The sequence below is a fragment of the Engraulis encrasicolus genome, chromosome 7, assembly GCF_034702125.1.
Source record: "Engraulis encrasicolus isolate BLACKSEA-1 chromosome 7, IST_EnEncr_1.0, whole genome shotgun sequence".
NCBI lineage: Eukaryota > Metazoa > Chordata > Actinopteri > Clupeiformes > Engraulidae > Engraulis > Engraulis encrasicolus.
Genome location: NC_085863.1, coordinates 24,587,274 through 24,659,362, shown reverse-complemented (window position 1 = coordinate 24,659,362; position 72,089 = coordinate 24,587,274). Strand labels below are relative to the sequence as shown.

The 72,089-nt window shown below is 41.7% G+C and overlaps 7 protein-coding genes and 2 long non-coding RNA genes across 9 annotated transcripts in view; 7 read left to right on the top strand and 2 right to left on the bottom strand.

The window, feature by feature from the left end:
- Positions 1-1,729: 1,729 nt before the first annotated feature.
- LOC134451781 (uncharacterized) lies at positions 1,730-9,914 on the top strand. The gene is made up of 4 exons (XM_063202182.1): positions 1,730-1,994; positions 2,149-2,412; positions 7,599-9,092; positions 9,892-9,914. The coding sequence occupies exons 1-4, from the start codon at positions 1,748-1,750 to the stop codon at positions 9,912-9,914; spliced, it is 2,028 nt and encodes a 675-aa protein (XP_063058252.1). The 5' UTR covers positions 1,730-1,747.
- A 14,409-nt stretch (positions 9,915-24,323) lies between these two features.
- Positions 24,324-25,283, top strand: LOC134451780 (odorant receptor 131-2-like). Its single transcript, XM_063202181.1, has one exon. It carries the CDS (start codon positions 24,324-24,326, stop codon positions 25,281-25,283), a length of 960 nt encoding a protein of 319 aa, XP_063058251.1.
- A 2,052-nt stretch (positions 25,284-27,335) lies between these two features.
- Positions 27,336-28,304, top strand: LOC134451779 (odorant receptor 131-2-like). The gene has a single exon (XM_063202180.1). The coding sequence runs from the start codon at positions 27,336-27,338 to the stop codon at positions 28,302-28,304; it is 969 nt and encodes a 322-aa protein (XP_063058250.1).
- Positions 28,305-32,447: 4,143 nt separating this feature from the next.
- On the top strand, positions 32,448-33,410 carry LOC134451777 (odorant receptor 131-2-like). The gene has a single exon (XM_063202178.1). The coding sequence runs from the start codon at positions 32,448-32,450 to the stop codon at positions 33,408-33,410; it is 963 nt and encodes a 320-aa protein (XP_063058248.1).
- A 2,215-nt stretch (positions 33,411-35,625) lies between these two features.
- Positions 35,626-36,794, top strand: LOC134452651 (uncharacterized). The gene is made up of 3 exons (XR_010035494.1): positions 35,626-35,695; positions 36,508-36,548; positions 36,724-36,794. It is a non-coding gene; the product is annotated as an uncharacterized LOC134452651 (long non-coding RNA).
- A 1,445-nt stretch (positions 36,795-38,239) lies between these two features.
- LOC134452650 (uncharacterized) lies at positions 38,240-41,086 on the top strand. Its single transcript, XR_010035493.1, has 3 exons — positions 38,240-38,310; positions 38,455-38,521; positions 39,870-41,086. It is a non-coding gene; the product is annotated as an uncharacterized LOC134452650 (long non-coding RNA).
- A 2,960-nt stretch (positions 41,087-44,046) lies between these two features.
- On the top strand, positions 44,047-45,009 carry LOC134451776 (odorant receptor 131-2-like). Its single transcript, XM_063202177.1, has one exon. It carries the CDS (start codon positions 44,047-44,049, stop codon positions 45,007-45,009), a length of 963 nt encoding a protein of 320 aa, XP_063058247.1.
- Positions 45,010-49,479: 4,470 nt separating this feature from the next.
- LOC134451775 (odorant receptor 131-2-like) lies at positions 49,480-50,313 on the bottom strand. Its single transcript, XM_063202176.1, has one exon. The coding sequence runs from the start codon at positions 50,311-50,313 to the stop codon at positions 49,480-49,482; it is 834 nt and encodes a 277-aa protein (XP_063058246.1).
- A 21,461-nt stretch (positions 50,314-71,774) lies between these two features.
- LOC134451774 (odorant receptor 131-2-like) overlaps positions 71,775-72,089 on the bottom strand; it is a 966-nt gene continuing 651 nt past the window's right edge. The window contains exon 1 of the mRNA XM_063202175.1: positions 71,775-72,089. This exon is cut by the window's right edge and continues 651 nt beyond it. Within this exon, the coding sequence (XP_063058245.1) occupies positions 71,775-72,089 (315 nt within the window).

Genomic DNA, 72,089 nt, shown 5'->3' with positions numbered 1-72,089 from the left:
CTCTTTTTCACTTTTAAAGACATATCTCATTTACCCTTTGTAAACCTTATTGGACTTTGAATTAATGTAATAGTAAGCAGTTCCCTATTACAGTATAGTATACCTATGATAAGATGTGTGTGATGGTGGAATACACCAGTAAATGATACTGGCAACATTGACAGTGTTAAATGATACTGGCCAGAACAAAGAGAGAGAGAGACAGAGGGAGAGAGGGAGATAGAGAGAGAACTCTAGAGTACTGTGTAGAGTAGAGTAACCTATTGAGTTTTCACGTTCAGCCATTTAAGTGCACTCAGACCTGTGACTCAGCATTTTCTGTGCGTGAACGCTCCAAAGTGTACCCAGACCTAGCCAGGCCGTGCCCTCCTAGTGACGCAACAGCTTCAGCGTTGCTACCAGTCAGGTCAAGAGCAATGCAAGTAGGCTTTCTGAGTTCCTGCAAACCGCAAACTCCTCCCACTGTGTTGGGAAGCAAACAATCAATAGCAAACCAAGGGAGGCCGTTTGGGAAATGCCTTTTGGGAAATTTTAATTGTTATGCTCTTGGTCAGAGCAAGTCTCGAAGAGATTTGAAAGTCGATGATAATCAGGCTAACCCAGACCCCTCGGAAGTGTACAGTACTGAGGTATTGACGTGGTCTCAGTACAGTTGGCTCATGAGTCCAGACAAGTTACACTTGTGACTTGGTGTACTCACTACTCACTCAAAAAGAGGGCTAACACACCATGAAAGTCTAACCAGACCAGAAAGGTCAGCTGACAAGATCAGTCACAGGTGTAACTTTGTGATAAGCAAAATGAGAGAGAGAGAGAGAGAGAGAGAGAGAGAGAGAGAGAGAGAGAGAGAGAGAGAGAGAGAGAGAGAGAGAGAGAGAGAGAAGTAGGCCTTCAGAAGTAGGTGTGCAGAGTTCAGTCTTCTAATGTGAAACTTTTCTGTGATTTCAGTATCAGTCCACCATTCTCTTGTGTGAAATAAGATGGAATCAAACCAGCACAGTGTACTGTACCTAACTGGGATCCAACACAGTCTATCTTTGGGATCTTTTTTAGTTTTTCAATAATTTCATTCATGCAGTAAACAGTCGTTCCAATGCAAAAGTTTTTTCTTTCGATTTGTGTACATAATTCAATAATATGCAGAATCCGTAGTAAACCATCTAATAGGGTTTTCACACCTGGTCCCCTTTAAGTGAACCAAACTCAGTCCTCTTTAAGTGGACCAAAAAGTGAACTGACAGCAAAAGGACTCAGTTTTGTTTATTTCATATTGTGAGTGTATTACAAAAAGAACTGGCTGATCTTTCTGGTCCTGTTAGGCTTTTATGGTGTGTCAGTCCTCTTTTTGATCACACCCGGTCCTCTAGAGCCCTCCTTAAGACATTACACCTAGTAGTCACAAGTGTAACTTTTCAGAAATCATAAGTGAACCGTACTGAGACCATGTCAATAAGGGTCTCAGTACGGTTCACTTCCAAGGGGTCTGGGTACACTTTGGAGAGTTCACATGCGGGAAAAAATGCTGAGTGACTACTCTGAGTTCTCTTAGGTGGTTGAAAGGGACCAGGTGTGAAAACGCTGTCACTCTAACAATGCTCATCTAATCAGTACATGAAAGGCCAACTAATTGTGAGGATTAAACTTTGTATATCTACCTAGCTATCTGGAATATTTTAGTAAAGTGTAAACAATATTTTAAAAATATTTTAAAATAATAGCTTGTCCAGATGTCCCTGTTCCAAAAAAAATGGCCTTCACCTCAGTGAAGACAAATTCTGTGTGTCTGACCTGGGAACCTCCTGAGGGGCTGAGTGAACCCCTCTCATACCTTGTGACATGGAGAAGTGAAGGAGACAATAACAGTAACAGTCTCACAATGTCTGGGCATCAGATTGTTATTCAGAATCTCACCCCAGCACAGACGTACACATTCACAGTGGCCACCCTCTATGGTGGCAAACAGAGTTCTCCTGTCTCTGCAACTGCTGTAACAGGTGTGGTTTTAGTACAACAGATGTGGAATATGTATTAAAGTATTTTCAACATTTTACATTGATTATATAATGTTTTATAATATTTTATAGTATTTAATTTTATAGTAGTATAATATCCTACAATGTATAATATGTGCTCACATTATTTTTTCAGAAGTCCCTACCCCTGACAATGTACATGTGAAAGTAGATCAAACTTCAGCATCAGTCACATGGAGCAAGCCAAAGATAGCAGAAGATGACGAGGTTTCATATGAAGTAATCCTCAACTCTGAAGACGAATGTCCAAAAGTCACTCAAACTACATCCCTCCAGTGTTCATTTGAAGAGCTAACGATGGGCAGAGAATATTCCATCAGTGTTGCTGTACAGAAAAATGGGATTGAGAGTAAATCAATCACCAAGACCATCACAATAGGTAAGAAATTACTTATACAAGTATGCAGTATGTATAAGGCAAGCAGGCTATGAACACATTTCTTCATCTTGATTCTCAAAGTGTGAATCGTACTACAAGTGCAAGAGCAGGTTGGGTTGACAAGAGGCCTCAAGTCATTCGCCAGTGGATTTCTACACTAGTCTACATTTCCAAGACAAGCAAGCAGCACAAACTATATTTGTAAATATTATTGTATTTGTAATTATTATATTTTATATTCCTTCTGTTATTATGACATCTGACATGATGGTTTCCCAACATTTTTTGAATCACTATTCTGACAAATCTTTTTGTTTGTTTATTTTTGAGGAGTTGGGGTGGGCATAAACCAAACAAATATTGGATTAATGGGACACTTAGGCCTATGTTAACTCTGCCACTCCAACAATTACACATCAAGTACTCATTACAATATGTCGGAAAACATGTCACTGGGTCAACAGTTTTCTGTCAGGTGTTGAGCCCCAGTTTGTGTATGAGTGACCAGGGCAATGTTGTGTTAAATGTTTAACTAAAATCTGCAAGGAACATTTTAACATTTGAGGGGATGACAGAGATCATTGCTTGAGCAGTGTCACAGCTTTTGTCTTCCTTTCATTTATGACACAGTACTATCACTCTAATTTCAGGGAGAGAAGCTATAGAGACACCAGACAGCCATAGATCCCCTTTTCAGATGTAAGTATAATTAAACGAATGCAATCGTTTTTTCATTTTTATTATCAGTTTAATTGAAACATTTTACAATCTTACCTTTTTGAATTATAAGATGACTTTGTACAATAATTCTACAGTAAATACAACCAATGTATGGTAAAGTAATCATTGTTTCTTTATTATGTAATGTAAATTCAAATGTTGATAATATTTTAATAAATTGTTATCCTGAATCTCGACAGACCTGTAGTTCCTCACAGCTTTTGCGAGCTCCACTAGGTCTGGGAGATCACGCATTGGATTCGTTTTCACAAGGAATGGCTTTGTCGTTATCTGTCCATCAACAAATTCCTTCAAAACTGTTTTCAGTAGGCCCATGTGGTAGAGTTAACAATATACTGTATATGTTATCAAGTGAAGGGAAAATCCGAAGTGCTCAGGGAATTTTTCCGAAAAAATCTTGCAGGTGCTCTTTGGTGTTGGGGAAAAAACAATATCTTGTCAATAAAGGGAGTCCATATACTTCGTCCATATACTATAGTCCAAAATATTAAAAAGCCTTTATTGAAACATGGCTAATAAGTTTAAAAGCATGGGAGCAGAGGACCCACGCGTTTCGGCGCAAGCCTTCTTCAGGGTACTGCTCAAACAGGAATTCCTAATGATATACACCTGCCCAGCACAGGTAGAAAGTCACATGAACCATTTCCCAGATAAACATTACATGCAAGGGCCAAAACTAAATAAAATAATTACATGCAAGAGCCACTAGATGGCCACACAGGTGTCACAAGCCAGTGAAGGGCCAGGTAGAAGGGGGGTGGGGTGGGGGGGGGGTATATATACAAACAAAAGAAGATACATAAAGAGCCACTAGGTGGCAACAGGCTTAGATAAGGACAGCCATATGTACCACTAAGGTAATGTCATCAGCATACATTAAAAGTCATACTTTCTTTGTGACACTAGGCTCTGACTGTCCCACTAATGATCCTTGCCCTCTGGTGAAGTGGTTAGTGATTGCTTTATTGTTTTACACATTTATATGCACATACCTATAGGCCTACAGTCACCCTCCTCTACTCTAACCAAAATTGTTTACTTGGTATAGGCTACTAAGTTAACTTGTTCCCAATCACCCCTCCTGGAATTGCTGAATTGCAGCAACTGCTTGACTCCAAGTACTCCATGCCACTTCTTGCAGATGCAGAGTTGGATGAGGCAAGCACAAATTGTGATGTCTTTGCATGCTTTGAGAATAGGTGGCAGATACAGGAGCAGTTGGACTAAAGCCGTGTCCAATAGACTGGTAGGAGGACAGGAAGGGGTATGTGGGTCTGACTCCATACAGAGACTTCATAATGTGGAGCATTTTATGTAACTATGTGACATCTGAATTAGATGGCATAGACTATTAGGACTGATCACAGCAAAATGTCATGTTTTACTTTGCTTTTGTTGCATTTGATGTTATTTGTCCTGCCAAATCACTGGAGAGGATGAGGTTGGTAATGGTTGGGAATGAGTTAACATAGTATATCAAGTAAATTCCTCACAATAACATAAACGTTTTACCTTTCCTCCATTCAAAGATATAATGTTAGCACCGCAATAAAATCGGCAAACAATGAATTCCTAATGCACAAAAATGTAGATGTGCATATTATATTTAAGCACATTCAGGCTTATGTGTGTACATTTTTCTCATAATGGAAGGGGTGGATTGAGGTGGACATATTGCATCATGTTATAATAAGCATTTAAATAAAAGTGGAAGTAGAGAAAACATTTCCATTCAAATGATAAGCTCATTGACATGAAAGTCAACTGTCACTTGTAAACATGAATTCAGACTGCACTGAAATAATTTCCTCTTATTCCAATCTTAAATCTGAGCAGAGGCGATTCCTTTAAGAGTACAAGGGAGCCTCCTGTCCGAAATCACGGTGAACAGTGTTATTTTTGAGTAATACTTTCTCCAACTTTATAACATTGCTATTTCATATCCGGCTCCAAAGATATGCATGTGCTCAACTTGATAATATCAGGCAGTAATACGATTATGCGGTTCATCTAATAACGTCTGCTTGTCTGCTTTTTCCCCTCATGACAACGGTAGTGAGTGGAGTCTCACTGGACTTCAATGGCATGTGTGAATATGTTCTTAGTCAATGGCAAAATGCTAAACGCTCATTGGTTATTGCCCAGATATTTTTTTGATTTTGAGGACCGAGCCTCAGTGGGAGTGAAGGGAGATGGGCGGGAGAGCGATCGGGACTGGAGACTGAAGCTCTGACTTGTGATTGGGTGAACCCCGTGTCAGTAGGTTACAGTAGTTTAAATGTGGATATTTTATTAATTTGACTGAGAAGTCTCGTCGTGATAACCAGTGAGGAAGCTATTCATTGCGGTATTCCAGTTTTGTGTACATATTCTTGTAAACCTAGTGTTGCGAATAAAGTCTTAATAGTGGCACGCGCACGTCCTCCTTATCCTTTTTAATCTCCCAATTCCAAAAGTTGAGGTTGCCTACTTTTTGAGAGGGCTAGCTTGCAAGAAAGCTAGAGAGCTATGCAAAATGCCAAGCACTGTGGATTAAATTCTGGCGAATTCCAGTAGTCCTTATGAGGAGAAAATGAATCTCAAGGAGCAGAGCAGAGCACTGCCTAATGTTGACTTGGTGAAAAGGGTAGGGAAGAACAACCGTTTCTTTTGAGCTTTCGTGGTGTCTGATTAAATGGTTAACTGCAAAGTCTCGTGAGTGACGAGTCCTTGTTGCCTAGTGCGTTGGCAATGCCAAATAAATAATTAAACATTTGGCGCCCTCTAGTGGTAAGCTGTGCACCCAGTAATGAACAAAGACAACGGAGACAAACTCAATCACACCATTATGTGGCGGAGGTAGGCCTAATGATGATAATAATAATAATAATAATAATAATAATGATAATAATAATAATAAAACATTTCCCTATGAATACAAGGGGATAATGATTAATTTAATTAGAAAATGTGATAGTAGCACCGGCTCTCTCTGTTAGAATCCCCACCACAGGTCAGTTCCTGTGTTTATTCCAGAACAGACTGCTGCACGAATTCTCATAAAGAGCTACACTCAATATGTAGTAAAAAACACCAGCTTTCCAACAAATTTGTTTCAACAAGAGTCCTTTAGTGTGTAAGGCCATTTGTTGCTCAGGACATGTAAGATGTGTGACAATCCCCCCCCCCCCCTCCATTTTTTTTTTAGCGTTCTGGACATAGCATATTGTAATTGAACAGCCTCCCCTGTTTGACAGACTACCAGCCGCCACTGAATCTGAGTAAATCTGAAAACCTATAGCTACATAATGTAATACCTAATGTTTACCTTGTCTGGTGATGGCGGCCATATTGGATTAATTCATTTTGAGGTATTATGGAGGTTTTTGAGCCTAATATACATCATATTTGAATTAAGCACCCTTCAAAATCCCTGAAAATGTTGCATATCAAACATTAACAATATCAAAGACACTTTGTCGTTAAAGCAAAAATATGGGTTTAGACAAGTGTAGTATTTTGGGGGTCAAAAATCAGTGTTTTTTGGTGGTCTCATCCTACGTTCTAGTGCCCATAGCTAAAGAATGGAAAAAGGTAGACACAAACAGTTCAGTGCAGTTTCCTGTAGTATTTGTGTTCACAGAGACAAAGAGCATTTTTCTGTGGATCTTGAAAGATTAGTAAAAATGTAAAAGAAAACGCTGACAATATGAGGCTCTCTGCTTTTAAAATGGCTGCCAGCCAATGACATAAGCATTTTCTTCCAATCTGCTCTTAAATCTGATGCCATGATGGGATTCCCCATATCTGAAAACATAAAAATGAGTGCTCTTTTCTAATTTATACCTTGTTTAGTCCGAAGTGATTGCAGGATTTTAACATGGTGGCGGCGGCCACATTCAATTTTGCCCGTTTCAGGCATTTCTGTACATTTTTGAGTCCGGCATACAGCAGATTTGGATTCAGCATCCTCAAATACCCCTAAATCACTTGCCGAAAATTGACATGATTTGCCTTCAGGTGTCAACTTTTTTGGAAAAATGACCCTGACTAATTGGGATTCGTTTTTAGAAGGCATGGCTTCTCCTAACATTTGTCTGTCCTTGCCACCAACAAATTCCTTCAAAAACTGTTCTCAGTACTGTAGGCCTACGGTAGAGTCTAGATACAGTTGTTGCATGATACAATATTGAGTCTGCAATTTTCTAGCCAGGGATCTTCCAAAATTGAATAGGAACGTTCCCCCCAGCCTTTGTCTTATACAACAAAGTTTGATAATCTTTTCATGTGAAATGGCAAAATGATAATGGGTGAGCTTAGCCTATACATGTCAATACATGTCAATATGTTATTGGGCATTTTGGAAAATACATGTGTTTGAAGTTTTTTGGCTTTGTAACGACTTTCAGTGCATGTCTAACCACTGTCTTCTTTCAGAAAACCTTCCTCAATAAAAACACTGATAGCAAAATGTCAACCGACAAAGGAATGTCACCCAGAATGCTACCTGCTTCCAACAAAGAAGACCAATATTGGAGAATTTGAAAATGTTAGAAGATGGACTTTTGGAAAAAGTGACTCCAGTAAAACAGTGAAAAACATTCTCGTGGTCGGAGAAACAGGAACAGGGAAAACAACTCTCATCAATACCATAGCCAACTATCTGTTAGGGGTACAATGGGATGACAAAGTCTGGTTTCAGATAACAGAGGAAAACAAAAACAAGTCCCAGGAAGAATCTCAAACAACTGCTATCACAGTTTATGAGTTGTTTGTGGAAACAAGTTCTTTGTCTCTGAGAATTATCGACACACCAGGTTATGGATGCACTGAGGACATGGAGCTTGACCAGATGGTGGGAGAACATTTGCAAGTATTGTTTCAATCTGAAGATGGCATTCATGAAATAAGTGCTGTCGGTCTTGTGGTGAGAGCAGGTCAGAATCGTCTCACAGAATTTCAGCGCTACATCTTTGATGCTATTCTCTCCCTGTTTGGAAAAGACATGGAGAAGAACATAGTGGTGATGATCACACATTCTGATGGAATACTTGACAGGAATGTCATAAATGTTATCAGAAAAGCAGACATTCCATGTGCCAAAGAGGCCAATGGGGATCCAGTCAATTTTCTGTTCAACAATCGACAATCTGAGGACCACAGTGGGAGAGAGGACGTGTATCAGAAAGCATGGGGTCTGAGCTACATCAGTATGGTGAACTTTGAACGCTTTCTGGTCAATGCTGATATAAAAGAGCTGAAGATGACAGAGGGGGTTCTGAGAGAACGTAAACGACTGGAAGCCTGTGTGAACAACATACAGGATGCCATCGAGATGGAAGAACTGAAACAGAAGGAGCTAAAGCAGATTCAGAGTGCCTTGAAAGATAAAAAAGAAAAATTCGAAGTTGATGAACCGTACAAAGGACTGGAGCCAATCAACCTGCCTTGGTGGTGTTTCACCACAAAGGCAACATGCTGCCCCAAATGCAAGGAAAACTGCCACTACCCAGGCTGCAGGTGGGTGACAGACCTTTCCCGGTGTAGTGCCATGAAGAATGGCAGGTGCACTGTGTGTACTGGAAAATGCCCTGCCCATAAGCATGTCCGAGACGATATGATTTATGTTGCAAAGACACGGAAAGTGACACGGACGGCTCAGGCAGTGAGGGACAAATATAAAGAGCAGGCGAATATTATGAATGCCCTTGAAGAAGACCTACGCAAATCCAAAATTAAACAGAATGAATTGCTGCTGGAGGCCTACCAGAGCATTTGCAAACTAGAAGAGATTGCATTGAAGAAGGACTCGATGTCCACTCTCATTCATTTAGACCTCCTGATTGAGAAGATGAAAGAACTGAAAGATGATGAAAAAACTCAGAAACTTATCCATCTGATGGAAAAATATGATGTTTCAAACAAAAGAAAAATTATTCGCTGGATGCAACAAATCAAAGGTAGGAGAATAAGTTTTTAATATGAAGACCAGCCAATTTAGTAAATCTCACTGAACACGAATAATACAGAGCAATTTGCTTTACTGTATGCACTAACCACTTAGCAACTCTTGATTTACACCGTACTTAATGACATTGCTATTGTTTTTTCATTAATTGTACCTTGTGCCATCATGAGATTCCACCCCCACGTTCATGTCCACTTTCCAGTTCATGCATTTAGGTTTTTTGTGTCCTTTCATACCATGAGGCTAAAAGTTTAATTATTTATTATTATTTAAAGTAATATTCCTATAGACTGAGATAAGTGAATTAAAAAAAAACATTAAACAAGAACATATGTATGTGTTCCTAATAATGAATGGGCGGTGACATCAAACAGTTAATGTCTTCAGAAATCTCCTGTTTTGGTCATGGAAGGAAGTAGCTATGTCCAGACATTTAAAAAATATATATTTGGGGGGCTTTTATACCTTTAATTGACAGTACAGTTTGAGATGGCGACATTAAGTGAGTGGGAGAGAGAGATGGGGCAGGATTGGGAAATTACCTCGGGTCAGAATCGAATCTTGGGCCACGACGGCCTGTCCAGTTGTTAAAAAATGAATAACGAAATTTATTGCAACACATTTCTTTTAAAAATGATTAAGTTTGTAATCAGATTTCAAGCAACAATCCATAGACATTTTTTTCTTCTTAGTAACAATGACAGTCAGGAGCACTCTCACACAATCCCACATGATTCAAACCTGCCCAACCTCTGTTAAGAGATTCCAATTTGTCATTGTGATCTTCCCAGAGCAAACCACGACACAGTGTTAATGGCGAACTGTGAAATTAAGATGATGTAAAATATTGAAAACTGCTTGTTAATTACGTTTCTTTATTTTTTTCTTTCCTTTTTTTACAGGGAAAATGTCACAACAAAAGGCAGAAAAAAAAGCCTTACGCCACTTTAAACCCTAGTCTCTGACAATGTAAGCAAGGTATGACTTAAGGAGGCATTCAACATGGACAAGACTGCTAGACATTTTTGTTTTTTTGTTTTGAAAAATGTGTTTGTGTTAATAATAATACTAGTCATATTAAGATTCTGTCTTACCAGGCATTGTCAATGACAATTTCTGTCGATCTCTTCTAACCATCTCATTCAACTTAACACCAACTGAATAATCTTCACCAATTCTATGTTTCTTTGTTCTTTGAAACAATGATCTTTGTTCTTAGTAACAATGACTATGTTAGGAGTGTTCTCACACAGTCACAGATAATTCAAACATGCCCAATCTCTGTTCAGAGACTCCAATTTTCCATTTTGATGTTTTCTACTGTTTCCATGACACACAGTGTTCATGGCCAACTTCTGAGATTTAAGATGATTGCTTGTTGATTATGTTTCTTTTCCTTTCTTTCCTATTTTTTTTATTTTTTTTACAGGGAAAATGTCTCACGAAAGATGCCAGAAAAAGCTTTACGCACCTAAAACCTAGCATCCTTTCTGACAATCGTAAGCAAGGTATGATTTAAGAAGGCTTTCAACATGGACAGGACTGCTGGATATTATTGAACATCACAGTAAAATGTGTGTGTGGTAATAATAATAATAATAATAGATTCTGTCTTTTCACACATTCATTTCTGTCGTTCTCTTCTAACCATCCGATTGACTGATTAAACTGAACCAATTATATGTAAGCATAGTCTATGTCAGTTTAAATTCAGTGTAAACCTTTTTAATCTTTGTTATTTGGTTATCAGCTTGGATGGAGTGTAACTGTAACAAATGATGGAAAACACATTTGTTTTATATATAGGACTGTTGTAATGAAGTAGAGACAGATAAACACACCATGTGTTCATATAGTGTTAACTTGACATTCATGTCAAATATTTGATACATTTAAAGGGACACTGTGCAAAATTTTTAGTTGTTTATTTCCAGAATTCATGCTGCCAATTCACAAATGTTACCTTTTTTCATGAATACTTACCACCACCAATTATTCATTATGACTGGGAAAATTGCACTTTTCATAGATGAAAAGGGGGATCTTCTCCATGGTCCGCCCATTTTGAATTTCCAAAAATATGCCATTTTTAGCTGCAAAAATTACTCTACTTGGACCTTATAGAAAATATTTGTCTATCACTTCAAAACGGTCATGTAAACATCAACTTTGGCAATTGGCAGCCCAGTTTCAATGAGCAGCATAGTTGCAGAGCCCTTTTGACCATTTCCTGCATAGTGTCCCTAAAGTTTAAAGGCATATTAATCACCAACTATTTCACATCAGTGGGCGTTACACATGTGTTACTGTATCCTGCTGCAGTTCTGTAAAATGTTCCCATCATTTATAGGGTTGGTGATGTTGAAGACACAAGATATTAACAATATCATACCTATGTACAACAACAATAAGATAATAATTATACAGAATTCGAGTATATTGGGTTCAAGTTGATGACTTACAAATGCATAGCATATGCTACAGGAGTATGTCAAGCAGTCATTATCGTTTTTTTGTAATATAGTGCATGTACCAAAATAAATTAAGATATGGCTTCCAATTATATGAAATCTACTGCTATTATACTGGGAAAGCCCTGGCTCAATGGTCTTAAGATCAGGGAGTTGCAGGTTTGAATCCCACCCTTACCTCTCCCTACACCTCCAGCCATGGCTCAGGTGACCTTGAGTAAGGCACCTAACTCCACATTGCTCCAGGAACTGTAACCAATACCCTGTAAAAACTGTAAGCCACTTTGCACAGTAAAGGTTGTGGTGTTAATTCAACACTTAAAGAGTTCATTTAAGTCCAAATGATGCCAAATCAACTCTTTAAGTGTTGAATGAGCACTGCAGAATTTACTGTGTGGATACAAATGTCAGCTACAGTATGTGCAATGTAACACAATCGTTATACATTGTTATATTAGGAGAACAAATAAAGAAAACACATGTATTATGACAATCTTGCATGTCTTGTGGTGTATATAATTACTGTGTATATAGCCCTACTGTATGTTGGTGTCAATTTGATGCAGATTCCAGTATTATAGGTGTTAAAATTATTTGAAGAATAGGAAAGAGAAGAAAATGGATGGCGTGCCCCCAAATATAGTTTAGTATAGTGTCAAAACTAAATTATAAATAAATTACCAAAAAAAAAAAAATCTGGAATGTAGTGTTTACAAAATGCTGTATCATCATATCAAGTTTTCATCATGATAATTGTCATCGTGTGAGCCAGCAGAGGGCAGTCTTAGTCCATCTCTTGCAAGGTCTACTGCTCAGGTAAACCCCAAAGCACTTCCTCTGAATTAATAATCTCCTCATACAAGTGTGTGTGGTTGGGTGTATGCCATGTTTGGAAAAGACAGAGATTCAACTTAAAAATGTGGCTGATTTCTACAGTAATGTGTGTGTGTGTGTGTGTGTGTGTGTTTAAAAGATACACCAGTTAACTTTATTTGTATAGCATATTATTTCTTACAAAGATGCAGCATGCTTCACAAAAATAAACACATAAAACACAGCTGGTGGAATACAAAAGATAAGAAGATCCTAAAAATAACTTTAAGAAAGCATCTGAGAACAGCTAAGTTGGACAACTAAGTAAGTAGTAAAAAGCAGTAGCATTTTTCATGAGGAAGTTGGATTCAAAGCATTGCTGCTAAGGTCTGCTTCATCACACCTTGATTTGACCGTCTGTATTACTCTCCTGTAATGGTGGAGATCTAGTTGATGGATACAGCTGAGACACAGGGTTACATCTGATTTAATGTTTTCTCCATCATAAGGTATTTGTGGTGCTGCTGTAGCCATGCGACCGGACCATGGCTACATTCAGAATCAGGGCCGCTGATAGGCTTGGCCAGGCCTGGCATAGTCATCAGGAAGAAGGGCCCCATCAAGCCCAATAAATACAATGCAATGAGGACCCAATTCTGCAACGCCCCCCCTCTCTTCCTGGGCCCGGTGCAACTGATCCATTTGACCCCACGTGTCGGCTTCCCATGTTCAGGATGAGTAGATATGGGAAATGGAATGAATGGGACTGCTGCCTGGACCCATCACATTGTGGGCCTTTAAAATAATGTATTTTATTCAAAAATACTCATCAGATGTTGAATAGAGATGACATGCGGGAATATAGGTGCTCCAGTTTTGCACCAACATTGCAAACTTTCACAAGAAAGGCATGTCACACACAGAGAGGAGGAAGGGACCATGAGGGTGTGCAGGAAAGACACGGTAGAAGAGGAAAAAAATCAGGAAGCACCATCAGATGTCTGGTACACAGCTGACACCCATCCAGGTGACAGTGTGGACAGTCACACATGGGGCATAAAGATTTTACCTTCATGATCAGCAGTGAAATATGCTCCATCGATCTGTTGAAAATGCTGAAATGTAATTCATTTGCAATCCTGGGAAATATTGTCAGATAAATAGGCAGTGATGAGCACAATGTATTCTTTAATTACAATTTAGTGGCACATACTGCTATCCAAATTACGTTGTTTTACATGCCCAATTCAATTTAACCAATTCAAATTCTATACAACCGATTCAACCAGCCAATCACCTGGCTGATTTGGACAGGCAAAACCAAATCATTTGGAATATGTGGCACTACATTGTAACTAATGAATTAATTTTACCTGGATAGGAGGCAGGGCTGGACTGGGATGAAAAAGCAGGTCAGGCATTTTCAGTCAAGATTGGTCCACCAGGAAATGAGAGAGACAATGAAGCGCTTAAAAACCGTCTTAGTAATCTATCACAAGTTATTTTGACCACAACAGCCAAAATTAATATTGAAATCTGACTCTGAGAGGTCAGCTGTAGCGGCATGAGGACTGATACGTACCACTGCACTGAGGGGAGTAACAGGCCAAAATCATTAGTAGTCCACCGGGCAATATCCCTGTATGCCTTATGGCGAATCCATGGGCCCAGGCTAACAGGCTGCAGCAGGCAACATTGCAGTGTCTGGTCCTTCATCTGCCACACATCTCGGTAAAACAGGAGGTACTGGGCTTTGAACCTTAGGCCTATTTCAGATCAGAAACAACAGGACAGGAGCAATTTTTACTGGTGGTGGCGAAAATACATGGAGACAGTAGATCTGTCCTTGCACACCAACACGGCGGCAGCGGCCTGGGAGACGGCTCCATGCCGCGTTGCATGTAGAAAATCGAACTCGAGCTGAATTTTGAGAGTGGCGGCCGGCAGTGTCTCGTTGAAATGAATGGCAAGGTAGCAAACTAGCATTGGCTATGTGGCTGATTTTGAAAAGGCTGAGTAGAACACCCATCACTCTTCTCACTGCCGCTACGCCACGCTCCTGTGTGTATCTGGCCTTAGGCCCTGAGTACATGTATGTGGATAAAGCAGACTTTTAAAAATATCTATAAAAATACTGTATACAGACGGTATGTAGATTTAAAACAAATTGTGACAGGTGCGTTTAAAAAAAATCAGTTACATACAAAATGGATGTGTTTACAAAAATAACCATATAGGCCCTACATGTTAACAGGGTCTTACTTGATCTGCAGTCAACTAACCACTTTACATCTGAGGTACACCCCATGTGTGCAGTGTAGGAATAATAGAAATATAATAGACATATAGTCAGGTAACATGTAAGCTTTGGCATAGGGCATACACTAACAGAAAAAGGTCAAACAAGGTCATGCAGAAGGAACTGCAGGATACAGCTAAAATACAGAAGGTTATGCAGAGGGCACTGCAGGGTACAGCTAAAATACAGAACAGTTGAGCAACTAATAGATCATCTTAGACCGATACCAGACATCATGTAGTAAGTTCCCTAAACACCGTTTGGTTCCAGCAGATGTCTGGGCCTGAATAACCACAATACATCCTGACCACACTTCCAGATCATATTTCGCAAAACTGTCAAGTAAGGTTAGGTGACCACAAGATAGGGCTGAAGGACAGGTTAAAGAGAACCAATCATAAACAAGGGGACACTTAGGAATAACCAATTAGAAGTAGGGGGACACTTTCCTTAAAACCAGCTTGCAGACAATCGGAGAGCCAGAACGCGCCTTCTCCAAATACTGTCTTGTATTGTATTTGCTTTGGGTAACTCAGTAAACTCTTGAACATTTGACCAAACTCTGTCTCTGCGTCAACTTCCATCCACCTTGCCGAACACCTACATTCTTACAACTTGGTGACCCCGACGTTGGCGGCAGGTGGGTGGAATAGCGTGGGCGTTTTGCCAAGAGCTGAGTGGGCCCGTTTTCGGTGATGGCAGACATTTGGCCGGCTTGTTCCAGTGGTGAGGAGATACCTTTTTGATAGAAATTCTCCATTAGTCTAGTATAGTCTCTGTTTTAGTTTATTAATGTCTGTCATCACCTAGAATAGGCCCTTGTTAGAGTGTTGGTTTGCTGAGTGTACCCATAGATTTAGTGAGCTCTGGAAAAGCTGTGTGCTAGTGCTGTGTGCACCCTATAGGTAAAAAGCGCTGTGATAAGACCCCGGGGCATAGCCGGTTTCTGCAGTATCGATCTCTGTCATCAGGATAATCATATTGTTATTAAGTCTGGGTGACTTAGGCCTTTGTAAACTGTGTGTTCGGGTCTTAGGCCTTTGTGAACTGTGTGTTCGGGCCTGATAACGTGTGGATTCGACGTTGATTGTATTGTGGAACTATTGGAGTGTGAACGCTTGTGACGTGTGATTAAATTCACACTGTTATAATCACACTTGGTAGACGGCTAAGAGCAGAGGCCCTGTGCTGTGTGCAAGGGAAGGTCTGTGTGACTATCTGTGTGATCCTCTGCAAAGTCTGTGTGACTTAGTCTGTGTGACTGAAAGTCTGTGTGACTCTGAAAAGTCTGTGTGACTTAGTCTGTGTGACTAAAAAGTCTGTGTGACTTAGTCTGTGTGACTCTAACCGGTATAAATTGTATAGATATAGGCCTATTGTATATAGTGTAGCTTAGGAAGTGTGTTCTTTTTGTAGTACTGTATATATTGTGTATTCTGTTATTGGTGTCTGGTGTGGGTACCCTGGAGTGCAGGCGTTTGGCGACTGGCCAAGTTGAGTGTGTGCATCAGCCACGCAGCAGGCAGTGTGTGAGAGGAAGCGTGTGCGATTGTGGGCCTGGGCTGGTTGTAATAACACTGTAATAACGGAGGTCCGCTCACTGGAGTGTCTGGTTGAGGGAAGTTGCATGGGGGTGCATTTGTTTTTTTTTTCTTTTTCACTAAATCTGCCTGTTTGACTGCTGTGTGTGTGTGGTTGTGTATTAGTCTGTCCATGCGCTATTGTACCGGTGAATCCTAAACTATAATTAATTTGACAAATTACACTTGTCACACAAATCAATTGCAAGAATAGAATAAACATCACACGTTTAATCTTTGTCAAGCCATCAAGCCATCGGGTGTGAGTCTGGGTGACCCCTGATCTTGGTGATCAAGCCAGCGGTCGAGTGTCTGTGTGACCTCTGATCTGTGTGATCGGACCGTTGGCTGGTGGATCTGTGTGATCCTTGCCGTGTCTGTGTGACGGGCGCGTGTGGTGGGTATTCTATTCTAATTTTATACCTGTGCTGCCACTGCTAATTGTTGGGTAAGTCCAACACTCTGTTTGACAGTTGTGGCAAAGAAAGTCCATCCTTCGTTAAAAGAAAGCGTCTTTGGGGGTTTTGCACCTGGCCGGCTGGAGTGTTTGCACTGATTGTGTATCAGTGGTTACACTTTTGTTCCGGTAACTCTGACATTTCAGAACTAAAAATTGGAGAATTTCCCTTGCAATCTATAGCGTCGGACGCAGACAAAGGTCGTGTGTTTGGCGTTGGAGTGCGGGGGAGACCCTCTTTTGATGCTCAGACAAAACATAGCCACTAAAAACCGACTCAGCCCCAATACGGAACGCCTGGAGGTTTAACAAAGGGTTTCCCAGGGGAGGCTCGGAATTTTAGTGCAACGAAGGATAGTTCAACTTTCTCAAAGGGTATATTTTGGCCATAAAACACGTGAAAACAAAACTTCAGCCAAATTAAATTTTGATTGTCGTGCTGGGACATTGGACGCTCAGCGGAATATTGCTTCTGTATATGAGTGTGTGTGTGGTTGCGTAAAACTGGCAGACTGGTGGTGCAATAGGAGGGCTATTCATTTCGGTTATTTTGTGGTTATCCAGACAAAGGGGAACTGACCTTTTGTCTCCTACGTGACCCGAAGACAGTGGTTTTGCCACTCTTTCTGTCACTTTTATTCAAGAGGTTCATCTCGAGGTCATTGCGCTAACCTGGGTAATATTTAGCCCTCATTATAAAGTTTTCCAAGAGAAGTTTCAACTAGCTAAAAAAAAAAAAAGAAGAAGAAGATACAGATTCAAAAAGAAAAAGGAGGTAAAAGATTCCAACAGGGGGTGGTTTTTCAATAAACTAACATACACATTTATCTGAAGGGGTAACCAATCATAACATTGTTGCGGATAAGTAAATAAAGGTATATATACAAAGTACGAAATGGAAAAAAACAAAAAAAAAAACAAAAGGAAGAGATTTTCGTTTCTCCCATGAAGAGGGAGAGGAACAGGTTGTCTGTCCGTTTGCCTGTCTGACACTTATCTGAATTCTATTCTGCCATAATATTCACATAGGCTACTGGTATACTTGCCAGTTTAATAAGGCTACACACTTATCTCTAAGGTGAGCTGAAATTATCTTGAATAAGAGAGGTCATTGTCTGATGGGTGTTACGCCCTCATGTGTCAGGCCTGTCTCCTTGGAAAGTGCACGCAAAGTGAATCAACAGGTAGTTCTCACTTTTAAAATGATTTTGGTTGATGTCAACAAGCAAATCTTTATTGCAAGAGTCCAGCCTTTAATGTCTAAGCTCATACGAAGTAATAAGTGTAAACTGGGATTGTAACTGTCAAGTTTCCTCCACCGGTACGGTGAATGTCGGTGAAACTAATTTGGGCCAAACTTGCAGGGGGTTTTCGGTGATACCTGATCAACCTCTTAGTTTTGTTTCTCTAAGAAAACTGCAATCTATTTGAGCTTACCAGCTGAGGTGCCTGACTGTGACAGCTGGGCCTAAACTCGACGCGGGCGTACCGTAGACTCGCTGACAGCGAGGGGAAAAAGTAAGGAAAGAAGAAGAAAAAAGAAGAAAGAAGAAGAATCTTTCTCTTTCTGTCCATCTCTCTTTATCTCTCTCTCTCTCTAGCTCTCTCTTTTCTCTCTCTTCCTCTCCCTCTCTCTCTCTCTAGCTCTCTCTCTCTCTCTCTTTCTCTCTCTCTCTCTTCTCTATCTCTCTAACTCTCTCTCTCTCTTTGCATCTCTCTCTCTCTCTCTCTCTCACCCAAAGGAAGAAGAAGAAGAAAATTTCTCTCTCTCTCTCTCTCTCTCTCTCTCTCTCTCTCTCTCTCTCTCTCTCTCTCTATCTCTCTATCTTTGCCCATCACTCACACTCACACTCACAATCATACTCACTCTCACAGTCACTCTCACAATCACTCTCACAATCACTCTCACAATCACAATCACTCTCACAATCACTCTCACAATCACTCTCACAATCACAATCACTCTCACAATCACTCTCACAATCACTCTCACAATCACTCTCACAATCACTCTCACAATCACTCTCACAATCACAATCACTCTCACAATCACTCTCACAATCACTCTCACAATGTCAGCACACCCAAATCTCATGACACCACACTCCATCACACAAACTGATGTCGAAAGCACAAAAACATATTCATATACGTATACACACATACAAGTCATTTAAAAAAAAAAAAAAACATTGATTTTTTGGTTGACGGGACTAACTCCATTTTTAATCATTTTTGCCGGATTGGACTGATCCTGAACTGATTTTTCACTCAATTTTTCATTGAATCAACCCTTGTGGAATAATTTGGACATTTTTTTTCAATCATTTTTTCTGACGGAGGATTTTTTCCCTTGTTTTTTACCCGATTTTTACACTTTAAAAAAATATATATAAAAGGACGTTTGTGGACTGAAAAAAAACAACAAAAAAAACGCTAATAGTTTTGCTTTGGCCATGCATACCAAACTGTAATCATTTGTAACCATGTAACCATTTGTGATCATTATACTCACCTGTAACCTTGATTTTATACTATGATTGTGTGGTAATGAATTAGTGTAGAATGTGTAGGGTCAGGCTTATGGCTGCTTCGCTGTATTTTTTGTTTTTCATTAGGATATACACATCACATCTTTCTCATATCTGTCTCTCATCATTTCTATCGCATCTTTCATGCACATATACAAACTGATATTTCCATGAGTTGGATAATCCCAGACACATAGTCTTACGCACCGACACATAGTCCCACACACTGACATAGGGTTGTGGGCGCTATGGGCTATTATTTGGTTGGGACCATCGTTAGGTCCTGGCCCTTGCCTGTGACATGTAACCAAGCTGGTTGACATAGTGGTTGGGGGGGCCACCCACGGGGGATGATGGTCCATGGTGCCCACTTTATTTTTGCTCATTCGCTGTGCTTTTGCTAGATTAACCCGCTTCACGGGTTAAACAGGGGAGAGATGTAGGAATAATAGAAATATAATAGACATATAGTCAGGTAACATGTAAGCTTTGGCATAGGGCATACACTAACAGAAAAAGGTCAAACAAGGTCATGCAGAAGGAACTGCAGGATACAGCTAAAATACAGAAGGTTATGCAGAGGGCACTGCAGGGTACAGCTAAAATACAGAACAGTTGAGCAACTAATAGATCATCTTAGACCGATACCAGACATCATGTAGTAAGTTCCCTAAACACCGTTTGGTTCCAGCAGATGTCTGGGCCTGAATAACCACAATACATCCTGACCACACTTCCAGATCATATTTCGCAAAACTGTCAAGTAAGGTTAGGTGACCACAAGATAGGGCTGAAGGACAGGTTAAAGAGAACCAATCATAAACAAGGAGACACTTAGGATTAACCAATTAGAAGTAGGGGGACACTTTCCTTAAAACCAGCTTGCAGACAATCGGAGAGCCAGAACGCGCCTTCTCCAAATACTGTCTTGTATTGTATTTGCTTTGGGTAACTCAGTAAACTCTTGAACATTTGACCAAACTCTGTCTCTGCGTCAACTTCCATCCACCTTGCCGAACACCTACATTCTTACAGCAGGGACACCAAAGGGGAAAAATGGTCAGTTGTCACAATCACAGATGGGGGGGGGTCTCATGACATTGTATGTATTGGGTAAGCGTGCCCTTTCAGATGACTTTATCTTGGTATCTTGGGCCCAGCCAAAGCTGTCAGCGGCCCTGCATGTGTGAATGAAACTGCATTGGTGGTGGTGGTGGTGGTGGGGGGGGGTTACGACTACTGTGGCGCAACACGATAAGCCCCAACCACCCCCCCCCTTTGGGCTTTCTTGAGTCCGGCCGGGGTCATTTCCCAATCCTCCCCCATCTCTCTCTCCTACTCAATTCCTGTCAGCATCTCATACTATCCTGTAAATAAAGGCATAAAAAGCCCCTAAAAATATACGTATACTGTATATACCCTGTATATATTAAAAAATGCATGGGGATGTACTGCTCTAAGTTCTTTGCCCAAGGATCATTCTTTACCTCTCAAACAGCTGGTCTGAAAGTACACCGCATTGCAACTACAGTAGGGAGTTCTTCAGCTTGTAATGACCATGATTTTGTTACGGTTAATGGTGACATGTACAGTAAGTGTGCACCTTAATTTCCCCTCAGGATTAATAAAGTATCTTTATTCTAATCTAGATATTGTAGCATATTCTACTAAACATAATTTTGTAAAATGTACTTGATACATGTAAACAGTCTAAATTCCCACAGTGCAGGAACATACTGTACCACACACAGTAGTAGAGATTGACAAGGAGCTTCATTAATGATTCATGGCCATGTCAGTATCGGGAGAGCTGGAGACTAGCTGGAGAACCTGATTGCACTCCAGAGATATGAGGGTGTTTGTCTCTTGCTGTTCTCAGAGTTTGTTTTCTGTGCACAGACCTGTACTGTAAGTCAATCAACAGAGGCCAATGTAGCACAGGGGAGGTGATGACATAATACAGTAGTGAGGCTGTTTTGAATTGCTGCTAGGGAATCTTCAACACCACATTAACTCATTGATGCCGGATGCTGCATGACTCAGCTTTAGGCTCATGGAATTTAAACATAAAATCTTGGTATGTCAGAGCACAAAGAATGTGTTCAAATGCAAAATCAGGGTCTCAGCTTTTAAATACCGTTAATTTCATGCCTTTATGGGCGTCACAGGCTTTATTTAGGTGTTTATAGGGTGACAGTGCCTTTTCCCAATAATGCCTTAGGCATTTAGCAGGCATTTTTTAAGGTGGTTTAGGCATCAATGGGTTAATTAACATATGGAGAGCTTTTTTTGTTGTAGATAGAACATTTACATGCACAGGGTATTCTGATTTCAAATGGAATATTATTGTCAGCACTCTTTAAAACAAGTTCCGGAATATTCTGTTTACATGTGTGGACCAGCATTCTGCAACCGGAACATGGCTACATTCAGAATCAGGGCCGCCGATAGGCTTGGCCAGGCCTGGGACATAGTCATCAGGAAGAAGGGCCCCACCAAGCCCAATAAATACAATTCAATGAGGACCCAATTCTGAGTCCCCTCTCTTCCTTGGCCCGGTACAATTGACCCATTTGTGCCATGTGTCGGCTTCTCTGCTTAGGATGACTAAAGAGTGTAGGCTAAACTCTAGCTGAAATCATATACTGCCACCATTCCATTCAAAGTCAGAGTATTACTGGCATGTAAGTATGGTTATTGTTATGCTGACAATAAAATAAGACTCCCACAACATGTGGCAGATTTTATGGCTGTGTCACAAGGTTTTGCTCACTGCAGAACTTGTTACTGTCGCACAAATGACTGATAATCTGACAGCTCTCCCATTCAAACCAATATGGGCTACAGCATACTGTAGTTTAAATTGAGAAATGAAAATGCCAGTTTTGTGTCGTAAAAGTGATGACCCAGTATGTAAAATAGTACTTGGGTGGCTGTGAAGTGGCACCAGGATCTTTGCTCTCTACTGCCAACTGGTGACATAAAAGTCTTGTGACCGTGACCACCTGACCTTTGGTGTTTGCGTTTAAAATAGGGCCAGGCCTTGCAATTTACTTGTTACAAGTAGTACTCAATAGGCAATATATCAGGAAAGGGTATTGCAACGCTAAAAGTTTATTTATACACCTCAGTTGCACTTAATTTGACGCCAGCGTCAAATAACATAACAGTTTCATGGACGAGTCATAAACATGATGTCAATGTCAAAAACGTTTTATGGTCGTGAAAAGTTGACATTATTAGGGCGGTCTACCATACCCACATATCACTTTATGACGTCATCATAAACTGTTTAACAGACATTGACATAATGTTTATGACACAGGCATGACTGTGTTACGAAACCATTATGACACTGTTATGTCATATGTATGACGCTGGTGTCAAGTAAAGTGGAAATTTCCTGTTCTCGCACATGGACATAATATGCATATAGTGCACGTGTCAGGAAACTCTTAGTGATGATATGGGGGCTATTCCTGATATTGCTCAGGGCCAGGGGGGCACCTTGTCCTGACGTGGTGCTTAAGCTTAATTGCTGCTTTTGGGAATTGCAGCCCTAGTTGATTTGGTTATTTTAATGACAGTCACACTGTCAATTGAAAATGCTTCAAACCTATTAGACCTTGTGCTAAAGTTCACTTTTCTGAATAGGCCTACACCGTGTTACACCATGTCATTCTTCCTGCAACTTCAGCAGAGGGGGCATGCTGTGGCTGTTAAATTTGTTTGTTAATATAGTGTATATTGAAACGCGCGCGCGCACACACACACACACACACACACACACACACACACACACACACACACACACACACACACACACACACACACACACACACACACACAGGTAAGTTGTCTTGGGCCCAGGGAGAAAGGGGGCCCATAATTGGGTCCACATTACATTGTATGAATGTATTGTGTGGAGGAGGCCAGTCAGATGACTTTCTCCCGGGTCCAGCCAAAGCTGTCAGCAGCTCTAAGTACACACACACACACACACACACACACACACACACACACACACACACACACACATTTGATTACTTTTATTTGGACCCAAGAGACAAGCATTAAGGTACAAGATCCAAATATTTTGGAATAGGCTATTGACAGGCTGGCAGATTTTAAAAGACTTACACACTTACTTGTGCCTTGAGAAAATGCCCGCGATTTTCTGGTGGGACTGGATAATGCACATATAGGACACAGCACGGACCATTTCTAATGTGTGAGTTTCTCATAGCTGTTAGAGCTGTGTCCAACACAAACACTCATACAAAAATGCAAACACTCTAAAACACACACACACACACACACACACACACACACACACACACACACACACACACACACACACACACACACACACACACACACACACACACACACACACACACACACACAGCTATAAAGAACAGAGAGCAGAGCAGGTGTAGGTAAACTGTCTCTGCCTCGCTTCTCCATCCCTATGCTACTGGATTCTAACCGCAGAGCAACTCTCAAGTCAAGTCATACACTCATTATTGATTTCATGTCTGTCAGCCTGTCATAGACAAACAGGGCTGTTGTTCGTTGCCTTTTAGATGAATATGTATTTGGAATAGAGTCCCATTTTGCCATGTTGATGCATATTGTCATAAGGGTATATGCTGTGTTGCTCATTGTTGCTGTTTGTAGGACAGGTTGGGTTGTTATTACCATTTGTTCTTGTCAACAGTATTTTATTAGCCAAAACTAGCATTTCCTTGTGTTTTAAGTTTTATTTTCTGTTGGATTTCTGTAAAAAAACAAACCAACAGGGAAACCGGTTTGCTGTGCCTTGTAATCTTTTGAAACTACTGTATTTTCTATGCAACATGTACAGTATATATCGAGATTCTATTTGACTGAAATAGCCATGTAGTGCCTGTAACGATGAGCAAGTGATCTGGCTGGTGGTTTGTGAATCAGTGTCAACTCAACAGAACCTGAAGTAACTTTGGTGTCTGATAAAACACTATCTCAATCCTCTTTGTAGTCATAATGGATTGACAACAAAATTGGCCCCACTTTGCCATCGAATCGACAAAATGGATAACCAGTCCAGTGACGAACTCCTGCTTCTGCAGCAGCTCGTCTACAGCCAGCTGGCGAGTGACGGAGATCAGCTCAAGGAGACCGTGGTGGTCCTGACCTGTCTCCTCTTCATCTACATCAACAGCCTGATGTTTCACACTCTCCTGAGTAAGCCTGTGTTCAGAGAGCTGCCTCGCTACATCCTCTTTGCCCACATGCTCTGCAACGACACCATTCAGATGGTGTTGACCGTCGTGCTGTTCTGCCTGGTGGTCGAAATGATCCAGATCAGCAAGCCCATCTGCGCGGTGGCCGTGTACATCTCCACTGTGACCTACCGCAACACCGCGTTCAACATTGCGGTGATGTCGCTGGAGCGCTACGTCGCCATCTGTTTCCCGCTGAGGCACAGCGAGATGGCGACGCCCAACGCCACCGGCGTGGCCATCGGGACCATGTGGGTGATCTCCTCCGTTTGCCCCCTGATTGACATATTTTACGGCATGATCATGGACCCCATGTATTACAGCGCCCAGATATTTTGCTTTCGAGAGATGTACGTGATAACCAGCTGGCAAATGCAGATGTTTCAGATCATGAACGGGTTTTATTTTGTGTCGGTAACACTGGTAATTATTGTCACTTACATCAATGTGATAGTGGCAGCACACGGAGTGTCTGCAGACAAAAAGATGGCCCAGAAGGCAAAGAACACAATCCTACTGCACATCATCCAGCTGATTCTTTGTCTGAGCAGTTTGCTGTTCGGCACAATTGACACAATATTGGCCAGATACTTAAGCGGCAAACTTCTTCATCAACTGCGCTTTGTGGTCTTTTTCTTCATACTTCTTCTTCCGCGGTTCCTGAGCCCCCTCATCTATGGCCTAAGAGACGATGCAGTGGGGGCCCTTTTTCTCTACTATATCAGGTGTGGCTATCAGAAGGTCAAACCCTCTGTTACCACACACTAGATTACAGTGCAGAATTAACGTGGTATTGTTTATGTCTCACTAGAAGTTATGGTCTTGACATTACTGTAAAACAAATCATGTACAGGATGCAGTAATATGACTGTAATATGATTTCAAATTGTAAGCTTGTTTGATGTATGATGTGTTTTTATTGTTTGAAGTCTGCTTCATTATTCCCCCTATGCACTGTACAATGATGTTACATTGTAAGTATGATGCATAAAAATATAAAGGAATATGACTGTCAACCAGACTGTTTACTGCTGCTGAATATAACCAATATTCGGAATATGACCCAAAGCAATACCTGTTGTTGTTTGTGGTAACATACTATGTTGTCAGAATTGAGACATTTGCCATTTTTTCTTGACTGGCAATGACACCTCAACCAGAGACATTCTTACATACAAGTTTAGTAGGAAGAGGATAAATTGTGTAGAATTGTTCAGAAATTGTCATACCAACATAGCAAGCATCTTCTGCCGTCAAGACCCAGTCATCTTCCTAATGTCCTTTGTGGTGTATCATGTTACACTACCATTCTCTGGTGCACCACCCTGCACACACTGTTTGTTGACAGTGTCTAAAGAAGCTGCGAAAAAGCTTTATTATGATATAAATAATATTTCACTGTGATCTCAACCATTACCCATTCGTCCCTCTGCTGTCAGTTAATGAACTCATACCTTACCAACCAGTTAAATATTGGGCCTGGTCTCAACCTACTAATCTGAAATACAGGTCCAAATATGCTGCCAATATGGCAATAACAATTAGATTTCTTTCTTTTTTTAAATGTATTTTTATGGGCTTTTTCACCTTTATTAGATAGAACAGTGAAGAGCATCAGGAAGCGAATGTGGAGAGAGAGACAGGGTAGGCATGGAAAATGACCCAGGTCGGATTCGAACCCTGGGTGCAACCCTTGGGCATGCAAGCCCAAATGTGGGGGGCTTAGCGCGCTGTGCCATAGCGCCGCACCGATTTGATTTCAATCATCAATTTTAAGTCCCTCATTGATCTGAGCTTCATTACATTATTATTTTAAATTATTTAATTGTTATCTCAAATGGTGCACTGGTGCAATCCATTGTCCATGTTTCACTGCGTATGGTGTAATAGTTAAGCATTGAAACATAGTGCTCAAAGTGCACAAGTGCGCCATTTGAGATTCAGGGATAGTCTTATTAATCTGAAATAAAAACACCCAATTGTGCATGCCATAATGGCCACAGAATGCAGGGACCCCAGAGGAACATTTACCACAACCATCACACCTGTCCATACAACAAAATGGTGTTTGTTTGTGCGGTGTGTGTGTGTGTGTGTGTGTGTGTGTGTGTGTGTGTGTGTGTGTGCGCGCGCGTGTGCGTGCGGTGAGAGACTAAGCATGTGACAATAAATGCATCTTGGGATTTCATTTGTATCACAGACTGGCTTATAACAGTGACTGGAGCATGGCAGGCCAAATTCTGGGTGTTCACCTTCTTTAGGGGATAGCCTGTGTTCTCTCTGTCTAATTCAAGGGCAGGTAACCAGTTCATCTGATAACACATCCCACTGCTATGAACTACAAACCAACAACGTGATGACTTTTTTCATGCCCATGGCAAACCAGAGCAAGACCTGCTAACATATGTTAGTGCTGGAGGACTATACTTAACACTTTTTAACATGCATTCATGCAGTGGTACACCAGAGTTTGAAATGCAATTGAACAGCAATCTGTTGCCCAATGTCTAAGTGCAGAGTTTGATGCATTGATGCAATGTGAAAAGTTCTTATTTGATTGTATGTATGTGGAGCATCTGCACGAAACTCTACCGACCTTTATCCTGTATGTGTTGATGTAATAATGTGACATTACATTCCATTCCATTTGGCAGACGCTTTTATCTAAAGCAACTTACATTCGAGGTCATAATCATAGCATACAACACGTGCAGATACAAAGTGCACAGGAAATATACAGAACAAGAGTTGCAAGTGGGGTCAGCTTTTTGTGGTTTGAGATATGGTCTATCTAACTGTCAAACTGTAAACTTAGCAATGATGTCCACAGCCAATCTCTCCAGTGATGAAGACGCTCCACTGGTGCATCAGCAGATGTTTGAGGTGGAAATGAACGAGGGTCCGCTGTCTAAACTTGTAGTGGCCATTCTCATGGCCCTGCTATTCATGTACATCAACAGCATCATGTTTCACACTCTCCTGAGTAAGCCTGTGTTTAGAGAGCTGCCTCGATACATCCTCTTTGCCCACATGCTCTGCAATGACACAGTTCTTCTACTGATGGTCTCTCTGCTTTATTTACTGTCTTTGTACTTGCAGAAAGTTCCAAAGGCTGTTTGTGCACTGATCATTCTCATTGCAGCGACAACAGTTCGCATCTCGGCTCTAAACCTGGGTTTCATGTCTTTGGAGCGCTACGTGGCTATTTGTTTCCCTTTACGGCACAGTGAGATGGCCTCTAAGAAAATGACAGGTGTTTTGATCGTCATAATGTGGATATTAGGTGTCTTGAGTCCCGTGATAGATATTTTATCTCCCCTAATACGCAACCCTGAGTCCTTTGGAAAGCCAATGTTCTGCACTCATCAGGGCTTTTTCATTGCAAAATGGCAGGTAGTAGTGTATGAGGGGATCCATGGATTTTATTTTGTGGCAGTTACATTCATGATTATTTTCACATACGTGAGTGTTATGGTCGCAGCTCGATCAGCCTCAGCAGATAAGGACTCTGCCAGGAAAGCTCAGAGAACAGTTCTCTTGCATTTTGGCCAGCTAGTGCTTTGCCTGAACAGTCTGCTGTATGTCACCATTGAGAGAGCCATGGCCATGGCCAGTAGCAGCCATCTGTTCATGGACCTGCGTTACATGAACTATCTTTTCATTCTCCTTCTGCCTCGGTGCCTGAGTCCCCTGGTGTACGGCCTCAGAGACAATGCTGTGAGGCCCTTATTCCTCTACTATGTCAGTTGTGGATACAGAAAGGTTAAACCCACTGTAGCTACACACTAGGTGACAATGCAGAGACAGGTCTGAGCAGAGGCGCATCTTGCCACCAGGCAAGGCAGGCAGCCGCTTGGGGCCCCCAAGCCCGTAGATAGTGAATAACAGCCCATACTATACTACAATAGTGGTGATTTTGGTTGTTCATTGTTTTGCATTTTCGCTTGGGGCCCCACCGGACCCTAGAATCGCCTCTGGGTCTGAGGCAGATTGTACAGTGCATGCTTAGTAATATCTGAAACCCTATCCAAATACCTTACTGTGTGAAGCATACCTTTTCTAGATTTCTTTCAGTTGTGAATGAACATAAATTATATGGCAGTACTGTATGGCAGTATTGCATAATGTCCCTCTGAAAAGACGTGACTGTTTAGAATGTTTCTCTCTGCATTTTTATCCTGTAACTATGTCACGACTGTTACTGAAATAGTGCTGCTGTGTGTAATACTTTATTAAAACATCATGTCTACATTGGACTTGCATGGACTGCTTTCTGGGAGCTGTCAAACTGCCTGGTTAGGTTTTATATGATTACCCCCGCCAAGGAGGTTATGCTTTTCGGTTCCTTTGGTTTGTCTGTCTGTTTGTTTGTTTGTTTGTCAGCAGGATAACTCAAAAACTCAAGAACGGATTTGGATGAAACTTTGTGGAGTTGTTGGATATGACCACTGGAACAAATGATTACATTTTGGTAGTGATCCAGATCACGAACCGGAACAAGGATTTTTTAAAAGAAGATTCTTCACCATTGCTAGCCTAAAAATGTAGAAGCTCCTAGTGTCAACAAATTGACATGCTGGACAGGGCGAATTTTGACATTCCAGTTTTTAACTCCACAAAAAGAAGGCATAAATACTTAGAACAAAAATAGGGTGTAACAGTCAAATGTTATATTAAACAGCTTCCTTGGTGGAGGCCAGCAGTCTCTGAGTGCATATATATGTATATACTGAGATTGTAGCAAAAGCACAATCAGATTCTATTTACAACTCGGGAAGGCATCAGGGATCAAGACATTAAGGCACCAAGACTCAAATTGGGCTTTGAAACTACTTTGCAATCCAGCATGGGCATATAATATGCAGGACAGAGACACAGTACACAGTCATTGGGTTGGATGCAAAGATATGATGAACGAGCTACACTCAGCAAGGATTAATTTCTGGTGACTATGTAAGCATAATCAGAGTGAACGACCTGATTGGTCGCACAGAGTTTTAGAAAGCACATGTCAAAACTCTTCTGTCAAACCACATTGTGTTTATAAACAGATTACAAATAGTTGCTTACACTTAACCAGCCCCTAACTTAATATTGGATGAGGTCACATCACATTCTACCGCACTGAATTGTGGCCTCATGCATTGGAGTTTAAAAGTTAAGAAATGTTCAACTCGGAACATCCAAATGGGTTATATCTAAGGATTTTTATAAGGATCTTTACTATCTTCGTGGTTTGCTGTTTTGCATAAAAAAGTAATGAGCGTTGATGTGGTTTGGCAAAAAAAATGGAACCTTTATATCTTTCAATGTCCTAGAGCTGTTCTGTCATTAGCTAAATCAAACCAATATCGAGTGAATAAAGAAAATTAATCTTCAACCACCATGGCTACCTTTTTGCTTTTGCCATGTCTGGTGTACGGATACAGTTATTTGGTGCCAGACAGCTTTCATCCCGAGTAAGGCACAAAGGCTAACTCCCTGGGTATGTCTTCTCTCACGTGCCTTTTTTCCTTTCCCTACAACATTGCATTTCAATTATAGGTTCCAATCTTGCTCAACCTGTTTTGCTGATTTTGACAGAGTCCTATCAGGGAATACATTTTCACCCTTAAGCTGGGCATACGCGGCAATATTTTTAGTTGAGGGTATTCAGCTGCTGTTCACACTGTAGGAGTAAATTGCAGGGTTTAAAAGTTCACATCTCATGACTCACGTCCTCACACTGTACGACCCGAGGGTCAGATGCGACCATAATTCTCACAGACTTGTTGTCTGGAAGTGGAAATGACCATAGCAGCCAACTATGGGCAGTCATGGGTAAGTGGTTAGGGCGCCTGTCTTGTATCCCAAAGGTTGCCGGTTAGACTCCCAACCCGCCAGGTTGGTGGGGGGAGTAATTAACCAGTGCTCTCCCACATCTTCCTCCATGACTGAGGTACTGTCCTTACTGTCCACAATCAGCCCTGTCAGGGGGCTCCCCTAGGTGGCCGCTGGTCTCTGCCTGAGGTTTCTTCCTGGCTATAGCTTTTTTTTCTCAGACCTCATTGAGCTTTTTCCCCCAACCTATGAGTCAAACGAAAGGGAGTTTTTCCTCACCCCTGATGCCACCAGGGGCCGCATCTGAGCGCCCAAATTCAGTGTGACTATCTACGACTTATGCTAGACCCAGAATCCTGGTCCTAACCTATGTTGACCTTATGACTCTTCAATCTCTATCTATCTCTTCTTCCTCTGCCTTCCTGCTATTTCTGCCTCTCCTCTCTACCTCTCCTTTTAAATCTCTAACAATTATGTTTTTTTCCCCCATTTGTTAAGCACTTTGAGTTGCATGCCTTGTATGATACAGTGCTATACAAATACAATTATTTACTATTATTATTATTACCCTGACAACCGTATCTCACTCGTTTCGTGAAGTATTCACGAAAAAATAGATTAATTTTCGTGGTGCATTCACGTTATTGCCCGTTTATTTCGTGAAGTACTCACGAAAAAAAATAGATTAATTTTCGTGGTGCATTCACGTTATTGCCCGTTTTTCTTGGTAGGGCAACGAAACGCTGCCTATTCACTTGAATTGCCCGACTGTTGCCTAGCGACCCACTAGTTTGATGCCCTTTCGGTAGCTTACCGTCACATGGTAATCAAACATTTCAAACAAGCAATTTAGGGTTAGGTTTAGGGTCAAGGTTAGGGTTAAGGTTAGGGTTAGGTTTAGGGTTAAGGTTAAGGTTAGGGTTAGGGTTAGGTTTAGGTTTAGGTTTAGGGCACATAGGCGTAAGTACCGAAAGGACGTAGAATTAGTGAGTCCCGAGTGTATCAGCAGTGTTCTGTCAGCACCCCCTCCCCGCCCCTGCAGACGCTTGGATAACCATAGCAGCAGTGGGGCAATTCAAGTGAATAGGCAGCGTGAAAATTAATCTATTATTTCGTGAAGACTTTACAAAAGGCGGGCAATAACGTGAATGCACCACGAAAATTAATCTATTATTTTCGTGAAGACTTTACGAAAGGCGTGAGATAGGGCTCACCCTGAGCATGGTACCGTCTCACCGCACTGCTCCATTGGGGTACCATTGGGGGTTGCCCCATTGCACGGATGAGGCATAAATACAGTTTAGTTGTGTGCAGTGTGCAGTGAACACTTGTGTGCTGTGGAGTGCTGTGTCACAGTGACAATGGGAGTTGGGCTTTCTTTCTTTCTCCAGCTGGTCCATTTGGTTCAAATATAACATGCTATCTTAGAACTAGAAATATAATTTCACCAGAATGGCAGCAAGAACAGGAAAAAGCTACGAAATGGTTGGATGGGTTGGAATGTCATTTAAAAAGAGAGTAAGTGTTGCCTAATATTAAATTAAATTATTTATTTAATTTAAAAAAGAGTATGTGACAAGCAAAGGCCTACTGGGATTGCCCTTGCATCACAGATGCCTATAACAGTGACCAGGACACAGCAGCCCAAACTCTGTGTGCTCACCTTATTCAGCTGATGACTCAGATTACCTCTGTCGTGCAATAGGAGCAGACCTAAACGTTAAGCTGATCAATCAACTTTATAAACTATCACATCTAACAACCTACTCGTACCAAACTACACTCCCACCACTTAGCCTATTTGTTAACTGCTGTCCGAAGCTCCAAGGTGGATTTAATTGACTATGATATGGCAATTTAAACAATTTGTGGATTTGGACTATATGATGTATTAAGACCAGAGAACATGTTTGTCTCACTCGTTATAACTTGCAGAGATGCTCAAGTTGAAGTTGGATCTTTTGTAGAGTCTTTAAGTTCATTTGATATGTTGGTGCAGTTGCACCACAGATATACAGTGTTATATGTAATGTGATATTCCCGTATACAGTGTGGTTTGATTTAGGCCATTTCATTGCTCACAACTGACTGTAACATTGATGTTATGAGGCTATGGCTAATCTATCCAGTGAAGAAGATGCTCCACTGGTGCATCAGCAGATGTTTAAGGTGGAAATGAACGAGGGTCCGCTGTCTAAACTTGTAGTGGCCATTCTCATGGCCCTGCTATTCATGTACATCAACAGCATCATGTTTCACACTCTCCTGAGTAAGCCTGTGTTTAGAGAGCTGCCTCGATACATCCTCTTTGCCCACATGCTCTGCAACGACACAGTTCTTCTACTGATGGTCTCTCTGCTTTATTTACTGTCTTTGTACTTGCAGAAAGTTCCAAAGGCTGTTTGTGCACTGATCATTCTGATTGCAGCGACGACAGTTCGCATCTCTGCTCTAAACCTGGGTTTCATGTCTCTGGAGCGCTACGTGGCTATTTGTTTCCCTTTACGGCACAGTGAGATGGCCTCTAAGAAAATGACAGGTGTTTTGATCGTCATAATGTGGATATTAGGTGTCTTGAGTCCTGTGATAGATATTTTATTTCCCCTAATACGCAACCCTGAGTCCTTTGGAAAGCCCATGTTCTGCACTTATGACTCGTTTTTTCTGGCGTCATGGCAAATTGTTGTGTTTGATGCAATTCACAGCTTCTACTTTGTGTCTGTGACATTCATGATTGTCTTCACATACGTGAGTGTTGTGGTTGCAGCTCGGTCGGCCTCAACAGACAAAGACTCTGCTACCAAAGCTCAGAGAACAGTTCTATTGCACTTTGGCCAATTGTTGCTTTGCCTGAACAGTCTGCTGTATGAAACCATCGAAAGGGCCATGGCTAAAGTCAGTAGTAGCCGTCTGTTCATGGACCTGCGTTACATGAACTATCTTTTCATTCTCCTACTGCCTCGGTGCCTGAGTCCCCTGGTGTACGGCCTCAGAGACAATGCTGTGAGGCCCTTATTCCTGTACTATGTCAGGTGTGGATACAGAAAGGTTAAACCCTCAGTAGCTACACACTAGGTGACAATGCAGAGACAGGTCTGAGGCAGATTGTACAGTGCATGCTTAGTAATATCTGAAACGATCCAGATACCTTACTGTGTGAAGCATACATTTTCTAGATTTCTTTCAGTTGTGAATGAACATAAATTATATGGCAGTACTGTATATGGCAGTATTGCATAATGTCCCTCTGAAAAGACTTGACTGTTTAGAATGTTTCTCTCTGTATGTTTATCCTGTAACCACGTCACGACTGTTACTGGAATAGTGCTGCTGTGTGTAATGCTTTATTAAAACATCATGTCTACATTGGGCTTGCATGGACTGCTTTCTGGGCTTGCATGGACTGCTTTCTGGGATCTGTCAAACTGCCTGGATAGGTTTTATATGATTACCCCCGCCAAGGAGGTTATGTTTTTCGGTTCCTTTGGTTTGTCTGTCTGTTTGTCTGTTTATTTGTCAGCAGGATAACTCAAAAACTCAAGAACGGATTTGGATGAAACTTTGTGGAGTTGTTGGATATGACCACTGGAACAAATAATTACATTTTGGTAGTGATCCAGATCACGAACCGGAACAAGGATTTTTTAAAAAGAAGATTCTTCACCATTGCTAGCCTAAAAATGTAGAAGCTCCTAGTGACAGCAAATTGACATGCGGGACAGGGCGAATTTTGACATTCCAGTTTTTAACTCCACAAAAAGAAGGCATAAATACTTAGAACAAAAATAGGGTGTAACAGTCAAATGTTATATTAAACAGCTTCCTTGGTGGAGGCCAGCAGTCTCTGAGTGCATATATATGTATATACTGAGATTGTAGCAAAAGCACAATCAGATTCTATTTACAACTCGGGAAGGCATCAGGGATCAAGACATTAAGGCACCAAGACTCAAATTGGGCTTTGAAACTACTTTGCAATCCAGCATGGGCATGCAATATGCAGGACAGAGATACAGTACACAGTCATTCACTGAAAAAAGAGGGAATGGCGGGTCTTTGAATTAACGTATATAAAGTAAATAGATGCAAAACGATTCATTAACATTCCTTGAGTAAACATGATTTCATCAAATAAGGATAATGTGTTCTTGGAGACTGCTGAATTTGCATGTTTCTAATGCTTTGAATGAACATGATTAAGTTGTGTCTGGGGTGGCCTCCAGTCCTGAGGTGGCGCTAGTGCACCACTTTCTAAGACAAGAAGAAGCCGGAAAGTTTCAGAGCCAGAGAGCCGTTCGGCTCAGTCAGCTCGGTCCACAGACCTGTATTAACCTAGACTGGCAATGCCCCTCGAAATTTTCGGATTTCTCAGAGCCTCAGAATCGTAGTCCGCCATCTTAGTGGAGACTCCCGTAATTACGTAATGACGTCATGCACCGATGGGTTTTTTAAAAATATATTTTTTTTGCAACACTGGTTCACTAGTTAAGTTGGACCAGGCCATGTGTAACGTCTTTAGAACAATAGCTCTAGTATAAATTAATGTTCTAGAAAAGTCTCGCTCTCAAGTGGCTCGTTATTTTCACAGCTGCAATGTGCTGTGCCGTGTTGTTGCTAGGTTACCTTCAGCGTCCTTGAGGGGGGGGGGGGGAGGGGGGTGGTGGTATTAATAATAGCACAGTTACCGGTAGCTTCACTGAAAACGTACGGCTTATTTAAGAAATATACATACCAATATACACAGTTGTCATTACATCTGAGTTAAGTACATAAAATAAGCTTTACACACGTAAGCATGGCCGATTCAGTGTCACAAATATCCACAAACCTGCATAAGCGGCAACGAAAACAGTCGGCTTCGGGGTTGCCAGATAACACTGATTATTTTCGTCCATTTTTACCCACAGACCGCCTTCCTCAACGGCCCCGATTGGGCGGGAAACCGCCCGATCTGGCAAGACCGCTCAGCTTCAGGCTCTCTAATAAAACGTTTGGAGGTAGTGAGGGTTATTTCATTATTTCATAATTGGAGTGAGAATTTAGACGTTACGCCTTGTCAAAATCTTACAAAAAATGATTGAAACCCACTTTGATAACGTTGTAATCACCGTTTGAAATCGTATGCATTCCTATGGCTCACAGCTGCGATAGTCTCCACTAGGCGGGGCTACGTCTGTGGGAGGAGCCCACAGGGCGCGAAAAAGGCAAATATGGCTGCGCCCATACAATCCGAAAAGCTGCCACTGGCTAGAGCCGCCCATTGCCAGTCTAGGTTAATACAGGTCTGTGGCTCGGTCCTACTCTTCAGTCTCATCTCGCTGGAATAGTGTTGTCATGTGTGAAGATCTACACAAAATTGAGTAAGTAACTGAATTACTTTCATTTATTGTGGGCGATGTAGAACTGCTCTTGTGTCTTTTGTGTGTGGAAGCTGAGCCAAAGGTGAAGTTAGACTCTGCTACATTTACCCACGCAGACTGCAGTGCTGTTTGCTTAGTAACAGGTGCACTGCAAACACATGCAGTTGGCTATGCATCATGTTAATTTCGAAAAGAATGGAAAATATGTACATTTAGGATATTCAAAGGATGTAGTAAAAACTGCTACTGTACAACAATCTAGCTGGTCATCTTCAGTTAGCTATATTTGCGCGGGAGGGTCTGATCCGTTAATGGGGGAGGGGTGGTGGAGGTGCGGTGGAGGTGCACAGCGAACTAGAACTTCATCGAACACGTTGCATGCTCACGAGAACAGAGGGCTGGCGTCGTTTCGGTGTGTTCATTTTAAGCCAAGTATTCTATTTTCAAAGTTTTTTGTTTTTTGACCCAACCCAGGTGTTTAATGCACACATGCACTTGTGGTCTTAATTGAAGATTAATCAAATGTAAGCTTTCCTGCACACGAAGTCAAAGAACAACCGACCTAGATAGAGTGCATATAACCTGAATTTAAACTTTGCACAGGGAAATGGATGAAACATGTGGGAATAGTATCCTATTTATTGAAGTGCATAGCACTTTTTTAACTTCTGCGTTATCTCGTTTTACTTATCTTCCTCTTTTAAGTGGAGCATTGTTTACAAGTTTACAGAATGCATGCTCCTCATTCACGAATCCTGTGCTGTTTATAAATGTTTAACCTCACCAATTCCTTCTTTCTTTCTTTCTTTAAGGACTTCTGGCACAGTGGCCTGCACTGTTCGAAGTCTGTAAGGTAAGACATTCAATGCTGATTGTCTTTAAGGTTTTTATATTGTGTGTGTGTGTGTGTGTGTGTGTGTGTGTGTGTGTGCTTGTGTGTGTGGAGTGTGTGTGTGTGTGTATGTGTTGTGTGTGTTTCCCTAATGTTTATGACTTGTCAATCCTTTGGGCTCGTTATGTCTTTTCAGATCAGTGCTGAATTCAAAATAATCACCACAGTTCCCCTGCAATCCAAGCAACTGTTGCTGAATTGGCTGATGTAAGTTTCTGTCTTTTTCGCCTGTCTACTTGATGGTTCCTGAGCAGAAAGCCTTTAACTATTGAGTTACCCCCCCTGCATGTTAAAACCCCATAGAGAGGATCATGATCTGCCTTAAGCTAGATTTATGCTTCGCTCGCATAGAATCTGCGTCCGTCCGTTTTCTGTCTATGCGAGTCCACGCCCCCCTCTCAGAGGCTCTGCGCCCGTCGTCTAGCGCCTCGAAAAAATTCTAACTATCCGTCGGACGGACGCGGAGTACGCAGACAAAAAAGGCGCTATGATTGGTCGTCTCGCTACTTCCTTGTTCTGTTCTTGTGGCAGCGCAATGCCAGTAGTTTGCGAGAGCAGAGCTGTATTCTGTTAAAAACTGTATTAATGCCTTGTGTGTAAATGTGTGTAAATACACGAAGCTAAGCTAAGTAACAAACAATGCATCAGTTGAACACTCGTGGCACAATGCCTGCAGTTTTACTACCTCCACCGAATGTAAACACACATCAATCAAGTCTTTTACATGCTTGCATTTTCTGCCCGTGAAAACAGACTGGGTATGTCAAATAATGATACCACTCCATTCCCTTTCCAATTTCTCTCAAAATACCTACCTAACCGGGATAGAAAGGAACATTGCTTAATAATGAGGGCAGTGCTTATAATGTAGTGAAAAGTAGCCTAATCGCGCAATTTCAAATGTGGCTGGCAACGAGACCTCGGGACCTCGCAGAGATCTCGCAGATGCATGAATACAAAATTGGTTCGTGGCCATTCCCACGCGACTTTTCACGCTCGCAGTTGCTGAAGTCTAATCTGACCTTTAGTAGTCATGGTGCCAGTACATTCATATGCATGTTTCTTTTGGTGGCAGTCAGCTTCCCAATGTTGATGCCATTCATAGAATGCCAAAACAAATCAGTACCACCACCATTTTTGACCGTAAACATGGGACTGTTTTCTTTATACTTCTCCCTTGGCTACTATCACACATGCTTGAAACAATCTAAAGCAAATGTGTTCATCATGGTTTCATCAGAGACAAACAGACTTCAGATATGGATTGCTGGAACCATGTCCTCTGGTCTGATGACACCAACATGAACACATTTTTTCGGATGGTGTCAAGCATGTGTGGTGTTAACCAAGTGAGTAATACAAAGTAAACTGTCCCATGCTCATGGTCAAGTAGTGGTAGTGGGACAGACATGGTTTTAGGCTGGATGCATGGCGTCAATATTGGAAATCTGAATTTAACCAACATGTACCATGACAATTGAAGCAGATCATGATACAGTCTGCGATTTTAAAGGTGCAGAGTGATTTTTTTAAGTAGTTTATTTCCAGAACTCTTGCTGCACAGGTTACAAATGTTCTCCTTTTTCTTTCTTTCTTTCTTTCTTTCTTTCTTTCTTTCTTTCTTTCTTTCTTTCTTTCTTTCTTTTCTTTCTTTAAGTTGTACAAGATGCACCATTTCTGAGGACTTCTGGCACAGTGGCCTGCACTGTTCAAAGTTCGCAAGGTAAGACATTCAATTCGGATTGTCTTTAATGTTTTTTATTTGTGAATTACAGCGTTTTATCTCCTTTCTTGAATGTGTGTGTGGGTTTCTCCTAATGTTAATGATTTAATCGTTAAATCCTTTGGGCTCTTTATGTCTTTTCAGATCAGTGCTGAATTGAAAAGAATCACCAGTCCCACTGCAATGGCCAGCACTGTTCAAAGTCCACAAGGTAAAGCATTCACTTTGGCCACAACCCTACCCAGTGCACCTTAACAACTTGACTTCCTGCTTTAAATTAGCTGTTATCTGAATGGGGGTGAGTAAATATTCCAGTGTATAAGGAGCTGCTTCTCAAATTTTTGTATTTAAATTTTGTCGTACTCTGACCAGTGAATATTAGATTATTGCTTAGTACTAGAATTGGAGTTATCTGAGACAAGATGATCTGATTTGAGAAGTGTTGATGACTACCTCCCTGGTGTTCCACACTCTCAGTGTGGAGGTGTGACACTATTTGTATGCATTGTGCTATGCTCAACATGACATTGAGAGGCTTCAGTTGAAAGTGAGCAAGCTATCTCACGGTTTCCTTATTTCAATACACTTGCTACACAATTCATGTGCAGCTAAACAAAAAGAAATATTAATATATTCTATGTAGAAACGAAATGAGCACTACAATGACGGGTATAATATCTGAGAGCACTTTGTTGACACATGTTTTTCACTCTGATTATTGGGGGGAAATCAGAGTCGACAGAGTGCACCAGCTGTGTTACGCTTTTCATTATATTGCCCGTTGTATGTTTGCCTAGAATATTGCATGTTTTATTTTTAATCATGTTATCAATGAAACTTATTGAGATGGGGAAAACTGTAAGAACTTCTTATTTCAGCCGCTTGACAGACAAGCCCTGCATGCCATATTACTGCACGCATGCACAAAGAGCAATGCAGTAGACTTTTCCTTCAAAGTCTCCTCGCAAGGAACAGTATATACCATACCTGTATATGCATAATGAAACTTGTTCTTCTCTTAATTGAGATGAGCTGACCCTTACATCTCTGTGCTCTGAAACATCTTAAACAGAGGATTGGCATCACTGGTTGTCTACTACAAGCTCCTTGTAGGTCCCAGCCAAGGAGACACAGTAGACCTGGGGTGTTTGTTCCATATGAGAGTGAGCTTTTTCATTGGCCTGGGGCCCCACTGGTATTCCTGTGACACACCAAGTTTCATGTCAAAAGTCTTGTCATGCTATGCAATGATCTTGCAGGCCACATAAAATTACTTCATGGGTCACAATTGGCCCTGGGTTTGAGTTTGACATCCCTGCAGAATGAAGGCAACTACAAAGCTTTGGCTCTGGTATTTGACGACTTCAGGCCAATTCACACCAGCGTTAAATCATCATCCAGGTCCCACATCAGAATTAGAACTGAGGAAATCTTGACAGTGGAACAGAGGACATGCTTTGGACTTTGCAGTAACCTACTGCCATCTTAATGTTGATTTATTTGTTAATTCAAATGGCTTGGTTAATTTGTGTTTATTTACTTTTTTCTGTGTTGAATAGGTCATGGATGAAGTTGCCGTAGACGAAGCAGTTGAAGACATCACAATTGGAATCTGCTCTGACAGAAGATTGGGCATCCCACCCTTTGGACATTGTCAGTTTTAGTGTATGTCTGTCACACACGTGACACCCAATCGGAAAGGACTCTCTTTTTTTTTTCCAGCAACTAAAAAACAGCAGTTATTTTTGCTTCTTTAAGTGAAATGTACCTTTTTTCTAGAGATCTATTTGCTTGTATGCACTTCCAGCTCCTTGCTGGTTTAAGAATAGCACTTGAGTGTGCATATGTTTTGTACGTACTGTGTTGATTTTGACCCAAACTAAAGACAAACAAAATACCAAAACTAGACTTAAATAAGACTGGGTAATGACACAAATGTGGTCACCAAAGAGGACAACCAAATGAATGGTGGACTGCCAGATGCACGCGCACATGCATACATTATACGTGCACATGCATACAGTATACGCGCATGAACGCACACACGCACACCTACAAGTGTGGACTAATGCACTTAGTCAATGAGCTAAAATAACTGTATGTAGAGTGAATTTTATTTGTGCCCGATGTGTTCACATGAATGCTAATCCAGCCAGAGAGCCCCCTTTCACAGCAACCAAACAAATTATTTTCTTAAAGGTGCACTGTGTAGGATGGTGACCAGAGTAGGCAACTATGCTGATCATTGAAACGGTGCTGCCTATTACAAACTGTGTCCTTTTCATGAATATGTACTTAGTAATAAACGAAAATGTATTAATGTATTACGAAAATGTTTACTAAAATTCTGTATTTCTAGAAATTCAAAATGACAGTCAGTGGAGAAGATTCCTCTCTTTCCCCCTTTCATGTATGGAAAGAGCAATTTCCCCAGTCATAACGACAACTTAAAGTTTGGTGGTGGTAAATATTCATGAAAAATGCAACATTTGTGCATGGGCAGCATGAAATCTCAAAATAAACTACTGAAAGTAATACACAGTGCACCTTTAAAGCGAATTGGACTTTCTTTCTGTTCACAGACCCTGCTTGTTGATTGGTCTAAGAGTAGCAGTTATTTGTAACTGTGCTTATGTTTTGTATATCTGTGTGCATTTTACATGCGTACAGTGAAAGTCAATACATTTAATCACAGAATTCTGACTCCTTTTGTTGTTTTTCTTTGCACATGCCTGTACATCAAATTGTGATCTGCAATGCATTTGTGCCTAGACCTAATATGTTTACCATATGTTTTTTATTTATTTATGTTTTTTTTTTGTTGTTTTTTTTTTGGGGGGGGGGGGGGATTGAGACTAAAGAATCATGTTACTGAAATGTAGCTGTATGCTTGATTTAGGTGATTCCATCACCTTTTAATAAACATGAAAAAAATACTTTCAAACTATGTCAAAGTTTTGTGTTTTTCCAACATATTTTCTGGTTAATGGAATACCAATTAATTGTTTAGGATTAAAGTTATTTCATCACCTCTGATTTAGGTGAAAAAAACATTTTGTGACTATTTAAAAAAATCACATAGTTCCAACACATTTTTATGATGCTGGAACATGAATAAGTTGTGTTAGGTTGAGGTGATCCAATCACCTCCGTTTAAGGTGATAAAATCACTTAAACCTTACACAATAAAAATAGGGGAAGAAATCATGTTGACCTTACACAATTGGATTGTGTGGGACCGATGTACACATTAAAATCATGTAAATCCAACGAATATTTTCTTTCAGTGTTGGGTTGGATGCAAAGATATGATGAACGAGCTACACTCAGCTTAATATTGGATGAGGTCACATCACATTCTACCGCACTGAATTGTGGCCTCATGCATTGGAGTTTAAAAGTTAAGAAATGTTCAACTCGGAACGGTTCCCACTGCACGTACAAAAATGTCCTTTCCATGATACACAGTGATCCAACCTCTGTCAAAGCACAGCTGTGCATCGCTGAACACATGCGTGTGTTATTTAAAATAACAGTAATTAAAGTAATTTAAATAGGCCAGGCTAAGCTCTAATGAGCTCTGTCGTTGCAATAGCAGAGCTATTGGCTTGGCACAGCCAAGCCATCCAAATGGGTTATATCTAAGGATTTTTATAAGGATCTTTACTATCTTCGTGGTTTGCTGTTTTGCATAAAAAAGCAATGAGCGTTGATGTGGTTTGGCAAAAAAAATGGAATGTTTATATCTTTTAATGTCCTAGAGCTGTTCTGTCATTAGCTAAATCAAACCAATATCGAGTGAATAAAGAAAACTAATCTTCAACCACCATTTTTGCTTTTGCCATGTCTGGTCTACGGATACAGTTATTTGGTGCCAGACAGCTTTCATCCCGAGTAAGGCACAAAGGCTAACTCCCTGGGTATGTCTTCTCTCACGTGCCTTTTTTTCCTTTCCCTACAACATTGCATTTAAATTATAGGTTCCAATCTTGCTCAACCTGTTTTGCTGATTTTGACAGAGTCCTATCAGGGAATACATTACCACCCTTAAGCTGGGCATACGCGGCAATATTTTTAGTTGAGGGTATTCAGCTGCTGTTCACACTGTAGGAGTGAATTGCAGGGTTTAAAAGTTCACATCTCATGACTCACGTCCTCACACTATACGACCCGAGGGTCAGATGCGACCATACTTATTGTCTGGAAGTGGTAATGACCATAGCAGCCAACTATGGGCAGTCATGGGTAAGCGGTTAGGGCGTCTGACTTGTATCCCAAAGGTTGCCGGTTAGACTCCCAACCCGCCAGGTTGGTGGGGGGAGTAATTAACCAGTGCTCTCCCACATCTTCCTCCATGACTGAGGTACCGTCCTTACTGTCCACAATCAGCCCCGTCAGGGGGCTCCTCCTAGGTGGCCGCTGGTCTCTGCCTGAGGTTTCTTCCTAGCTATAGTTTTTTTTTCTCAGACCTCATCGAGCTTTTCCCCCCTACCTATGAGTCAAACGAAAGGGAGTTTTTCCTCACCCCTGATGCCACCAGGGGCCGCATCTGAGCGCCCAAATTCAGTGTGACTATCTACGACTTATGCTAGACCCAGCCACTATGGACCTTACGCCTCTAAGAATCCTGGTCCTAACCTATGTTGACCTTATGACTCTACAATCTCTATCTATCTCTTCTTCCTCTGCCTTCCTGCTATTTCTGCCTCTCCTCTCTACCTCTCCTTTTAAATCTCTAACAATTATGTTTTTTCCCCCATTTGTTAAGCACTTTGAGTTGCATGCCTTGTATGATACAGTGCTATACAAATACAATTATTATTATTATTATTATTACCCTGAACATGGTAACGTCTCATCGCACTGCTCCATTGGGGTACCATTGGGGATTGCCCCATTGCACGGGTGAGGCATAAATACAATTTAGTTGTGTGCAGTGTGCAGTGAACACTTGTGTGCTGTGGAGTGCTGTGTCACAGTGACAATGGGAGTTGGGCTTTCTTTCTTTCTCCAGCTGGTCCATTTGGTTCAAATATAACATGCTATCTTAGAACTAGAAATATAATTTCACCAGAATGGCAGCAAGAACAGGAAAAAGCTACGAAATGGTTGGATGGGTTGGAATGTCATTTAAAAAGAGAGTAAGTGTTGCCTAATATTAAATTAAATTATTTATTTAATTTAAAAAAGAGTATGTGACAAGCAAAGGCCTTCTGGGAGTGCCCTTGCATCACAGATGCCTATAACAGTGACCAGGACACAGCAGCCCAAACTCTGTGTGCTCACCTTATTCAGCTGATGACTCAGGTTACCTCTGTCGTGCAATAGGAGCAGACCTAAACGTCAAGCTGATCAATCAACTTTATAAACTATCACATCTAACAACCTACTCGTACCAAACTACACTCACACCACTTAGCCTATTTGTTAACTGCTGTCCGAAGCTCCAAGGTGGATTTAATTGACTATGATATGGCAATTTAAACAATTTGTGGATTTGGACTATATGATGTGTTAAGACCAGCGAACATGTTTGTCTCACTCGTTATAACTTGCAGAGATGCTCAAGTTGAAGTTGGATCTTTTGTCGAGTCTTTAAGTTCATTTGATATGTTGGTGCAGTTGCACCACAGATATACAGTGTTATATGTAATGAGATATTCCCGTATACAGTGTGGTTTTGATTTAGGCCATTTCACTGCTCATAACTCGCTGTAACATTGATATTATGAGGCTATGGCTAATCTATCCAGTGAAGAAGACGGTCCACTGGTGCATCAGCAGTCGTTTCAGGTGGAAATGAACGAGGGTCCGCTGTCTAAACTTGTAGTGGCCATTCTCATGGCCCTGCTATTCATGTACATCAACAGCATCATGTTTCACACCGTCCTGAGTAAGCCTGTGTTTAGAGAGCTGCCTCGATACATCCTCTTTGCCCACATGCTCTGCAACGACACAATTCTGCTGATGACAGCCTCTGTTCTCTATGTATTGTCTTTAAATTTTCAGAAGCTTCCAAGAGCTGTTTGTGCACCGATCATGCTTGTTGCATCCGCCGGAGTTCGCATCTCTGCTCTAAACCTGGGTTTCATGTCTCTGGAGCGCTATGTGGCTATTTGTTTCCCTTTACGCCACAGTGAGATGGCCTCAAAGAAAATGGCAGCTGCCTTGATTGCTACTATGTGGATATTGGGCTGCATTAGTCCTGTGATAGACATATTACATCCACTGATTAGAAAACCAGCATCTTTTGGAAAGCCAATGTTCTGCACTCATCAGGCCTTTTTCATTGCACCCTGGCAGGTAGCAGTGTTTGAGGGGATCCAGGGTTTTTATTTTGTGGCAGTAACATTCATGATTATTTTCACATACGTGAGTGTTATGGTCGCAGCTCGATCAGCCTCAGCAGATAAGGACTCTGCCAGGAAAGCTCAGAGAACAGTTCTCTTGCATTTTGGCCAGCTAGTGCTTTGCCTGAACAGTCTGCTGTATGTCACCATTGAGAGAGCCATGGCCATGGCCAGTAGCAGCCATCTGTTCATGGACCTGCGTTACATGAACTATCTTTTCATTCTCCTTCTGCCTCGGTGCCTGAGTCCCCTGGTGTACGGCCTCAGAGACAATGCTGTGAGGCCCTTATTCCTCTACTATGTCAGGTGTGGATACAGAAAGGTTAAACCCTCAGTAACTGTGCACTAGGTAACCATGCAGATACAGGTCTGAGACAGATTGTACAGTGCATGCTTACTAACATCTGCTTTACGGCGATGCATACATTTTATAGCCATGCCAGGCCCTCCTAGTGACGCAACACCTTCAGCGTTGCTTCTAGTCAGGCCAGGAGCAATACAATTATCATTTCTGAGCTCCAGAAAAATCGGGAACTCCACTTTTTGTTGGGAAGCAAACATGTATAAAACATAAATGCTTCTACCTTTATTTAAATGTAGATTTTTTGCTAAAGTTTATGGCTGTATTGCATAATGTTAATCTCTCTGGAAAGATGTTTGTTGAAAATGTTGGTCCATGTATGCTTATTATCCTGTAACCATGTTACCATTGTTATTGAAGTTGTGCTGCAGGATTCAACACTTCATTAAAGCATGTTTACATGGACCTCAAATGGACTGCTTTCTGAAAGCAGATTTGCCTGGAGCGGTTTTACATCACATACATTGTACTAAAAGCACAAAAATGTAGGCCAGCTTTCAAAAAAGCTTGATTTAAGTTGACCTACACTACCGGTCAAAAGTTTGGGGTCACCACACTTTCCTCCCACAATACTTCTTTCTGACAGTTAAGCTTATTCCTTTTCAATTTCAGTTCTGGTATAAAATCAGTGTATAGAGTTATTGTTCTCTGAAATTAATGCATGCAACAAATAAGCAATTTGATATTGGAAAAAGTAACTGTTGAGTGGATTTACTTGTATAGACAATGCATAGAATAGACAAAACTGTATCACTAACTTTTGACTAATCAAAGTGTACCTTTACTAAGGTAGTGTCTAGTCTGGTGTACTAATCAAAGTGTAGACTCCTTTGGCATTAATAATAGCCAGTTGCGGTTCTACAGATTCATTCCCGGTATGAGATGAGCCCTATGAGCCCCATGCATGCAAAAGTTGATGTCTGCTCTTGTCAATCCATACAATGCCGGATGATATACACATCATTTGAAAGAGGAGAATCTACACTTTCCAACGATGTATGGCACTGGCTTGCACACTAAACCATCGCTGAGACAATGGATCGTGCATTCATAAGTAGGTTCATTCTGATGACTAGAAGCTGCTACTTTGACTTGAATTTGCGGACGAGGTGGCAACCCAACAAATGTCATACACCTACCATTGGAAAGGGCAGACACTGAGCTTTCCAATAGTTCCATGCATTCTCTGATAAACCAAAGAAATGTCTGTAGAAAAATGGACTAGAACACATATTTGTATGTAATAAATGGGTGAAAAAGCTTGGTTAGATTTCACTCTTCTGTCCAGTTTAACCAATTTTATGGGTAATCAAACCTTTTTTCACCTGTGGCTGTTCAGTACTTTCCATTATTCCATTTCAAGCTATTTAAAAGATGTTTGCGACTTGAGTTGCAAACAAATAACTGGAAAAATGAAGGTGACCCCAAACTTTTGAACGGTAGTGTAACTTAAAACCTGCTGCGAAAGACAAGTTCATTCAAACTCAGGCCACATTCTGTTTACAGGGAAGAGAATTTCAAGTCGGCTCAAATTTAACATCACAAGTTCATTGAGCAAGTAGTTCAATTCTACATTGAGGGAGACTATAACCACCACAGAGATCTACAGTATATGGAAAATGCATGTGCTCTGTGGTGCTTTTTTATTTGTGAGTTTGTGAGTGTTTTGAGTTGAGTCAACATAAATATCTGTTTGTGAGCTCTATGCAATTATGTCAGACAAGACAACCACATGCACTACTGGTTGCTTCACATTTTGAAGTTGGCTCAACATTTACAGGCAGGAAAGGGCATCAGGGAAAGTCTTTTGTGTTTGACTTCTTAACAACTTGGGCAACAATGATGTCAAGCAGCAGGCCATTTTGAGAAATGAAAAACTACGTTTTACTCCAGTGTGATAGACAGTAGGCTATATGTGGAAAATAGGGTTAGATGCAAAGACACGATGAGTGAGCTACACTGAACAAGGATTAACCTCCTGTCACCATGTACGGTATGCACAATCAAAATGAGCAATCCGATTGGTCGAATCTTTGGCAAGTAAACACACACAAACATCTGATAAACACAGATATAGCCGGATACAGCTGGTTATTGAGTTTGGACAGGTTCAGCTCAACCGACAACAACCCCAAAACATAAAATGGGGTAATATCTCAGTTACGATTTCACAAATGCCAATCATTATCCATTGAATATAATGATACATATTCATTGGCAGTCATGTGGTGCCAGAAAACTTTTGTTCCTACAAGCCTCTTCTGGGTTGGGCATAAAGTCAGCCATGGGTATGTGGTCTTGCACAGGCAAACTGAGTTCAAAAGCGGAAGACCTTTCACATTTCTCCACAATACTGTCTTTCATTTCTTCCGCGTAACAGGATTCTTAAAGTAGGTGAAGGGTCAGCAGGAGCGTTCTTTTCCCTACCAGCCTTACTCAGCTTAGGCAAAGGCGTACTACTGCACTATTCTCCTAGCCAGGCCATGCCCTCCTAGTGGCAAAACACCTTTGGCGCTTCTACAGGCCAAGAGCAATGTAAATATAATTTCTGATCTACAGAAAAAGCGGGAACTCCACCCACTTTATCAGGGACAGGTACAGGATTGTACATGTACCATATACAGTTCTCTTCTCTTAGTTCTATCTGTGCTATACATGAACAATTATATTGTACAATTGTATAATGATAATATGGCAATGTGTATTGACAGAAAAGTAATTAAATGAAAGTATTTTGTGTGGTATTGGACTGACCGCAGAGGGAAGCAGTGCCATCATTCAGTGTGTGTGTGTGTGTGTGTGTGTGTGTGTGTGTGTGTGTGTGTGTGTGTGTGTGTGTGTGTGTCTGTGTGTGTCTGTGTGTTCCTATGATTTAGTTTAGTACTAAAATGTAAAAATTTGAAGATAAACTTGGGACTTACTTGAGTATATTATATCTTTGAAAACCAAACATAATTACTTTACATAATTACATTACATAATTTACTTTATTGTGTTATCATTTTGTCACAGAATATTGTGAGTATAATGGAGACGTGTGCTGAACCAAATATTTCAATAATATGTTCAAAAGGGATCAAATTCCAGTAAAATATATTCTAAACTAGTTTCTCATAATCCAACATTTGTCTACAATGGTTAAAAGAAATAGACATCATTTTTATATTTAAAAAACTCTTGCGGTACAACAGAGGCATTTGTTTAATTTGTGTGAGAAAACCATGTGACAGGAATGACACAGAGGTATAGGGAATCAACCTGCTATTCTACACAACAAGGTTAATAACTGTTAACTGTCATTGAAATCAGGATTACGTGACATTTTAGAGTATGATTAGGGGTGTGCAGTTGCACACAAAAATGCAGTGTTAATTCAACACTTAGAGAGTACTGTGGGAGATACAAGATCAGGGAGGCCCAAGGGCTGGATGCAGCCTGCCAGATGGGTCAAACTCAGACTTCTAGAGAAAGGGAAAAAACTAAGAATGTCAAAAAATGAGATACATTTTCATGCTGCAGATGTCTGAGTTTTCTTTTTACCTGCCATTTACAGACTATGTTACTGATATACCTGTTGTCATCCTCATTTGACTAGCACTGTGTGAAGGAGATATTTACAATTACGTTACTGGTCTGGCCCACTTAAGATCAGATTGGCTGTATGTAGCCCTTGTTCTGAAGGAGTTTGACACCCCTGATCTAGATGGTGGACTCTAAGTGTTGAATTAACACTGCATTTTTTTTGACTGTGCACAGTTGTTCATATGCGACAACGGCAAGAGATTGTCATGCACACCAATGCTCTATACAATCCTCTTCTGAATCCATCACCTTTCCCATTCACCGCCTACTGTACACCCTTTGTGACAGGTAATATGTCAATTGCAACCCACAACACCAGGGGTGTATAGAAACATACATTTAGTTATTACAGTAAAGTATTACCAGTAATAGTTATTAGTTACGAAGCAGTAGTTATTCATTGCAACTAGACTGTCATGGGACAAGACCGAGTGCAATGCAAATTTAACAACACAATTTGTAGTTACCTAGGTGAATGTCTGTCAAAAGAATAAAGCTTAGACTTATGCTAATAATTACAACATTAAAAACTGAAAGAACAGTCCGCGACACCAAGCTCCCGTTGCTCTTTTTTTAATGTGACGTTTAAAAAAGAGCAACGGGAGCTTGGTGTCGCGGACTTTTCTTTCAGTTTTTCATGGTATTTTTGCTGGTCCTGCACCCAATCTTTTTGCGACGGATGTGCGTGTTTTTCTCTCTTTAAATAATTACAACATTGACATGAATTGGATATTGGATAAGCATGCACCATGTCTTGCATACACAAACATCACACATGACAGCAGACATTGCTCACTTGTATTACAGCCAAATTAACTACATTATAGTGTATATTACTAAAAGATCTGGGTTTCATTACCAATGAGATATTAATAATTATATTGACTTAACATTTATTTTTGACTTTCCACCAGATAAGTCACAGGTAAAATTAAGCATGAAGAGTTTACGAATAGCCTCATCCCTTAAGCCATAAATTAGGGGATTTAGACATCTGGGTAGTAGGATGACCAACAGAAAAATGGCAAAGCTAACATCGTCGTAAACCCCTGAACTTAAAACCAGTGCAAGGTAACGGGCTATACTGTTATACAGTAATACATTCAGACAGAGAACAAACTGGACCAGGTGCAGCAGCAGAGTCCGGTGTGCTTTGCCAGTGGACTTGTCATTGCTGGACGCCGACCGAGCCACACGCACAACATTGACGTAGCTGAAGACGATAGCTAGAGTCACAGTCACATAGTACAGGCCATTGAGAGCATGGTATAGCAACATTTGCCATGGGCTGACATCGAGCACTGCCTGAGTACCACATACGACCTGCTCAGTGAAAAAATGTGGGTCAGTTACACACTTATGCAAAGAATTCACCACTGGGTTCAGCAGTCCGAAGAACCAAATGGCAGCGATGGCCACATACGCTCTCCTGGTGGTGGCGAGTTGACTGTGGCGCAGGGGAAAGCAGATGGCAGTGTAGCGCTCCAAGGACATGACACCCAGGTTGAGAGGAGCGTTTATCGAGGTGGAAGACGTGACTAAGACTAGGAATGAACACGCAGACTTAGTTGTTCTAATTTTGGTAAAAAATAAAATGATGACGATTGAAGAGTAGAACAGCTGGATGGAGTCGTTGCAGAGCATGTGGGCAAAGAGCACGTAGCGAGGAGACTCCCTGAACACAGGCTTGCTCAGCAACACCACAAACATTACGGTGTTGATGTAAACAAAGAAAAAAGATATTATGACAGTGACAGTGAATTTGGTTAATCTGCGATCAAGTGCAATCTTGGTGGTGTTGGTCGCAAAAGCCATCACCTGGGAGAAGAACACACACACACACACACACACACACACACACACACACACACACACACACACACACACACACACACACATTGAATGATGGCACTGTTTCCCTCTGAGTTAGTCAGTCCAATACCACACAAAATACTTTCATTTAAGTACTCTTCTGTCAATACACATTGCCATATTATCATTATACAATTGTACACTATTATTTTTCATACATAGCACAGACAGAACTAGAGAAGAGAAGAGAGAACTGTATACGGTACATGTACAGTCCTATACCTGTCCCTCATCCACACCCCTGTGATCACAGCTTAAGACAGTGAAGATCTCTCTTATAGGAAAATGTGGTGAAGATGACACCCTCATTACATCATCACCATCCCCTTCTCTGCAACAACACAGAATATCCATACATCATGACCAGATCACCATAGTTGCAAGATTTAATTTAGACTTAATATCCCTCGGGATCAATAAATGATACTCTACTCTAGAAAGTAGGCTATGAGTCACGCGGTCAGGTGAAGAAGAGCGTGTAGCCTACGTGATCCAATTCAAAAGCTAACCAGAGAGAGAGAGAGAGAGAGAGAGAAACTTGCACCTGTGTGTGTCCAATGCTGTTGAAATTAGGCCTACTTTTACAGGGCTGATTAGGGTTTTGGTGGAAAATATTTTAACAACGTGAATATTTGCTGCAATAGGCTATCTAGTAATAATTTGTGAAATAGCGATAGCCCTAGTAGCCTAGGTTATTATTTTTACACCAATGTTGACTAAAATGACTAAAATTTGAAATGTTGACGAAAATGACTAAAATGACTAAAATTTGACTAAGACTAAAATTGATTTTCGTCATTTAGACTAAAACTAAGACTAAATTGTGAAGGCAATGACTAAATGTGACTAAAACTAAAAATGATTTTGTCATTGTGACTAAGACTAAGACTAAATTTTAAAAAGCTGATGAAATTATCACTGCTTCACAGTCTGCTGAGTACTCATTAAAAAATAGGCCCTCACCCCAAATCCTCTAGTGCCACCAGCAGAGCAGGCCATTAGGGTGTACTGCAGTTAGCAAAAGGGGTCATGCATTACATTTGGAGGTACATTTCTGCTTGTGTAAATTCACGGTGCGTCCCTCTGACCGTCTGCCTGGTGGGCTCTCTCTGTCGCCATGTCGACTTGCAGGTTTTCTACTTTGGCCTGAATTGCTGCTCGCTAGACAAGCCGATATAGCATGTAAGTTGATGAGACATTCGGTTTGTTTTCACCCATAAAGGGGCGTAAGGCACATTTAAGAGCAAAGTACCTGGATGGCCGTTCATGAGTATGGGTCTTTGGCTTGGTGGTTGCTGGAACAAGAGGCCTTGTGGTTGAACCGTACCGAACTTCCCAGAGCGCAAGAAGATGGCGATTATGGATCTGCCTCTGTCCCTCACGGGGCTGTTCGTGGAGGAGGCGATGATGGCTTTGAGGAAGCCGACACAGGGGGGAAGCGCTCCCACCTTCAAGGTGGCAGCGGCCCCTAGAATCCCCAGACCCAAGTTACAGTACAGGCAACTTGCCCTGTCCCCTGCATACTGAGCGGATCGCAAGGATGATTTGTCGGAGCCTCGCCTTAGCCCGAGCTCCACCAGTGTAACCAGAGAGCCCTCCGCTGCTACGACCACCGGCGCCTCAACAAGCCACCGGTTCGTCCTGTCCCAGGTGCTGGCCAACGCGAAGAGATACTCCTCGACGAGGGAGCTGGACGCGGGGAAGAGGTCCTAGCCCCCCACGGGGCCCTGTCTCGCCGCAACCAAACCACCACGAGATACACCGGATGGAAGCTTGTGTTTCAATGGTGGCCCAGCCCCTGGCCCACATGCATAGCAACATTATGTCAAGTCTAAGACTGTTTGTTTTTCTCCCCCATAATGTTTGTGGTTTTGTGGGAAATGTCGGAAAACAGATGTTCCTTTTAAAGTGTTTATGAAACGAAAACAAACGGTCATTCCCATTAAAGCCTTGTTTTTTCTGATAGCATCGATGAGACTTTGAACCCAATCATCCTGGAGGAACTTGTGAAAATGGCAACTCAAAGTGTGAATTCTGTGAAATTTGGTGTGACTAATGAGCTGGGCTGTGACATCATAGAGGGGAGTCCCTGGTTTGCTAGTATGGCGATCTGAGAAAACAACACACATTTGATGGACCCACATCTTATAAAGGAACCAAAATTCTGATACAAACATCAGCGTGTCGAAAAACCACACATCCAACCTCATGAGAAAAAAAAACAGCAGCACAAATCTATTTCAGAGGCACTGATACATCTGCAGAAAGTGACATGTCTGACAGGCGAAGTGACGATTGTTGACATAGCCTGACAGTTCGTTTTGTTTATGGTTACGGTTGCTAAGGGCGCTTTGCCATGACCCACAGATGACATGGCGTGTGTAACTTATTTGTTGACAAATGGGGGGCATTTTGATTCAATTGCGCGATATAGTGTGATTGAAATGCATGTAGGCTACATGCAAAAATATCATCAACTAGAGAAAAAACAGAGGTATTAGGCTGTTGGAAAAACGCCCTATATAGCCTGAGTCCTCAGCATATTTTTAGCGTTTATCATTATTATTATTTTTTGTGCTCAAAGTCACAGGCGTCGCGTGTCCCTCAGCCGGACTCTGAGGACGAGGTGTGTCCAAACGTCAGCCACACGTGCACCACAATACTAAAAACAAACAATCAACGCTTCAAAGTAGGCCTACGCTATGTGCATCTCTGTTTATTCGCTAAGCAGTAGCAGGACTTTTTCTAGGATTTTTTGGCATGAGGGAGCATCATGGCAGGTCACAGGGGGTGAAGGGGGGTGTTCCCCCCCATGAATGAGAAATTTATTAGGGGCGCTCAAATATATATATATATATATATAAAAATAAAAGTATGAGGGTGCACCCACGGAGGTATGAGGGTGGAGCGCCCCTATTTCCCCGTTCAGAAAAAGCCCTGAGTAGCCCAATCTGTGAGTTGGCTGTCCTCGACTGAGAGCACCACGCTAATGTGCGGATATCCTCCCAAAACCAATTTATTGACCAGTTGAATGGCAATCAATAAAAAGTGCATATTCCGAGAGCATTCGCATCGGTTTGGCATGTAATGTGCATTACCCTTTCCTGAAAACAACATACAAAGCAGATGGACAAGGTAAAACGAGTAGCCTAAAGCAAAGCAGTGCACTCACCTGTCTTCATGCCCGAGCAGTTACAGGGGCAGTTTCAGTCTGCACGCCGGCGATGTCAATTGTTGGAACTGCTTGAGGCAATAGCATTCTCTTCAGTCCAACCATGCCCGCAACCTCCACATTTGTGGTGAAGCACAAGGGGTGGAAATGTGCCGAGCACAACAGTGACCACGAGCTTGCTTCAAAACCACGCATTGGATCCACAGAGCCCTAGCTTGATTTAGCCTTCTCCTTGTCGGCCACAGTTCCATCATTCTTCACAGAAGGGAACTTGTGCAAAGATATTCCTTCTGTCAAGTAGCCATTTTTGCAGCTGGCACCGTTCGGCCCTCCAGCAACACACTGCTTGACACTGCGCTTTGTTTTGGTACTAGCCGCCATTGATCTGAACAAGGTGGAATGAGGTGAACTCACCCCTTCTATGTCACGCATATCATTTGCATAAAATTTGCATGTCACCAAAAAAACACTTTTTGGGAACGTTTTAACATGACTTTTAGGACAAAATATTACCCAGACAATATCCTATTTTATTCACAAGGCTTAGAACTTTCAGAATCTGTCCTGGAAATGGTCAAATTCCTTTACTTTGTTTTCGTTTCATAAACACTTTAAACTTGTGCAATTCTCACACTGTGTCTCAACACATGTACCTGTACGTGACAAGCACCCTTCGACGCCACACAACACGGTATGCCTTGCTTTCCCAAAGCCCCCCAAGAAAGCATAATAAGATGGCTAGCTCGGTAGCAGCTGTCACCAAAAAACAACAATGATTCCACCTCTCCAGCACCATTCGGTTGCACACAGGAAAACGTACATTGTCTCCAGACGCTACGCGCTCGAAGGCTCCAAACGTGTCACGTAACGCGCCACGGATGCGCTTGGAGTCTTCGACGGTTCCGTGTAATGCGTCACGGGCACGCATGGAGACACCAAATGTACCGCGTAATGTGCATCGTACACCTTCGCCGGTTCCCCCCAATTCTTCCCTCTCAGGACAGGATGAGGGTACTTCACCTCCAGCCCTTTCCCCGGCTAGACCAGAGGTGGCCTTATCCCAAGGGGAGGTTACTAGCCTAGTAAACCAGCGCCACCCACTGGACGACAAAAAAATGTGGCTGGCAATAACAACACAGAGATTTGTTTTGAATCAAAGCAGGCGGGGTTTTGAGGGAGTGGCGACGAAGCTTGCAACACCGTTAGGAAAGCACATCAACGGCAAGGATCGCTGATTGGTCAGAGCGCCGGCACGGTTTGAAAAAACAACAGGTTGTTCTCATCAACAATCTTCGGATTTATCGTTCATCGGGGCCAGACTAAATTACACATACACACCAGTGTTAATTTCGTCAACCAGGACGATGACGAAAATATTTCGTCAACGCCCCTTTTTCCCGTGACGATGACGAGACGATGACGAACAAAAATTGCTTGAAGAAAATAAAAATATGACGAAAAAAAAAAAGATTTTCGTCAAGACTAAGACTAGACGAAATTTACAAGCCATGGACGAATGGACATTAAAATATAGGGCTATATTTTTATATATATATGTAATTTGCAATGGTTAATGTGATGGTTTCTTGAACTGAAGATTACGTGCTGGCACCCTGTTTGTCTCTTCAGGCAGAGCCTGGCGCAGCTCAATCAGTAGGCTAGTGTTCAGTGCGTCCAGTTCAGTTTAGCCACTAAAACGTCCCCCAGAAAGAGAAAAAAATAGCCGACGTTGAGACCAGTGTTAATTTTGAAACATGTTCAACAACCCTTTTGTCCATGCCGAAGACTTCATTTTAAGAATACTGTAGTCTAGTGGTACCGTGACGGCAATCTTCCTCTGATGCTGTCATTTTAAACCTCCTCGAGCTCTCTTCTCCTTTCCATTTTCGCCTCCTACCCCGCCATCCGTTGTCTGTTCTTTTTGTAATGTTTGCTATAGTTGTCTAGTTTAAGGGATGAGCGCGCTATGTGGGAAAAGTTGCTTAAACCTAAACAAATGCACGGCTACTGTAGTTTTGATAATAAGAATCAATGTTTGGGTGATCGCTAAGGGGTTTACATTTCGGAGATTTGAAACAACAAACAACGCTATAAGACCCAAGGAAGTAGACTTCATGCGATGCGTCTTACAATAGCGTCTTCCAGACATCCCAAGTTCCAAAAACTCATTTCATGGAGATGCTTATCGACCCTCGACACCCCGACGAACAAAACAGCATTAGTGTTTAAACATTTGTAGGCCTATGTAATGTTCACTTCATGCCCTTTCTATCGTCCAGTCTGCATAGAACAACTGCCTACTTTTCCCCCTGGGACTTTTGCAGGGCGTCCTACGAAGTGTGGCGTAATCTGTTTGAAGTAGCCTATTCCACGCATGCCGCACGAGTCATTATCTTTCTTTGTCTCGCATTGCCAATTGAAAAATAAACGCTAACTTGGATAGTCTAAAATCAGGAATATTTTATCTGATTCGCGGGCACCGGAGAGCCACTATCAATATCAGGGAGACTTCTTGAACTTCAGGGAGACTTGGGATGTCCGGTCTTCCCACTGCCTGTGCTTTGAGTTACGCGGTCAGGTGAAGAAGAGCGTGTAGCCTACATGATCAAATTCAAAAGCAAATGATATGCGGCAGCTTCTAATGCACGAGAGAGAGAGAGAGAGAGAGAGAGCAAGCGCGCGCAACCTGGAAGTGTGTGTGTGTGTGTGATGCTCCATGATGTTGAAGTTTTACAGCACTAATTTTGGTGTTGGTGGAAAATAGCTGGTAGCAACGTGAATATTTGCTGCAATACGCTATCTAGAAATAATTTGTGAAATAACAATAGCCCTACTAGGTTATTCAGGCTATTTTACTCCACAATGTTGACTATGACTAAAATTTGAAATGTTGACTAAAATGACGAAAATGAAAAGACTAAGACTAAGACTAAAATTGATTTTCGTCATTGAGACTAAGACTAAGACAAAATTGAAAAAAGCTGACGAAATTAACACTGATCCAGTCTCACATTTAGGTTAGTTTATCAGACTAGGAGGTTACCCCTCCGGTTACATACCACCATTCCGACATCGACTTTTTATTGCCAAAAGCATTTTTCCAGCTTGGAGGAACTGTTTTCAGACCCTACCTGTAAGGGCATTTGGACTGTGACAAATTAGACACTAAATTATACACTAATCCTGTAATTGGGCTGTCACTCTCTCCACTTCCGCTCATGTACTTTGTAGCAACATTTTTGCAAATGTCATTTAAGTTAGAACGTTGTTCACGCGCCTTTAAGTACTTGCAATAATGTTCAAATGACTCGAAATGGCTCAGAATGACAATCAAACACTGTGGGAATGGCGGTATGTCTGAATGACGGTTGCCCCTCACCCCTCCAGTCTTGGAACCTGGTGCTTCTATGGTTTTGGCAAGAGAACGCATGAACCTAAACGCTTCTGTACTTTTGGATAATTTCATCAGGGCTATCCAGGTAGCTGGGCGGACTCTACTAGGTCCTATATGACCTAAAGTGGGGCGTCTTCGAACGTTGGTGCGACCACTGTGCCGAAATAGCTTTCCAATGCCCGGGGCGGTGCCCTCTGCATTGGCTTTCCTACAAGAGCAATTGGACGAAGGCAAAGTCTTCTCCAACGTTAAAGTCTACATGGCCGTGATGTCAGCGTGCCATGTGGGGTTACTGTGGGTAGCCACCCACTAGTGTGCTGATTCATGAAAGGCGCTAGACGCCTGTACCCTCTGGTACGACAGACGATGCCCCCCCTGGGATATCGACCTGGTACTGGAGGCCTTGTGTGAGTCCCCCTTCGAGCCTCCAAGAGATGGATTTGCGTATCCTCTCCATTAATGCCGGATTTTGCGTAGCGCAACATTGCCTCTGGCACCAGATTTTGCATAATGCAACATTGGGCCGATGTTGCAAAACTCAACTATTTTGATTTGTCAATATTTGTAAGACACAAGCGGCACTTAATGTGCCATCATTGGTTCATATACACATGGGGTGGGTGTTTCCGATTTTTTAAAGATCATTCAACCAAAAATATGCTGTGTGAGTCGTTGACAATAACGTCAAACAATAAGCCATACTCGCTGTTCTGCATAACTCTGTTCGTTTAGCTTATTTGACAGCTGCTAAAATGGCATGCTGTCACAGCGATGGAAGTGATGTGGAGTTGGAAGGGAATGATGAACAGAATGTATTAGAGGAAGAGATAGTAGGAAATGTTCCGGAAGATCCTTTAGATAGAGAGCGAAAGTGGAATTTGTTTGACGAGGATGAGGAGGTGGAAGAGGACTTTGTTGGCTTTGAAGTAGACTGGCAAACCGCTGGATTTTGCCCCCGACGTCAACAAAAGTTTACTCAGACACCAGGTCTAAAAGTGTCAATTTCTAACAATGCAACTCCTCTAGATGCATTCTCCAAAATATTCACTGATGAAGTTTGGGATGTGTTGGTGACACAAATAAATGTATATGCGGATCAGAGGCGCGGCCAAACACCATTCAATTGCAAGTGGAGCCCTGTTTCAAAGCAGGAGATGAAATCTTTCATTGGTCTCATTACGATTGGAATAATAAAACTACCAACTCGCAGGGAGTACTGGAGGCAGAGCTAGTGGCTATACCAGACAAATTATTCCCGGGTGATGGCACAAGATCGTTTCGACATGATCTGGAGGTAGTTTATTCATCCTTGCGCTCCGTTCTGGTGACTGCTCATTCTTACTGCGTGGCGTTGCCCTTATTTGAAAAAAAGCCTGTTGCGAATTATTGAATCTATGATCATTTGAAACTAGTGTCATTGAAGTATGTAACTGCGTTATAAAAGACAAATAAAGAAAAATGCAGGGTTTTCCTTCTTTCATTATTATTTGCAATGAAGTGTCCATCATGGCCAGTAGGCCTAATGTAGCTGAAGTGGTGCCTTCTCCTCTTCCTCCTCCGCCTTCTACTACTACAGCTACAACAACTACTACTACTACTACTAATAATAATGAATCGTGACTCTTATTTTTAAATATCTACATCTTCAAGACAACACTGATCCTGCAGTGCTTCTTGTACCTCCTCCTGAAACAATACCAGGCCCTCTATGAAGTAAATGGTATTGTGACCATAGATGGTCCATGGTGAAGTATAAAGTTAGCTGGCCTTCTGACAGTACCTCCCCATGAAGCCAATAAAATGGGGAGTGAAGGTATGGGTTATGGCGGAGAGTACATCGAGCTATGTCAGCAGCTTTCAGGTGTATACGGGGGCCATAGAGGGCAAAACGGAGCTCAACTTGGCGCACCACATTGTCACCAACCTGGCCAGCCCGTACTATGGATCACACCTATACAACTGTACCCTGGCTGGTCGACCTGAATATAAGGGGGGTTCAGGCTTGTGGGACGGTGCGTTCAAACAGAAGGGGCGTACCAAAGAGCAGAAGCTCAGCAAACACTCTGGCATGACCAGACATCAGTATCGGGTGGCCCAACAGGATAACCTGACCTCGTGTGTATGGCAGGACACCAAGGCAGTGATGGTCCTGTCCAACTGCCATGACCCCATGCCTTTGGAGACAGTGGAAGGTGGAGGATCAGCGTCAGGTGGAGGTTGAGGTGCCAGCCTGCCTTGCTGACTACCAGATACGTACATATGAAGGGTGTAGACCTGTTCGACCAGATGGTGGGATACTACCAAATCGGGCACAGGTCTCTGAAGTGGTGGAGGAGGCTGGGTTTTGGATTTTTTTTTGGTCTGTTACGTACCACAATGCATTTGTGGCAGCCAGATCTGCTGGAGGAGACAAGTGGAAGTACAGGAAGGTTGGCTCCAAAGCTTGGTTAGAGGACTTGACAATGGAGCTGTGCGTCCCAGTTACAAAGAGAGGTGCTCCTCACCAGCTTCAGCTGGGCATGATCTGGCATGGATCAACAACAAGAGGAAGACTTGCTGGGATGGTGTAAAAAAAACCACCAATGATCGCCCAGGGACTACACTTTTGGGATGCAGGCAGTGCAATATTCCCCTGCACCGCGAGTGCTACAGGAACCACGATCTGCGACAGTAGTGTGTGGGCATGTGTTTGTGTCTCTGTGTGTGTCTGTGTCTTTGTGTTGACTCATCTAACTGAGGTTTTTCTTCATGAAAATTTGTAAGTGTTAAAGGACCAGTTCAGTCAATTTCAATATGCAGTTGTAATGCTCACACTACCCGGGATTTGTCAGTACCTGAGATTTATTTTCCCTTCTTCAGCCTTTTCCGAGAACCTGGTCATTGTAATGGGGGCAGCGCTTTGTTTTCATTTCATATTTTTAACATTTATTCCCAAAAATATCCAAAAGGTTATACAACATCAGCAGACAACTATCAAACAGTGGTACCTTTTGGGAAAATATTTGGAGTAAGTAAAATGTAAACAATCGCTGCCCCCATTATAATAGCTCATATCTCGGAAAGGGCTGAGCCGAAAAATGTGTCATCACCGGGTACTGACAAGTCAAGGGAAGCGTGAGCAATCCAACAGCATACTGAAGTTGACTGAACTGGTCCTTTAATGCTGAATGAGCATGGTCAAATAAAAGAAGAGAAGTTTACCTTTAGAATGCAACTTGTTTCATGTCTTTATGCGTTTCAGAGGCTGAGATATTGGATTTTTCAAAGGCATTTTCAATGAATTTATTTCAAAAAACAGTCAGGCAGGGTTAATGGTTTAAGATAGCCCTTCTCCTAGCCTTGAGGACGATGAAGCGTGTGAGTGAGTTACATGCCTTATCAGTCAATCCTGCCAGCATGCAGTTTGCGGAGGGCAATGCACGTGTTATTCTGAAAATGAACCCTGCATTTATTCCAAAAATTCAGAATGCTTTCAGCTGTGAGCCAATAGAGCTTCAGGCTTTTTGCGCTCCACCTTTCAGTTCAAGGGAGCAGCGGTGCCAGCACACTCTGTGCCCTGTGCGCACATTATGCATTTACATGGACAGGACTCACTCTCTTAAGGTGATACTGTCCCATTTTTGGAAATAAGCTTATGTTACATCTCCCCTTGAGTTAAATAATAGGGTTTTAGCGTTCTCCTGTACTTTCAGCCGTTCTCTGGGTATGGCAGTGCAAATTTTACCCCCATGCTAGCAGTTAACATGGAGTCCTATGAGACCAGCTGGTGGCTAACTGGTCTCTCATAACTAGAAAACGGTTGAAAGTACAGGAGAACGGTAAAACCCTATTATTTAACTCAAGGGAAGGTGTAAAATAAGCTCATTTCCAAAAATGGGACAGTATCACTTTAAGCTGGGCTTACACTGTGCAACTTTTGCCCCGATTTGGCACTCGCACAAGTTTTTGGGAGTCGGGCCGATTTCTTGCTCAATCACAGGTCAATCGTGAGTCTCGCATCGTGCAGTGTACATGGGGTAACGATTCACGATCGTGTAATCGCAGTGTCGCAAGAAAATCAAAACTGTTTGAAATCCTGGTCGTGCCTCGTGACTAAATCGCACAGTTAAAGCAGTGCTAAGACCTGATTTGACACTACACACGCACAAGTTAATAGGGCCGTGCGATTCCCTCTTGATCGCGTCCTCATCTCCACCGCAGGTGCGCATGTTCCCTCCTCTGCAGCCCCGGGAAACACGCATGTCGTGTCGTACAGTCTGACCATTCTGCTCGCATCCGACCGTCAGCTCGTATAGTGTGAGTACGTGAGTCATGAGATAAGAACTTTTGAATCGCGACATTTCCTCGTGCAGTGTGAGCAGGAGCTTAATTCCCACGACTGAAAATATTGCACAGTGTATGCCTGGCTTTAGAAAGACTGAGCAGTTGTTCATGTGCTTCGCTAATACCTCCAAAGGGCTTACATTTTCATGGGACATCCACTAACTGCCGTTAGGGTGATGGGACCGCCGTCCATACAGGCGACCTTATGTAATGTCCTGCTAAAGTGGTCGGTCGAGTGCAATCAGGAGTGATTATAGGCCCACATAGAGATGGTGACCAATTAGAACGAAAAATAACAATAGGACATGAATTTGTTCCCAGTTCCTTGAGTGAGATGAGGTAGCCATCTCTCTAGGACCTTCTTGCGCCATTCAATGAGAGCATGACTCGAAAAGTTAATTACGCACGTGGAGCGGATGGTTTTGGCCAGAGCCGTCTAATTAACAGAGTCAGGCAATCTCCACTGTGTGCTAGGGCCCACTTCCGCATTAGCAAAATTAGCTGTTTAGCATCTCAGAACTGTTCAGCGTTGCAGATGTTAGTTCCTAGAAGTGGGCGTAGCACACAGCAAATGCAATGCAATGCAGGGAATATGACAACACTTGCTGTTTGTAGTAACAACTTCAGATAAACATCACAGAGATAGTTGATAGTTTACATATTTGTGGTGATTACCCCGCAGTATAGTTCGTTAGTCCTTATTTTTGGCTTTTTATGTGGTGGTTCTATGTTAAGTCTATGGAAAGACAGCCGCTTTAGGCACAACTTCGATCTCGTTGAAAGGCAGGGCTGCAATTTATTTCCTGGTCCTCCATTTGCGTAACTCTCCTCCTCTATGGCTCTGGTATTGGCAAAGTGGGCACCCCGCTCCCAACGCAGCTTGCCCAATCAAGAGTGAATTCATACAGTCTTTGTTAGGTCGACAGCCAATGAGCATCTCCAACAGAGATGGCTCCCTCATCTCACTCAAAGAACCAGGGACATATTCATGTCCTACTGATTTCTACAGTGAATTTACTATGGTGAGCACATGTTGGAATTTTTTCACACTCTTTTAGTATGATATGGTTGACTTTTGTATGCACTACACTTACACAGAAATCACAAATTGGGCCTTCAACTTCAGTGTGGCCAGTTAAGGTGTTTTTCCATACACACCCCGGCTGTGCTGTGCCATGTCGTGTGTACCGTGTGGAGATGAGTGGTACTGTCAAACCAGCCCAGTTTGTGTTTCCATTACAAACCATGTTACCCAGAGTATGGTTGGAGTTAAGTTTTTGGCGTTGTCATGTAGCATTACTTTACGTACGCTAGTTGACTTGAGGTAAGGCTGACAGATAGCTCACCTCTCAAAATAGTTTTCAGCGAAATTATATTTGGATACTACAAAGTTGGTTTCTGCCTTCGATTTTCATATCAAAGTAATACAGTGTCAAACTAAAGAGCATTTCAAGAGAGTTGATCTGGTGGCCGCCATGATAATTATTATGATTTTTAAAATTATACTTTTTGTCTTTATTTTTGACAGGACAGTGAGACAGAAAATGAGTGGGGAGAGAGAGACAAGGCAGGATCGGCAAATGACCCGGGCTGGAATCGAACCCGATTCACCGGTGTAGTAACCCAGTGCCTAAACGTTAGGCCACAACAGAGCCCCATGATTATTTTTTGATTCACTGATGAGGAATCAGTGAATCAAATCAGATTCTGGTAGTAAGCAGCGAAAGACCTGCTCAGCTTGCTTCAGCCGGCCGGCTGGTCGTGCCCAATCGAAAAGCAACAAGTGGCCGCCAAGTTGTGCTATGTCACGGTACATGCACACACAGACGGCATGTTTCCTTAACGTCTCCATGAGCAGTGCGAGTCCGAGAGGTTCGCAGGCTGCCTTTCACACTGCACAGTTAACGTCCACGTTCTATCCGGGGGCAGGAGCCATTCATTTTCAATGGGAGCCACGCATTGAACGCGGACGTCCTCGCAGGAAAATAGACTTGAGTTCTATTTTCAAGGAGCAACGTGGACATGTCCGGTCGGGACGGACATGCGCCGCGCTTACACCGCATTCCTGTGTGCAAGGCATGATTTGTTTTCATGCATTCTAACCGTTTCGGACTGATACTGTGGACGTCCGCGCCATTGGTGTGTATGCACCGTACAGTTCTAGAAAGCATTGGAAATTACCCTTAACTGTTGAATTAACACTGAATTGTTACACTGAAATCCGTCACCTTTCTCATTCACCACCTAATGTACACAATCTATTTCAGGTAATATGTCAATTGCAACCCACAACACCAGAGGTGTATAGAAACATACATGTAGTCATTACAGTACAGTGTTACCAGTAATATTTATTGCTAGGCAGTAGTTATTATTGCAGCTAGGCTATATTGCTAGGCTGTCATCTGCTTCCCTCTCACTGACGAGTATAACACAAAAGAGTAAAGAAATGCACCAAATCAACTCCAGATTCTATTTAGGTTTGTTTGAGTGCAATGCAAACAACACATGTTGCATTTACCTGGGTGAAAGTACCTGGGTGAAACTTCAGACATAAAGCATTTGGATAAGCATGCACATCCCATATGACAGCAGATATGACCCACTTGTATCACAGCCAAATTAAGTAAATTATACAGTATATGACTGAAAGGTCTGGGTTTCATTACCAATGAGATATTAGTAATTATATTGGCTTAACATGTATTTTCGACTTGCCTTTAGATAAGTCACAGGTAAAATTAAGTATGAAGAGTTTACGAATAGCCTCATCCCTTAAACCATAAATTAAGGGATTTAGAAATCTGGGTAGTAGGATGACCAACAGAAAAATGGAAAAGCTAACATCTCTGTACACCTCATAACTTAAAACCAGTGCAAGGTAACGGACTATACTGTTATACAACAATACATTCAGACAGAGAACAAACTGGACCAGGTGCAGCAGCAGAGTCCGGTGTGCTTTGCCAGTGGACTTGTCATTGCTGGACGCCGACCGAGCCACACGCACAACATTGACGTAGCTGAAGACGATAGCTAGAGACACAGTCACATAGTACAGGCCATTGAGAGCCTGGTATAGCAACATTTCCCAGGGACTGACATCGAGCGCTGTCTGACTACCACATATAACCTGCTCGGTGAAAAAATGTGGGTCAGTTACACACTTGTGCAAAGAATTCACCACTGGGTTCAGCAGTCCAAAGAACCAAATACCAGCGATGGCCATATATGCTCTTTTGGTTGTGGCAAGTTGACTGTGATGCAGGGGAAAGCAGATGGCAGTGTAGCGCTCTAGAGACATGACGCCCAAGTTGAGAGGAGCGTTTATCGACGTGGAGGACGTCACTAAGAGTAGGAATGAACACGCAGCTTTAGTCGTTCTAATGTAGGAAAATGATAAAATGCTGAAGATTGAGGAGTAGACCAGCTGGATGGTGTCATTGCAGAGCATGTGGGCAAAAAGCACGTAGCGAGGTGACTCCCTGAACACAGGCTTGCTCAGCAACACCACAAACATTACAGTGTTGATGTAAACAAAGACAAATGATGTTATTACACTGACAGTAACTTTGGCTAGTCTACGATCAAGTGCAATCTGAATTTGGATCATCTGCTGAATCGCTTCCTTGGTGGTGTTGGTCGCAAAAGCCATCACCTATGAAAAAATGTGTACCAGCACACACGCACACACGCACACACACACACACACACACACACACACGCACACACGCACACACACACAGAGATTGAATGATGGCACTGCTTTCCTCTGAGGTAGTCAGTTCAATGCCCCTCTTTACAGACACAAAATACTTTCATTTAAGTACACCTCAGTCAACACACATTGCCACACAACATACATTGCCATAAAACACAGACAGAATTAAAGAAGAGAAGAGAAGAGAGAACTGTATACGGTACACGTACAATCCTGTACCTGTCCCTGATCCCCACCCCTGTGAAGACAGTGAAGATCTCTCTTATAGGAAAATGTGGTGATGATGTCACCCTCTTTACATCATCACCATCCCCTTCTCTGCAACAACACAGAATATCCATACATCATGACCAGATCACCATAGTTGCCAGATTGTACGGTTTCCCACCCAAATGAGATGTTGAGGATGACCATCTGCGGTATTGGGCAGTTTTATCTGTGGATTTAGGAACATAGAAAATAGGATTTTGTTCAACTGGACCAGAACACAGGAATTGAGCTCTGATCCATAAGCTAATGTTGCATTAGGCCAGGGGTGTCAAACTCTAAATCTGGGACGAAGTCACGGGCCGAACTCAATATTCAAAAAGTACTGAAATTGTGCATGCGCGCACATGCTTACAATACTCAAATAAACACTCAATCGCAGCAGGTATTGTAGTTCAAATGTGCCTGCACAGTCTGTTGTAAATGAGTGGTAGACATCACTGATGCATTTGTATGAGCATGTGACGCCCAAAATTTCATGTTCAAGTCATATTAAAATACATTAATGTGTAGTGGGGGCCAACTGTAATACACATTTGAAATGGTCTTGCGGGCCAAATAAATTGACTCTACGGGCCAAATTTGGCCCCCGGGCCTGAGTTTGACATCCCTGCATTAGGCCATGACACATATATACACGTAGCATTGTACATACATTTCACATGTATAGTTCTAAATGAAACAAAATAGCCACTGGAACCAGTGTATAACATGCCACTTGCGATAATAATAACTGGCTTGGTTGCTTTTGTACTAAGTGTGCCGTACAGAAGAAGGGCAGACAAAGTGGCCTCACACCACCCCTTTTAGTCGTTTTTTTGAACAGTTGTTTGCTCAGACCCCAGATCAGAGAGCCCCCCTCAGTAAAGTAATCCCTGCAGATCTCACTTAGTTCTGGTTCCTTTTCCTGACAATCTGAGCACTTGATTTTGTGGAAGTAATGACAGAAAAGACTGAGAGTGTTTTAACCTGGTCACAAAAACTACCTGCACCCCTGAGGGATATGGTATGGGCCCATGCTTCTGCCAACGTATGTTGTGTTTGCGATGTGGGATGAAGAAACATTTAGGCTGATTTCTGTCATTTTAGAACATATTATTCAAAGGTAATACACGTTATTTGTGTAATTTCAGACTGTCCATGTTGGGAAGCATGCTATAAAAGGATGGTATGCCAGTAAAACCATATTGCCCTCTATCAGATAAGACTTGTCTACAATGTGACACACTAATTCTAAAGGAGATCACTCGTGTGCATTTATTTTACACCGCGTTCATGACATTTTTCGCTGATTTCCCAAAATAATCAATATAAATGACAGTCATTTTCAGGTCATCAGCCATTAGAGTACAATTCAAATGTTTTTGAATTAACTTTCCAATGGTAACGGTATTTAAAAAAAATTATAATAATTCAAATGCTCTGTTTGAACTGTTCCAAATTATTAATCAAAACCGTTTTGTGTTGTAAAGAACTGAAAATGGGGAAAAAAGAAAGAAATATGGATTACATCAAAGCAGTTGAAATTTGATATTTTCTAAATTACATTTCAATGTCCAATACTTGGTTACTACAAGCTCTTTCCTTTAGTCACTGGAATACTGCGTTTAACATTGAAGTCAATGGCAGTGGCATTGCATGGCAGTTATGGAAGCCCAGATATCCTTGATGCTTTGCTGTAAGCTTTTTTTGTTTGCTTGATCTGGTGACCCACACTTCACTCTTCAATATACCCGAAGATTTCCATGCCATGTTTTGGTGCATTCTTCTAACTCACCAGACATGACATCCCATTTATTTCTGGTGAGTTAGAAGGCCCATACCACCAAAGCACCAAAACGTGGCATGGAAATCTTGGTATATTGTAGAGAGAAGTGTGGGTCACCGGATCAAACAAGCAAAGACAGCAAAGCATCAACGATATCTGGGCTTTCAGAACTCCCATGCAATGCCACTGCCATTGACTTCAATGTTGAACACAGCATTCCAGAGACTAAGGCAAAAAGCGTAGTAACCAAGAATTGAACATTGGAATGTAATTTAGAAAGTACCAAATTACATTACATTATTACATTACATTGCACATAGCTGACGCTTTCATTTATTCAAAGCGACTTAGTTATTATTTCTCTGGGAATTGGTTACAGTCCTTGGAGAAATGTGGGGTTCAGTGCTTTGCTCAAGGAGACTTCAGCCATGGATGGAGAGGTCAGGGGGGATTCGAATCTGCAACTCCTAGATTAAAAGATAAAACTCTCTAACCACTAGGCCACGGCTGCCCACAAATTTCAACTGTTTTGATGTAATCCGAATTTCTTTCTTTTTCCCCCAATTTCAGTCCTTTACAACAATACAAAACTGTTTTGCGTAATAATTTGGAACAGTTGAAATGGAGCATTTGATGTTTTTAATAATCAGTTATCATTGGAAGGTTCATTCAAAAACATTTGAATTGTACTGTAATGGCTGATGCCTTGAAAATTATGATGACAGTAATTTATATTGATTGTTTGGGGAAATCAGTGAAAAATGTCCTTTGCATAATGATTTGGAACACAGTGTAGTGAGCACATGTTGGTAAGGTATTTCCTTTACTCTCAATGGTATTTTCACACTCCATTAGTATGATATGGTTGACTTTTGTATGCACTACACATATTGGTCCTTCAACTTCAGCGTAACCAGTCATTAGCCAGTTAGAATGGGTCAGGGTTAGGGTTAGCATTTCTTGGCTATATGTTATGATGTTATTGGGTAATTCATAGGTGTACATTGATAGACAACTTGGAAGCACCTTGGCATAGATGGATATCCTAGTATACCAAATATCTCTAAGGCAGCTTGTTAAATTGATGATGACTTGAAGTCAGTTTAGTCACTGTGACACAACCATTATGTCTGTCTGTCTGTCGACTGTAACAAAAACAGCTTCTGAGGCTTCCTGTGTAATTGTGGATACCTTGAAGGCAGCTGGTCCTGCATGTAATTGTGGATGCCTTGACAGTAGCTATGGTACTGCATGTAATTGTGGATACCTTGAAGCCAGCTATGGTCCTGGATGCAATTGTGCAACTATATTCCTGTATTCAATTGTGGATACATTGAAAGCAGCTATGATCCTGCATGCAATTGTGGATACCTTGAAGGCAACTATGGTCCTGCATGCAATTGTGGATACCTTGAAGGCAGCTATGGTCCTGCATGCAAGTGTGCAGACCTTGAAGGCAGCTATGGTTCTGCATGCGATTGTGGATACCTTGAAGGCAGCTATGGTCCAATTTTGGCTACCTTGAAGGCAGCTATGGTCATGCATGCTATTGTGGATACCTTGAAGGCAGCTATGGTCATGCATTCAATTTTGAATACCCCGAAGGCAGTTATGGTCTTGCATGCAATTGTGGATACCTTGAAGGCAGCTATGGTCATGCATGCTATTGTGCATACCTTGATGGCAGCTATAGTCCTGCATGTAATTTTGTATACCTTGAAGGCAGCTATGGTCTTGCATGCAATTGTGGATACCTTGAAGGCAGCTATGGTCATGCATATGATTGTGGATACCTTGAAGGTAGCTATGGTCCTGCATGCAATTTTGTACACCTTGAAGAAAGCTATGACCCTGCATGCAATTGTGGATACCTTGAAGGCAGCTATGGTCCTGCATGCAATTTTGTACACCTTGAAGACAGCTATGACCCTGCATGCAATTGTGGATACCTTGAAGGCAGCTATGGTCTTGCATGTAATTGCGTGGATACCTTGAAGGCAGCTATAGTTCTGCATGCAAATGTGGATACTTTGAAAGCAGCTATGGTCCTAAATGCAATATTGGATACCTTGATGGCAGCTATGGTCATGCATGCTAGTGTGGATACCTTGAAGGCAGCTATGGTCCTGCATTCAATGTTGAATACCTTGAAGGCAGCTATGGTCGTGCATATGATTGTGGATACTTAGAAGGTAGCTATGGTCATGCATGCAATTTTGGACACCTTGAAGGCAGCTATGGTTCTTCATGTAATTGTGTATACATTGAAGGAAGCTGTGGTCCTGCATGCAATTTTGGCTACCTTGAAGGCAGCTATGGTCCTGCATGCAGTTGTGGATACCATGAAGGAAGCTGTGGTCCTGCATGCAATTTTGGCTACCTTGAAGGCAGCTATGGTCCTGCATGCAATTGTGGATACCTTGAAGATACTCGGGTGAAGTTGGGACGTTTGTCAAACTGTGAATAAATTCAAAATGCTATCAATTTCAATCCATTTATTAGATTGAGAATAGTGAAAAGAATTAAAGTATTAACACATATAATAATTAACACATAATAAAGTATTAACACAGAGAAAAATGTTTTGGGGGACATATGTACTCATTTCTAATCTGATAACTGCAACACGTCTCAAATAAGTTGGAACAGGGATCAGTGAAATGTAATACTCATCCAAATAAGATGAAACAACAAGGAAGGACATTTGAATGAATTATAGTGATGGCCAATATGACTGTCCAGGTAAAATGTGAAAATGGACCATCCAACTTGTGTTATTACTAACTTCAAAAGTCAGCCTCCATGATGGCATGGGGTGCAGTAGTGCATTGGTTAAGCTGTTCTCACTCACATCATACAATGCTGAATGATATAAATGGGTTTCAAACAGCATGAAAAGCCTCTCACGCATTATATTTTGAAAGGAGATCTTCGATTACTGCCACATAGTAAGGACAAATTGCATTCTCTACTATGTTTTAACAGTTTAACTCCATCATAAGGACCAGCAGGTGATAAAATGGCTGGCTTTTGGTCAAGACCTGACACACTGTAAGCACTACAGAAAGGAAATCATTGCAAAAACAGACAAGGAATACACGCACCATTTAAGCTGTTGAAATCATGTCCAAGATAGGAATCAACACTGTTTTTATTTAAAATCATCTCATCGGTTAATGTAATTAACTGTTAAGTGTAGTCCTTTGTTTTGTTTTTAGTCTTCCTCAACATTTGCTGCCTTTTATTGTCCCCGTCCCAACTGTTTTGAGACGTGTTGTTTTTATATATTCATGAATATCCCCTAAAACAATAGTTTTGATCAGTTTTGATGGCTGATATTTTTCTTTGTACTGTTCTGCATCTAATGTAAGAACGTTTTGCAGTATTTTGTTATTATTCACAATATACCTAGTGTCCCAACTTCTATGGAGTTGGGATTTGTATTTCAGTGTTTCCCATACATTAAGGAAACTATGGCGCACCGCCATAGTTTAAATTTGGCCGCCATAGTTTCGAAAATGTACATATATATATATATATATATATACATTTTTTTTAATTTACTTTTTTAAATTTATTTTAAAACGATTTCCGTTTTCTATTAAACGATTTGAAAAACGATTTCCTTCGCATATTCCTCCTGGAGTAAATACATCCTATAGAGAAAACCATGAGTGCTTGAAAGACAGAGGGATCAAAAGCCTAGTCAAGTTGTTGTGGTTAACTCGGGTTTGGGAGCAATACAAAAACTTTTGGGATGAGTTTACTGACACTCCCCAGGCTTTGTTTTACAGTTGTATGATAATGAGTTAGGCAACAGGCCCTCATTGACACAGCAGAGGAGACATCGGGCTGCATATAGAAATTAATGTGTAACAAATGTGTATAGACATAAATGTGTAATATGTTGTTCAGCCCTATTACCCTTTTATGGGAGGAATTTTGAAAAACTGGCCCTGTGACCAGCACACCTCATGTAGAATGTGTACGCCTATGTGTGTTGGGGAAAAGGTATAGCCTACTCTCTTAGACCTTTTTTTCTGTGCGTTAACAATTTCACAGTGCTCCTAAATTCTTATCTGTGCTCCTATTTCTTTTTTTTTGTCATCCCCCACCCATCCCCCCATTGCCCGTGTGAAATACTCAAAAAAAAAAAAAAAAATCCAGCTGCCCCCATAGTTTCCAAAAATTCTGTGGGAAACACTGTATTTAAATAATTATTTACACTAGAGGAATGTATACATTTTTTATGCACCTTTGCACATAAGCACCTGTGGGGATTTGTCATGTCAAGTTTTCTTCTTCTTTTTTTTCTTGGTCAGTGGTCTTTTCTCTCTTCCAAAACGCAACCCCCAGGGTTTATTAGTAGCACACAGTCTGGCACGGAGTTTCCAGTGACAAAAAGCATAGTGCCACACTGGTAAAAATATGACTTTTAAGGAAATGTCAATGTTTCAAAAGGCCCAGACCTAAATTATGTGTTTGTACATGGCAGCCTGCAAGCATGACATATGCTACACAAATTTCAGAGTATCAGAAAATAAGAATATCCACACAAAAAACATGAACATGTCATGCAAAATATAATGTACCGATGGAGGTTCAGTCAATTATTTTTATTAAGCAATTCACACAATGTCTTACAGTGGTAGTCTTAGTGCACTGTTACAGAGGGTTTAACCTTTCTTGACCCACAGCTGGCATAGTAGAAGAATAAGGGCCTTACAGCGTCATCTCTGAGGCCGTAGATCAGGGGACTCAGACACCGAGGCAGAAGGAGAACGAAGAGGAAGTTCAGGTATCGCAGATCCCTAAAAAGATCACTGCTGCTGGCCATAGCCAAGACTCTCTCTATAGTTCCGTAAATAAAAGAGTTAACACAGAGGAGTAACTGACCGAGATGCAGCAATATGGTCCGTTGTGCCTTTTTAGCAGAGTCTTTTTGGGATGAGGCAGATCGAGCAACAAT

What these genes read in the sequence shown, in the direction of transcription:
- LOC134451776 (XM_063202177.1), top strand. Translation starts at nt 44,047, where the DNA reads ATGGCTAATCTATCCAGTGAAGAAGACGGTCCACTGGTGCATCAGCAG.
- LOC134451777 (XM_063202178.1), top strand. Translation starts at nt 32,448, where the DNA reads ATGGCTAATCTATCCAGTGAAGAAGATGCTCCACTGGTGCATCAGCAG.
- LOC134451775 (XM_063202176.1), bottom strand. Translation starts at nt 50,313, where the DNA reads ATGTTTGTGGTGTTGCTGAGCAAGCCTGTGTTCAGGGAGTCTCCTCGC.
- LOC134451781 (XM_063202182.1), top strand. Translation starts at nt 1,748, where the DNA reads ATGGCCTTCACCTCAGTGAAGACAAATTCTGTGTGTCTGACCTGGGAA. An exon ending in CACCAAGACCATCACAATAG is followed by an intron (nt 2,413 to 7,598) that starts GTAAGAAATTAC and finishes AAACACTGATAG; the next exon opens with CAAAATGTCAACCGACAAAG. An exon ending in CTGGATGCAACAAATCAAAG is followed by an intron (nt 9,093 to 9,891) that starts GTAGGAGAATAA and finishes TGATCTTCCCAG; the next exon opens with AGCAAACCACGACACAGTGT.
- LOC134451779 (XM_063202180.1), top strand. Translation starts at nt 27,336, where the DNA reads ATGTCCACAGCCAATCTCTCCAGTGATGAAGACGCTCCACTGGTGCAT.
- LOC134451780 (XM_063202181.1), top strand. Translation starts at nt 24,324, where the DNA reads ATGGATAACCAGTCCAGTGACGAACTCCTGCTTCTGCAGCAGCTCGTC.